The sequence below is a fragment of the Nymphaea colorata genome, chromosome 6 (assembly GCF_008831285.2).
Source record: "Nymphaea colorata isolate Beijing-Zhang1983 chromosome 6, ASM883128v2, whole genome shotgun sequence".
Classification (NCBI taxonomy): Eukaryota; Viridiplantae; Streptophyta; class Magnoliopsida; order Nymphaeales; family Nymphaeaceae; genus Nymphaea; species Nymphaea colorata.
The window spans coordinates 12,030,017-12,090,964 of record NC_045143.1 but is presented as its reverse complement, the minus strand read 5'-3'; the positions used below and the strand labels follow the sequence as shown (position 1 = coordinate 12,090,964).

At 38.6% G+C, this 60,948-nt stretch overlaps 2 protein-coding genes and 1 long non-coding RNA gene across 4 annotated transcripts; all 3 read right to left on the bottom strand.

Moving 5' to 3' along the window:
- Window positions 1-218: 218 nt before the first annotated feature.
- LOC116255813 (DDT domain-containing protein DDR4-like) lies at window positions 219-13,677 on the bottom strand. Its single transcript, XM_031631842.2, has 12 exons — window positions 12,973-13,677; window positions 12,754-12,864; window positions 11,238-11,324; window positions 11,094-11,131; window positions 10,932-11,013; window positions 7,234-7,340; window positions 6,936-7,089; window positions 3,622-3,714; window positions 3,356-3,479; window positions 2,390-2,432; window positions 2,067-2,252; window positions 219-1,990 (listed from the first exon to the last, which is right to left on the bottom strand). Exons 1-12 carry the CDS (start codon window positions 13,336-13,338, stop codon window positions 1,267-1,269), a joined length of 2,115 nt encoding a protein of 704 aa, XP_031487702.1. The 5' UTR covers window positions 13,339-13,677; the 3' UTR covers window positions 219-1,266.
- Window positions 13,678-27,778: 14,101 nt separating this feature from the next.
- Window positions 27,779-29,062, bottom strand: LOC116256412 (uncharacterized). Its single transcript, XR_004173108.1, has 3 exons — window positions 28,955-29,062; window positions 28,775-28,877; window positions 27,779-28,658 (listed from the first exon to the last, which is right to left on the bottom strand). It is a non-coding gene; the product is annotated as an uncharacterized LOC116256412 (long non-coding RNA).
- Window positions 29,063-50,959: 21,897 nt separating this feature from the next.
- LOC116255786 (probable polygalacturonase) lies at window positions 50,960-60,063 on the bottom strand. 2 transcript variants are annotated; one of them, XR_004172962.2, is made up of 4 exons: window positions 59,328-60,063; window positions 54,534-54,865; window positions 51,939-52,488; window positions 50,960-51,125 (listed from the first exon to the last, which is right to left on the bottom strand). XR_004172962.2 is itself a non-coding variant. In XM_031631791.2 (3 exons), exons 1-3 carry the CDS (start codon window positions 60,005-60,007, stop codon window positions 52,007-52,009), a joined length of 1,494 nt encoding a protein of 497 aa, XP_031487651.1. In that variant the 5' UTR covers window positions 60,008-60,063; the 3' UTR covers window positions 51,801-52,006. The 2 variants fall into 2 exon arrangements, 1 of the variants encoding a protein (XP_031487651.1); XM_031631791.2 differs by lacking the exon at window positions 50,960-51,125 and having other exon boundaries at window positions 51,801-52,488.
- Window positions 60,064-60,948: the final 885 nt, after the last annotated feature.

Below are 60,948 nucleotides of genomic sequence, written 5' to 3'. Positions count from 1 at the left end.
GGCTGCATGAGTTTCACCATAATACATGTGTATGAAGTGCTTTTGAAGACTTTAGCACCAATAAAAGAACATGCAACATTGTTATATTCATGAAGTCCATTTGCCAATGAAATAAATTTAAAATAGGAAACTTATTAGTTATCATTATTATATACTGAGGATCAAAGGATTACAGTTCCCCATGCTTAAGGTGAAATCAACAATGTTGAAGCCTTGAATAGTAATGAATTAGAGAAGCCCTCTTTTTGCATTTCAACTCCGAAGGACTCTTACATGCTAATCATCGTCAGAAAATGAATCCCATGAATATCAAGAAGCCCCATCATAGTGCTTAGAATACTTGGTATGGCAAATTGGACAAGCAATGTTCAACAATTTTGTCAAAGCTAACATAAAATAGAGACAATGAAGCAATGTTCAACATTTTTGTCAAAGCTAACATAAAATAGTTCGTACACGAGAATATGCAGGCAGACAACAGATCAAATAACAAGCACTTTCGTGTGCAGGACTTAAACAAAGTTGTCCCAAGGATGTGAACCCACAAGGCTCCCAGCCTGCAAAAGTGCAAACAATATTACATGCCAAAAAGAAACGCCACACCTTTATCAGGCCTCAAATGAGGGAGGCAAGCAGCGTAATATCATGGGTTTTACAGGAGTTCATCCCGTATGCTTGTCATATACCATCTACGAGCCCATGGAAATGAGGATATGGTTAAGCAGTCAGCTTGAAGCAGGTGGCTTCCTGGTAGCCGCAGGGTTTTTCACAAGCCAATAGTGCAGCTGAGTCAACTGCTCAAATAAACAAATAAGGGGGGAAAAGGACCATCTACAAACATAGACGCCAGAGAGGAACAAGTTCGGATCATTGGCCCAACGGCAATTTTTCCACCACTGCTAATAAAAGGATACTTAGCTCCAAACACGTTAAAGAGGCAAAACTAGATTAAACAGATCAACCAAAAAAATTGCCGGCCTATGTCTCTGCAACCAAAAATGGCGTGTGGCCTTGAAGTATCAGAATATCATCATTAATTATCTACAGAGTTTTCAGCTCACTATTGCCCTCAGCTGAAAAAACATCTGAGCAGGTCACATCTATATATGTTTCTCCTGAAATGAATGGGCTTCCAAGAATCCCTTCATGAGCAATCATCAAAATTATTATACACCCCGGATTAAGGCCATAAACATTGGGAACCAAAGCCCGTCTTTGGTACAACTTACATGAAGGAACAACAGTTCATCCTGATGTCTTTACCATCTAATCGCCACTTTCATCTTTCACCATGCTGCTACTAGGTCCATCATCAAAACCAGTCCCTGGAGCAAGTTCATTCAGGTCCAGAAACCGCCTCTTTGTCTGGTCTCCACCATCTTGAGGAGGGCTATTGGTTTTCACAAGAGGCTCATTAGACTCTTCAATTGTGGTCTCCATGTAATCAGGCCGACCATTATCTTTTGTTTCCAAAACTTCATCTTGTCGAGAGTCATCACTTTCCATGGAATAATCTACACTATCACTAGCATCTGATCGCCCTTCAGGAGCATCAGGCTTCTCAGGTTTTGATGAGTCAGCCTCGGAGTCTGAATACTCATATTGCCTGTAGTTTATGCGGTTGCGAGTTGCCCTCTTGCTTCTTCTCAGGCCAGACTCTATTTCATCAACCGATCTCAGTTTCGTTTCCCTTCTACTTCGAGGTGGTTTTCTTGGTCTGTGAGACCGTTCCACTTCCTCACTGAGACTTAAAGAATCTTCATCTTCCTCCTCTTCCTCATCATCATCTTCACCAATTTCATCGTCCCATCGATATTCTTCATCTCCCTCAGAACTGCTGAGTGCCTTCTTATGTTTCCGATTTCTTAGATACTCATCATCGTATACTGCTTCTCCCATAATATCCTCATCACTATCAAAGTCTGCCTCATTATCTGAAACTGCATCAATGAACTCTGAATACTTTTGAGGCCTTTGTCTCCGTCGGTTGCTGCATATTTAGATGTAGTTTCAGAATGGCATAATTTAGACACGTTTTCTAGAAAGAGAAATTGCACGATGAATACCTTCGGTCAAGGGGCCCAGATTTCTGTTCTCCATCAGTTTCCTCATAATCAGTTGACTTTGGCGATGATGTATCTACTGATACATTTCGAGTGGATCTTGTTGGACCATTTACTTTACCATTGACAGCAGCCTCTGGCTTAAGAGCATCTCTTCTTGCCATAGCTTCAGGAGAAGGCTGCCTTTTCCTAGAATGCAAAACATGATCATGAGTTACATTCGAACCATAAGACAGAAAACATCATGTCTTACATCCAGGACCTAAACAATTAATTCTCACTGGAGCTTGTGCTATCAAAACTATGGAAGATGCAGAAGAGCTTACTTTGTGATCTTTATGGCCTCATTGATTGAGCGATCAAAATCATCTGCAAAACCAAAACCAATTTATCTTAGATGATGAAACAAGTAAAAATAGTCTTTCTGTGAAATAACATACTTTAGATGCATGTAGCTCAGAGTTTTGCATCAAACCATCAGATGTAAACCCTCCATCAGTAACTAAATCCACAAGCACCATGTCTCTAGAGGGGCATACCAAACTCATATTTCCTATATCATTTATTCATCTTATTTAAGGGGACACATGTTTCATGGAATGCACGAGATGGAACAAGATATTTCCATGCAACCTTTCTTTGGAGTAGAAGTGGGTTGTTCAGTGTCGCTGGTTGCACCAGCAACTAGTCAGAAGTCAATTGCTGGTTCTATTCGTCTGGGCATCAACCCTTTGCACAAACCGAAGCAGGCATAGGGCCCGGATTCTAGTCTCAGGGTTTTATGCTACGACCCAGGCAACAAAATCTCTCAATCTGGGTATGGCTTTGTTGTGTAAGAAACACACACACACACACACACCCCCAAAAAAAAGGTGGCCAAGAACATACTCAACAAGCTTAAACATAGAAAAACTACCTAGCATTTAGGGCAGCTTTGACATGATATATTATATTATAAGTTTATAACAGAGGTCCTAACAAGGAAATTCTATTCAAATGTGCACACATAAACCGCAGAATGAAGCCAACCACTAGCTTTTTCAAAATCAAATAGCTTCTCAAAGTTTATTGTATATAGTATGAGATGCATGTTAGGATTAATAAAAAAAAATGTAAAGCTCAATTTTCCACCGAGAACGTTCATTTTTTATTTTCTTAAAATCACATACCTCCAAAACAACCAAGAGAGCACATTTGACCACAAAGCCAAAGGTTAGAGCCTTACATTTGTTCTCAAGTTAGTTAGCAAGAAAATTTAAAAAAAAAAATCAAAATACAAAATAATGGCATACCAAAAGTGTAAGTGACAGGTTTTCTATCACGCAGAGAGCGCCCTGCAGCAAGTCCATCAGTAGTCATGTAGTTATCAAGAAGTAAAGCCTGTCTCTGTTGCTTCTTAAGTGCTCTCTCTTTTCTCTGAAACAATCAGGAGATTATTAGCAGAAAACTTTCATGAACTTTACCCAGAAGGAGAATGAATGAAGAGAAGGGTCACAATACTCAACATTCAGAATACTTAAATTCCACAACAGAATATTAAAGAAGGGTCAAGTACAACCTTATGAATCTTCTCAATCTCTGGAAGAATATCACTCTTCAGCCTCTTGCCCAATGAAGCCTCTGTCCTATTTTTGCTCAATGAAAGTTTTTCCTGAAGGGGGAAAAAACTAGTAATTAATGTGGAATTCAGTCCCAGCCAAGAAGATGCCAGCAGGTTCCATTATCAGCCTGATGGAAGACACGCATCATAGAGATCTATGTCTGTGCTTGCAACACACCACAAAAAATAAAAATGCCCTCAATATCACTCCAAAATAGCCAGAGCGAAAGTCTAACTCATGGCACCTTTTCATATGTGGTATATAAAGAACAGTCATCATGCAACAATATGGACATAGAATAATCAACCCTGTTATCGTACTATAGTGACCATAAGGTCAGAACTCCTCAAACTATTAGGCCCAAATGCATCATAGAGCCTGTACTCTCCGCTCAACACCGCATACAGAGTGAAAAAGTTTGTCTTATCTTGGGACCTGTTCTATGCATATTCTTGTCCCATCTCATGAACCATCACCATTTGCATATGCACCTGTGCATTGTTGACCACTTAATATTTCCACGAATCCCAATAAAAGGAGCTTGTTCTTAATGTGTGAAGTCCCACATCTGAATATGAATGTCATGTAACTTAGCAGAAACTGCAATGATGCAAAACAATGGTAACAGAATTGTACACCACAAACTGACATGGTGATTGAAAGCCCATCCTCTTCAAGATATTCTTTATATTAATCGCACAAAACACCACCGCCATAAGGTTGCATACAGCACAAAGCCCATCTTGACCAACCCTATGTCACATTGACTCACCTGGAAGGGTGTGGGTGGGAACATGGCAAAATGATATTTGGTAGTTTTTGGTTTATTTTTGCTGTTTTTGTTTATCAAATTATATTTTATGCATATAAGTAATGAATCACTTAAAATGCTATTCTCTCTCGATATATATATATATATATATAGATAGATAGATAGATAGATAGATAGATAGATAGATATAGATATATACTGAATGGATAAAATTTAATAAATAGTCACTAAAAACAGTCACTATATTGGCATTAGCAATGGTTCATGTATGACAACAGTTTATCAATGATGGCTTAGCAATGATGTACGGTTCTTGTAACAATGAATTTTTTAATTTTATCCATCCGACAACTATCTAGCATCCAACAACATTAACTTTTCCCATATATATATATATATAATATATATAATAATATATAATATACATATTATATATAATATATATTATATATATAATATATATTTTATATATAATATATATTATATATTATATATATGTATATTATATATCTGTGTGTGTGTGTGTCTGTTTGGTGTGTGTTATATAAGGTTGTGTTCCCAGATAGACCCAGCCCTCACAGACTTCTCAATATAACAACCCAGCATATGTGCTCAGAGAAAATACGAAGCAGTAAACCCACTGCATCAGTGATAATTTACATAGTAACTTAATCGGCAAATCTCTGCGACTCAGCCATTCATTTCATGAAAATGTCTTCCAGTTATTTGCTCAATAACTGTACAAGTATTCTAGAGGCATTCATATGATTGCTTTATCAGATAAACTCGATCTCACAGCAGCTATTTCATGGTGAATCCCCCATCAGTGATCCTGACTAAACATGCAAGAACTGCTTCAAATTGATTACATGTCACTTAAATAGCATAATCATATGGACCCAACTAGATGCATGCACTGCATGAATATTTCACTTCAATCTTAATTCTGTCAGGACCATACACTGTGCCCCTATTTATTTGCCTATCAACCCAGAAATAGAATGAATGCTTTATGAGAAAGGGCTTTCCCATATCAATATTCATTAGACCACCAGGTGGGTCTTTAAAGTTTAGATTTTTACCACTATGGACTGGAAGGCATGTAACCAGTTTCTAGATATATGTATTCTGACAATCGGCTTCACCTAGGATATCAGTGCAGGATCAAAAGTCCTAGAAACGTTTCACTGTGCAAGCTCATATGTGCTTCCAGAAAAGTCCTCCCACTGTCATCCCAAGCAGCAGAAAATTGCTTCCTTTCAAAAAGGTATCTGTAGCAATGGTGGTGGAAAAGATACACCTCGACTGTATCAGCCACTGATTGGATATGTTTCTTGGAGTATACTGCCTAAGTATTTTTTATAATTTTGCATGCAATAGATAGATACTTTATGTAGCACCTCACAAAGTTGAAGAATATGACAACAGAAACTGAGGCCTCTTGGGGGTTTGGGAACTCAATAAAAAGCAACCAAAACAATGGAAACCATGAGCTGAGACAACAAAACTATTATAACTTATGCTTCCCATTGGATCCTCATTTGAACCAAAACAATGGAAACCATGACCTGAGACAACAAAACTACATAACTTATGCTTCCCGTTGGAGGGTTTCTGTTCTCCAAATTTTCCATGATACAGATCGACTGATACCTTTTTGGCACAACGGTTAGCACACCCACTAGGTAAGGAGGCTCGATGAAGAAAAGAACTACAGGAACTATCGGCAGCAAGGGACTAGACAAAAACTTCATAAGGACATCCCACCAAACAAAATAGTGTGTGTGTGTGTGTGTGTATATATATATAAGCATATGCAGACTTTGTCCACATTCTCAGGAAGGATGTTTTTTCCATTTGAATTCCCTGCAATGAAACATCAGATCTCTTAAAAAATGTGTTCAAGTTAATTTATCTAGCATCTTCTAGATGTTAATCTATTGTTAGTTGATGTAGTAAATGCTCACACCAAAACACTACATTTCATACAACTTCATGTGAGCTCAAAACTCAAAAGGCATTACATGTATAATTTCATCTAATACGTAATCATAAGACTACAATGCTCCTTTCATTTCCTACTTCCATGGAGAAGCTAACAAACTAAAATTTTGGCACCAGTGCCTCTAGTTTGCTTTCCATTCCTTGCTTCCACTTCTCATAGGTCTCACATATCTTCTCAATTTCGGCACACTATTTTTTTGAGGAACAAGATGGTTGGTCAATTTAAGAAGTACTTAAGAACTAAAAGAACTTAAGATTGTGATCACATTTATGCATAGGATTCAAATGACTTTTTTCTTTTGACAAAAAACAAGATAGGCATACATAAAGGCAGCATACATTTATGGCTCTCTAAATAATTGAGGTACTACACCATGCTCGGATATATGAATTAAGTACTTTTTTTTCCTTTCTCCAAATAGATATGATGCCAAATATAAAAGCACACAAAAGAACCACATTAATGGAAAATAGGATCACAAGATAAACACTTACAGAAACTTCCTGAAACTCATCCAAGTTAGAAGCAACAGTCTCCCACTGACAAGATATGATTGGCTGTGTTGGAAGTCCTTTCTTGAACCTCTTGGTTTCAATTTTTCGAATTTCCCGATACAAACGATGACCACTAATCTCATCATCCTCAAACCTATAGAAAATCCAATAACTTCAGCTTCAAGATCACAAAAAGCAAACAGACACATTTCCATGTTGTGATTGGAAATAATGTTTCTTCCAAAAAGACTAAGCAGAAATGCAAGATTTCATTGGTCATTACAGTTCCTCACATTACCAGTAATTAGTTCCATATGCATCACCTCCAATTCGTTCACGGCGGAATGTAGAGAGTGGAACCCCATGCTTTACAGAATCATCAATGTAGCTCCTGATGTCTTCTTGCTGTTCATGTAAACATTATAATTAATCAATAACATATGCTCAATGCAAAAAGAAGAACCCCAAAGTTGGAAGAACTATATTAACTTGTATAAACTTCAACTAGTGTGAATCATGCCTCCAAGTTCCAAGCATATAAGTATATAAATTCCAAGCAAGAATATTCATGTGAAAACATGGATCCTGTTACCAACCTAGTGACTTGGCCAATTAATCAACCTAGTTGATGGTTATCTAATTGGCTGGGAGTGGGAAATGGTTCACGACCAGTTGACTAATTAGGAAGGATTTCAGGTAGTAGGTGCATTTATTAAGTTTTTTTCCTTTTTTCTTTCCAATAGCAACTCTCTCTTACTTTTTAGGTTTTACACACGCATACAGATATCACAAGCTACAATACGAGCTAGCTAATTTGTTACTTTTGGTACTTCCCATCTACCTAGTTCATTTATCTACTTATTTTATCAAATCACTCTCTTCCTCTTGTTATATGTATATATATATAATCATCTTGATTGCTTTACAAAGTGTCACGTGTAAATTTGCTTTTTCATAAAGTTGAAAGGCAAACTGTACTTTCTTTGGAAAAGTAACTTGCTAATTTCAGGCTACCATAGCATAGTCCACTTAATAATGACAAGACAATTTGAATAAAATGAGAGATCACAAGGCCTTAGGAAAAACAAGGAGGGCCAAAGGTCCGACCTAGATAACAGTCATGTTAATAGAAGATGCAGTGATTAACAAAGGAATATACTGTTCTTCACCAAAAATGAAATAATTACAAGATAAGGGCAATTTCTTATAAAACAATAGTTGATCTCCAAACATTTCTACTATGTCATTGCTGCTAGTTCTATGAAACAAACAAGTAATGCTCCAAGTCTTTTAATTACACTTCTCATTTTCAAATGATTTTCTCTGCTTATTCACAAAAAATTTGAAGATAATGTTTTCAATATCATGAAAATTCCAATTTAAGTATCACATGCACCTGCTATAGTATGCACTCATCATTTACAAAGCATTAGAAAGAGAGAGAGGCTGCAACCAGTGTTGTTAGAGGCATATGCCTCAAGGCTTTTTTAGCCAAAAATGCATTGAAGCCATTGTGCATGAGGCATGAACTTCAGCGGGGTGAAGTCCATGCCTCACTGTGAGGCATGCTTCATTCTTGAGGTTTAGGCGTCACGTACAGTGTTCTGTTTATTTAACAAAAAAAATAAAACCCTTTTGTTGTCTGATCCCTTTTGCGCATTTCCCCTTCCCACAAGCACCAAATCAGTGTTGTACATATCGTACAATACGGGGCCGTATCGTACGATACGTACCATATTGTTTTAGATTTACAATATGATACACCACCTGTATCGCAAACGGGTGGTGTAACATGTATCGTACGATACAAGGCAATACATCCCGTATCGCACGATACACGTCTACTTTGAAAACTATGAGATTAAAACCACCTCTTTTCAAACTAATTTTTAAAACTTCCCTCCTTCTTCATTTCTAAACATATCTAACAGTTGAAGAAGGGGGAGATTGTGGCAATTTTCAAAAGGAATAATCAGTTTCACCATGAAATTGTCAATTTGAGGGCAGATTTATGCATGGATGATTGATTCTTGTTTAGATAAAAAGGGTTTATATCTTTTACGAAAGATGAAAATGAGAATGAGATGATTTTCATTTGTTATTTGCATTAACATTGAACAATTTTGTCTTGTGATGTGATGTATAGTGTACGTAAAACTTGGTTTTTGATGTGTTATAGATCTTATGACTTACTTATGAGTTATTATGTAGATCATCTTATAAATTATGTTTCTTGATGTCTTAATTCATGTTGTGTAGCTATATGATATGACCACTTATTAATGTTTGTGAAGTAACTTCATACCTATAATAAGCCTGCCATTATGTATAACATGTTTTTTCATTAAAAAACATAATTTTTTTTTCTTGATTTATCTAATTTTTCTATATTTTTCTCTATTTTTTCTATTTCTGTGAATTAAAAAAATAAATTTACAATACTTTACGATACAACATATCTATTGGCCTGACCGATACGGCTTAGGATACGCTTTTTACAACATTGCTCCAAATTCCCCCCCTTTTTCCATTCTCACTCTTTCTCTGCCTCCCTCTCCCCACCCCCTAACACTCCCTTCCCCCAGTTGCCCCAACTCATTGCTGCCATTGAAGATTCTCAATACCTCTCTCTCTCTCTCTCATGTGCGCATGCACATAGTGGATGCTTCTTTTATACACACTTCTTTTGGATTTATATTCTTCTTCCTGATCATTTGTGCGGCTTTGGAGTTTGGATTGGCTCAAAAGCTCAGTTCTAAGGAGCCATGACTAGCATTATTTGCTCTTCTTAGTCCTGCTTTCCAACTTTCTTATCCCAGAATGGTATCATATATCAAAAACTTTTGAAAACCTCAACTTAGGACCGTCCTTGCCTTTTTCCAAAACCCTTTCTCCACAAAGACTATAGTCCTCACGGTTCCTCGTGGTAGATGAGGGCAATCTACACTTTTACCAGAATCATGGATAGAACCTCAATATGAGCAGCAAGGATGAGTTTAATGAAACTGAGGAAGGTAAAGTTAAAGAAATGTCATCGACTCTGGCAATCAAAACATTTGCTAAGGTCTAATAGGAGAACACACACGTCAATCTGAATCAAATCTGCAGAATTGGGATCATGGGATGTTGCTTCAAAGGTAAAGCCCAAATCTATGATGATTGTAGACAACTCAGTAATTTAAAAAAAAACGATAATAAGTTTTGAATCTTATTGTTCCTTGCATATTGTGGCAAGAACTAGACTATATTGCTAGCAAATTATTGGACACAAGTTTTTTCATAACAAATGGGTTGAAAAAGACAAATCTTAAAATCCTCTTTGTGTTGTTTAGTTGATATTAGAATCTTCAACAGTCATGGACTCATGTGAAATTAAGAAATAGGATTTTCTTAGTTGATTGATTATACATAGCAGTAAATTTACGAAACCTAAGCTGTTGTTGCGTACAGTTGTTTTCAATAGGAATAACATCTAATAGTTTTGCAGCAACTACCACATGTGGCCATCCACCTACCTTGAGAGAGACATGCACATTAGCACATATGTGCCTTTTGATAAGTGATTATTATGGGTTTAGTTCTACATCATGTTATGATGATATTGTGTAATAGCATATTTATAATATCATATCTATTATAAAATATGTTTCTTGCTGTATGATCTCACATAAAGGAGAGATCTATGATCGCAGTGGCACATCAGTTGCAGCAAAAGTTTAAAACTATTATAACACATAGGAAAGAACCACAATATCATTGGGATGATCTTACTTATTTCGCTACTAGTTCATGACAACTTATATTTGTTAATCTTTTACATTATCTTTATTATGATATTACTACATTGATTCTGAAGTATACACTTCAATGCTTGGAGGCTTACACCTCCCTTAACAAGCTCAATGCCTCGGTCACCTCATTGCCTTTAACAACATTGGTTGCATCAAGCATGTTATAAACACCAAGATAAAAAATTTAAACTAAAAATTTGAATACCTCCACTCTTATATCACAAAGAGCTTTCAAGATCACTACACGTGTTGCAGGCTCAAGTGATTTGTACAACTCCACCTCGGCCCTTTAGCATAAAACATCATATAATAATTAGAAAGACATGGTTCAAATCCAACACCAGAAACAGAACAAAAAGTTGCTCACCCATGACATGCAACAATAGGAATATCCCCCTCAGCTACCTGCATTAATTGAGAAGACAGTTTGGGAATTGTTAATTATTTAAGAAAAAAAGTGAGTAAAGGTTGGCTTAATAGGTCATAGATGCAAAGAGAAAAAAAATCACACCCAATGCCACCAATCGCGCAGCTTCCTGCATAATACTGTGACCCAGGTTGCACGCCCAAATGCCATTCTTGTTATGGGGGGAATTGCCTGTGATAGGATACAAAGAAGAGGCAAGATATAAAATCAGCATAAAATTTACGAAAGACTGCCATCCACAAGTCATGCCAACATAAAGGTCATAAATCATAATATGGGAACACAACTAGCCAGTGATGAATCATCAATCACTACCAGAAAAGTCACTTAACACATTTTACTCATAGCCTACCAACGAACAGCATTACTCATAGTTAACTCATCTTTTAGTCTTTTCTTTTCCAAGCCCTTTCTTTTGAAAATTCAAAGGAAATATCAAATAAAAAACAAGTTTATTGATGTCCTATTTAAATCGAGATTTATTAAGAATAGGTACAAAATTTAACAAATTCTGTTCTAGTTCCCCCATAACTTCAGGAAAGAAAGCTTTAGAGAAAGCACAAACATGGACAGAACTTGGCACCAAATCAGAGGGGAAGAAGAGAAATGCTCAATATGACCAATATCAAAGGAAGTGCCAAAGGGATCAGCAATGAACTATCTAGGTCGCAATCCATATGCTCACATTTTTCGTACACATGGGTAAAATCAAAAGGCCTAATCAAAAATGCATTTAACCTACATAACCAATTGATATAAAAGATAACTTATGGGAATCTCATGAACGCCACAAACATTAACAGTTAAGATAACAGCATTTTTCAGACCAAAACTTATTCTAAAGTTTGAGATTCCAACAAAATTTCAACTCTGAACCAGTTCCAGAATTAGGAGACCAAACTGCTATTACATGGGTTTGTGATCGAAGCATAATCATAACCTAGTTTCAAAAACGCGCTCATGTTCACATCTCCCAAATTTATCATGTAACAAAGTGCCATAAAGTTCATGCCTTGATGCATTTCCATCTTATGAGTTATGTTTACTAGTTTTGGCGTTAAAATCATAATAAGCTTATGTAAGTGCTTAGATTAGATTGAAAAAAATAAGTATACCGTTGCTCAACTCGTTTACAGAATTTTTTTTTTAAAAAAAGGAGAAAAAACCAAAAAGGAAATTTCTTATGTTGATAACCTGACCAGAAGAGGTGCAGTACCACAATGAAAACCTAGATCAAGAGAACCAGAATGAACACAAGAAAGAAACAAAAACAACACCGACACGATTCAAGTGGCATTGCTGTCACAAAACCAAAATAAGTACTATCAACAAAGAATCACCACCCCATTTTCATAGTCAGGCTCATCTTCTCTCAAGCAACATCAGTACACTGTACTAAGACAACAGCAGCAAAGGTGGTGGCCAGGATCATATGATTCACGAATGAACTACTTTTAAGTAACTGTCCCTCTCTTTCTCTCTCCTACTGAATCTCCATTTCAGCAACTCGTGTATCATGGGAAGAACTAAGATGGCACCATAAGCTCACCTAAGCTCAAGCAATAAAACCAACTCCGACGAGAATTCAAATTTCACAAACCTTCAGCAGTGGCATATGTATATCATCTAACGTGTTGTTGGGCGTAATGAGGGCCGTCTCGAGCTCCTCAGCCGAGAACTCGGCATTTATGTTTAAGAGAGGTCTGAAAATCTAAACACAAAAACAACCAAGAAGGAAAGCAAACGGTTCAACACCCAAGATGAAGCGCAAAATGAAGAAAAACGAAAGCATTAATTGATTGGTGATTCAGCTTTTTACATGAAGGAAGTTGAGAATAGAGGCGAGCTCCCACATGGACCGGAGCGACCAGCGCTGGAGCTGCGACGGCGGGGGCGACCGCGCAAGTGGCGTGATGATCTTGCATTGGGGCTCTTCCTTCACGGCTGAAGGAGGCTTTCGGGTGGGCTCCGCTGCGCCGCGACTGAAGAAGCGGGCGGAGTTGCCCCGTACCGTGCAGGACCGGGCGAGCCTCTCCTTCCTCCCTAATGCACGAGTCGCCGGCTGCTGCTGCTGCTGCTGCTCCTGCTGCTGCCTATCGTCGGAAGACGATCCCTGGTTGTTTTGGATCCACCCACCACTCTTAGCGGCCGACCCTCCCGACGCCACTTCCTCTTCCCCTAACATCACCGATCAATCTAACCACAAGAAGCGGCGGAAAAACAGAACGCCAACAACCCCAAACCCAAATAAAACGAGGAAAGAGGGGAGATCAAGCGTTGGTCTCGAGGGAACGGCTTAGGGAATCGAAGGGAAGCAAGGATGATGAGATGTGCAGCAATTGGTGAAGGAGGGAAGAAGCACGACGGCATGGCGTTCCTGTAGCAAAACCCATCCGAGAGAAAAAAAGAGAGAATGGGACGGAAGGAGAGAGAAGGGAGGGAAGGAGGGAGATGCCCAAAAAGAAGAGAGAGAAACGAAAGAGAGAGAGAGAGTTCCGCTTGCTTTTGGGGTCGGTCTTCCTCGGCTTCCAGTCGTGTCTCTCCGCTCCCTCCATATTTATGTAATTTATTTTAATTTTATTTCAACTTTTATTTATTTCTTCGTACTTCACCCCCAAAAAAAAAAAAAAAAAAAAACTCGGGTTGGATCACAGTACCATCCCGTCGGTTTGGGCTTGGTTGCCCTAGCTCCCCCTTTTGAAGCATGATGATGACATGCGGGTGACGCTCACATATCGGACATGCACCCTCCCTCCCCGCTGGATGAGAAAGCCTTCTTGCTCATAATATTTTAACGTTGCGTTTGATTTTTCCATGGATTTCAGTTGCAGCATGAAACTAAAAATGAGTTTTGAGAAAACTTGGTTTTCAGAAAAAGGATTCAAATTATTCAATAACTTGGTCCTCCAAATTGAAAAAAAAAACAAACCAATTTTTAAAAAATGATTGACAAAACTAACTTTTACAAATAGTTTTTTTTAATGTATCATCCAAAACACGCCCCTAGTTTTCACAAAACCAAACGTTCACAAATTTTCGTTTTTGATTGTGAATATTGCTATTAGTCTTAATATCCTATAAAGCGCAATTTGACCTTAAAACCGGAGTTACAAACATCGATTTGAAAACCGATTCGGTGGAGATACCAATTTCAGTGAATCGGCTGATTCACCACTCAGAATGAATCAGTGGCGAATCCGTCAAAACAATTATAAACTTTTTCCTGCATAGTAAATGAAAGATGTAGAAATTATAAAAATAGTTAAAAAAACAATAACAGCCAAACTCCGTTAGCATGTCTCTCGAATCGGCCGCAACAACGAACCGATTTACCACCGGTACAATTCCGATCAGGCGATTCATGCCGCGATTCTAACCACACATCTTGAAATCACAGTTTTTATGTTAGTCCAATCATGCTTGCAAGAAAAGCTAGCCAACGCCAACAAATAAATTGACATGATAAATGGAACATGCTGAAGTAACTAAATTCACATTTATGCACATAAGGATTACAATCCCAAATGGTTTTTTTCTTAAGATTGCCATTAAAAACCTTGAAATGCATATCTTCATTTTCAATGGAAGAGTTAGAAATTTCTAGATGAGAAGCATTATTAACACATAACATGTAAATAATGAAATGGTCATGAGTTATCAATGTAAAAATAAGTAAATTTATGTAAGCTGGTAATTATTTATACCAGCCCACATGTAACTCAGCCGCTGCTTATTTTCGAGGTCAATGGCTAAGGTGGACGGAGCCTAGTTTAAAACAAAGCCTAATGCCCAATTAAAAACGTTTAGAACGCTGCTGGTAGCTGCATGAGCAATCCAGCCCCTGCCTATATCGTTGCTTTATTAACATCCACAAGTTTTTCTCTATTTAATAAAGGACCCGAAAAAATTTATCGATATGGGAAATAAATTGTTATTTCGATATATATAGGGGCGAAGGCAGGCGTGACCAATTGCCCATGCAAACTCATAAAAGAGTCCTATTTTCATATTGATACTTATTTATATATTGGTACCCCTCAAAAATTTTAAATTTTATAACTAATGCTCCATAACCAAAATTAACTAGCTCTACTGCTGCTGATGATATAATGATTTTCATATTGATACCAACTATATTTATTTGTATTTTGTATGACATATATTTATTTAGTCTAACTAGTAGCTAACCCATCCCCTTACACTTGCCTAATAGGATTCTAGAACGCTTCAATTTCTCCAGAATGTAAAAGTTGGCGATATTTTACTGTTTCAGACACGCTCATAAGGTACCGAAGTGCGAAGTTCACGGATTTGCAATTGGCCGGTTGTCGCCAGAGTACGTTCATTCGTCAGTGTTTCGTGGCCGTCGGATGAGATGCGGTAGATGACGACGATGGACGGTGTAAAATGCCCCTTGCTCTAGGAACCTACCATTTATTGCACCGCGTTTTCAGGTCATCAATTATCGAGAAGTCATTAATTAATCGAGCAAACTTATTAGGCATCTGAATCCGTATCCAACTCCAATTAGTTCGGGTCCAGAGTCCCTTCAAGTAACGGTATCAGCACACCGCATTGGTTTGCTCATTTTTCAGGGATATCAGCCAATATGTATTGGGCGTCCGTAACACCTTAGTTTTTTTTTTTTTTTAAGAAAAATAAATTAAAACATTTTACACTAATTAAACAATAAAACATGTAGATCTATATAAGTCTTGCCAATTGTCTTACACCAAGAGAGGTCTGAGATGTGAATCTCATGGTTATTGTTATGCTCCGGTGTATTATTTCTCTACGCTGCAAATAATTGTCACACCTGGGTTGGAGGATGTAGTATATATCCACTCACGCTCTAAGACAAGATTTAAGTAAGGGTATGACCATAGAAGTTTTATGCTAAAGGTAGTTTTTCATAAGTAAACATTAAAAAAAATTAAATTAAGACGGACAATCACCCAAAAGGGTTGGCATAGTTCTTTTGGGCTCACGACACAAGAGTTGAAAGATGTACCTACCATTTGTCTCCAAGACCCCCAAAAAAACAAGTCAGAACCTTTGGAGGCATAAGTAAATGTTTTACATTGATGACAGTTTCCCCTAAGTAAACATAAAAAATAAAAAATAAAAACTAAGTGTAAGGCAAAGTTTTATTTTTTTCTCCCAAGAAATGTTGGGATGTAGGAGCCTATCAATTATAATCGAAATTTGACTAAATACAAAAAGAAAATGTGTAAGCATTGACCAACAGAATGCCACTCACATAATTATGTGAGGTGAAGTCTACGGAGATTAACTAATGCCTTGGCACTCGACGGGGATAATTTGCTTATATATAGTATGTCTCACTTTTGCTGCAGATAGATAATTAAGAAAGACTATTATGCTTCTAAAGGTTTCATTAACGGATCTTCATTTCTTCTGTAAGTTGTTCATGCCTTCAATGAAATGCTTCGTCTACTTTTTTCTGTCTTAAATTATTTGAGATGTCCTCTACTGGAACGTGAAAATGTTTTTAGGTAAAAATTTCTGAGGAAAGAAAGTAGAAACCTGTTTTCAATTTGAAAAATGTAGTCAAGAGATGAGACATGGGAACTCCCTGTTAATATGTGGTTCGCTCATAGGGGCGGACCTAGAAATTTTTCTTGAGGTGGGCCGAATTAAAATTTTTAAATTTTGACTAGGGCTAAAATATCATTTTTCAAAATTTTTATATAAAACAAGTTTTTAAAATTTACATGTAAATTTTTTTAAAAAAAATTTGAGATAAGGCCAAGACCCAAGCGGGCCCTTGCGGTCATTTCTTATGCCTTTATTTGGGGAACTCAAACAAAGGATCGAGTTGATGCTCTTTGATGACTTTTAAAATGGCTTGTTTTCAAAAAAGTAATGTATTAAGCTAGGGTTTGGGAAGATGCACCATGACAATAAAAGAGGAATTTCTTTCAAGAAAGGGTTGGCCTTAATATACGTTGGCCTAGAATCCTAATTTGGGCCTTCAAGGATTATGAATACATGAAATATTATTGAAAACTCTTTTGTCATTAAGTTCATGTATGAATACAACAACTTATGTCCAAATGACACAAAATTTTTGAAAATGAAGGCCTCAATATTAGGGTTTGAAATTGGTAAAAATCGTAATTTGGCCTAGATTTTGAAATTGAATAGGGAAGCTAAGGCTTGGGCTTAGAAAAGTAGGATTCAAAGGTAGTCGATCCTAAGGTTAAAACTTAGGGGACGGCTTTGTTGGTTAGTATTTTAAATTATCGTTCGGAGGGAGGTGTTTTGGAGGTAAAACATATTTGCAACATGATATGCATGGAAATCTTTTGAATTGAACTTTTAAGCTAAGGTACAAAGGAGAACCTATTTGAATTAAGTCTGAAAATAGGAAATATATTGGAAGCTGAGGCTCCAGAAGGGTGACCTAGTTTCTATGACTTTGAAAATGGGGAGTTCAGGATTTTGAACATGGGGTCGATCCAAGGTTTTAGAAATTGAGGCTTTTAAAATTGGATTCATGATGGTTTTTAGGGTATTTGAAAATTGGGGCAAATTCTTTGAAGTCCCCAAAATACCATTTGATTGCAAGGACAACTGTTCTAAGGACACATATCCTTAGAGCAGGTGCCTTAAGAATAAAGGGTCATTATCTATATGGACAAGTTATAATTTTGTCCAGTGTTTGTTTATAAGGACAAAGTTTTCAACTTGTCTTCTCTGACTTTCACACACACACATATATATAAAACACATGAGAAAACAAATGAAAAATATATGTACTAATAAACATGCTCTTTTTCCACTCAATAAAAGAAGCCACTTATGACAAAGGGAAATAATTTGGAAAACATATTAAAAATACAAACAAATAAAAAAATTCACTCTCTTTCTTGTTCTCTTTATACACATGAGAGACTTAAAAGTCAACAGATAATGAAAAACTAATAAAATATGTAAAAAAAAAGTCTAAGCTAACAAAAACTACTCTCCTTGCTCTTTCTATCTCCACAAATACAAGCAACCTAAGATATACTAACCAACAAAATACACTTTTTGTCTTTTTTTATTATTGTTTTCTCTCTCTTTCTCTTTCACTACAAATATAAATGACATAAAATCCATTTATTATAAATGAAAACATCATCCAATTATAAACAACATAACAAACATATGAAACTGTTTAGAGGCAAGTTTCCATAAACAACTAAAGGTATATGATGATAGTTATGTGACTAAAAAAGAAACTTTCGTATTTTTATTGAAGTTCATGAGTTGAAGATGATGACGATTCATCACACATGTGATGAAGCACCTACCAACAACCATAAAATGATGCTCATCCAATGCATCTTCACCTTGGTCCTTGCATATCAACAACAATTTATGTGAATATTAGTACAATACAATATACACTAATAAAGAAAAACATTTAAAAAATAAGCTTCATATTGACAATAAACAAAGAACAAAATAAATTGCTATTTCACTATATTATATTAATAAAAGAATCAATAACAATTTATAAACAAAATGACGATGATTATGTACACATTGCCAACCTTAAAAAATAAACTTAAAACATCAAAACTACTTACTATTGCACCAGTTGCTCTACATATCATTTTTTATTGCATCTCTAAGCACATTATTGATTCCTCGAACTTGTGTTTGTGGTGGACTTTCATCATCATTCTCAAAATGTGTGAATCGATTGCCAATAAGTTCTTCTTCAAATTGTAGTGCATTTGGATTGTTTTCTATTATAAAGTTATAAAGAATACATGCATCATGTAATTTTGACTTGTGTGTCAATTGGATATTACACATGGTTGTTAAGAATTGTTCTAAATCTTCCCTTTAACAAAGCAAATACTTGTTTTACTATAGTACACAGAGATGAATGTCTATGGTTGAATAGTTCATATTTATTTTGGATTGGTTGCGTATCAAAAACATTGTATTTAGACAAATGATACCGATATCGATGATAAGGAGTCAAAAACCCATAATATTAGCATACCCAACATAGCGAGATAATATTTCCTACAAAAATAAAGGTATCGTTGGTTGTTATTGTAGAAACACGAACAAGAAGAGGAAGAGAAACAACGATCACGATGTAACGTGGAAAAACCCTCAACAAGAGGAAAAAAACCACGAATGAGGAGGAGCCGGTGCTCACTAGCCGCCAGACTCTCTCTCTCCTTTGTCTTTCATTCACACTATAAGGATTAGGGTTACACAACTTAAATAATGCCCAACAAGGGCTACAAGTTGGATCGGATACGGATCCGGACCCGGTCCCGAGACCCATCTAACATACTTCAACACTCCCCCTCAAGTTGGGCATACATATCAAACATGCCCAACTTGGATACATTTCTCTCAAATGAGGTCGAAGATAAAGCCTTCGTCAGAACATCAGCCGTTTGGTCTTCAGATCTCATGTAAGGAAGTATAAGTTCTTTAGCATCAATTCTCTCTCGAATGAAATGTCGGTCAATCTCAACATGCTTTGTTCTGTCATGAAGCACAGGGTTGTTGGCCAAGTTAATTGCAGACTTGTTATCGCAATACATCTTCATTGGTTCTTCAACTTTTATACCAATGTCAGTCAACAATACTTTCAGCCACAAAAGCTCAGAAACTCCCATAGCAACAGCTCTGTATTCTGCTTCAGCACTGGAACGCGAACAAACATCTTGCCTTTTACTTCTCCACACTATGAGATTCCCTCCCAAATAAATACAATAGCCAGAGGTGGACCTCCTAGTGTCAATACAGCCTGCCCAGTCTGCATCTGAATAACCTTCAATCCCAAGAGTGTCTTGCTTGACATATAAGAGACCTTTGCCAGGATTCCTCTTCAAGTAGCACAAGATCCTGTCAACAGCCTTCAAGTGGGCATCCGTGGGAGCATGCATGAACTGGCTCATCACATTCACAGCAAAGGTAATATCAGGTCTAGTGAGAGTAAGATAAATTAACTTCCCTACAAGGCATTGATATCTTCTTTTTGCCTCTTCACAGAGTGGCTCCCCGTCTCTCAGACTTAGCTTATGGCCAGCATCTAGAGGAGTAGAAGCTGGTCTACACCCTAGTTTCCCAGTCTCCTTTAACAAATCTAGAGTGTACTTCCGTTGATTTAGCACAAGGCTAGTCCCAGACCTAGCAATTTCTATGCCAAGGAAGTATTTCAACTTACCAAGGTCCTTAAGATCAAACTCGATCGCCAACAGTTTCTTTAACTTCATTATTTCATCTTCATCATCACCTGTGACAATCATATCATCAACATATACCAACAGAATAGTAACCTTTTGCTTATTTCTCTTCACAAAAAGTGTATGATCTCCATTCCCTTGATGGTATCCACATTGTCTCATGACAAGTCTGAGTCGTTCAAACCATGCTCGAGGAGATTGCTTGAGCCCATATAAAGCTTTCCTTAGCTTGCAACATTTTCCAGGTTCCTCATATCCTGGAGGCATACACATATATACTTCCTCTTCAAGGTCTCCATTGAGAAATGCGTTCTTGACATCAAGTTGGTACATCTTCCACTCCTTCATCACAGCTAAAGAGATAATGACTCTGACCGTCTTCATCTTCGCAACAGGAGCAAAGGTCTCTAAATAATCAATCCCATATTTCTGACTAAACCCCTTGGCCACAAGACGAGCTTTGTATCTTTCAACACTCCCATCTGGTTTGTACTTGATGGTGTAGACCCACTTAGATCCAACCAAGTGAGCCGCCTCAGGAATCTTTACAACTTCCCATGTCATGTTTCTTCGCAAGGCTTCCATCTCTTCTTGCATAGCATAGGTCCACTTAGGATCACTCTGAGCCTCAGCAACATTCCTGGGAATCATAGTCAAAGAAAGAGAAGATACAAAGCATTTGTAGTCCTTGCTCAGTCTAGAATATGAAACAAAGTTACCAATAGGATGTTGAGTACATGACCTGACACCCTTTCGCAGGGCGATGGGAAGCTCTTCACTAGCAGCAACAGTCTGAATCTCTTCTTCAACAGGTTGCTTCTGCGCACGACTTGGGTCATCCAGGGAAGGACTAATTGGATTGGGAGTAGAATTCTCACCACCTGTCATCTCATCTGTACAAACTCTTCGCCTAGAGTAAACTTGCCCAAATAAACGATTGCACTTCTCTTCTGCCTCAGTGGAACACTCTCCATTTTTCTCCTGTTCATGCACCTCACTAGATGGACCATTTTTCTCTTGTTCATGCACATCACTAGATGGACCAACAGAGTCACGCCTGTAGTCCAAAAAATCTGTAAACTGAATTTCCTGACTCGGAGAATACTCTTCCCGTGACATAGAGTACTCCCCCTGAAGAGGATTCTCACCAAAATAGGAAACATGTTCAAGGAAAGTGACATCTTTGGTAACATAGGCCCGACCAGTGGAAGGGTCTCGACACTTGTACCCTTTTTGAGTGGGAGAATACCCTAAAAAAATGCCCTTAATAGATCTTGGATCAAGCTTTTTAATGTGAGGACTATGGTTGTGAATAAAGCAAACACAACCAAAAACTCTGAGTGGAAGAGAGAAAGGTTCACGAGTCCCCGGTAACAGAGAGTGAGGCGTCTTCCCATTCAACACGCGACTAGGCAACCGGTTTATAAGATACGCACTGGTCAACACAGCATCCCCCCAATACTTTTTTGGAACATGACGTTGAAAAAGAAGAGCCCGAGTCATATTCAATAACTGACGATTTTTTCGTTCAGCAACTCCATTTTGAGGAGGGGTATAACTACAGGAAGTCTCATGAACAATTCCCTTTTTTCGAAAGAAGCTATCAACAGACTGGCACATATACTCTCGAGCATTGTCAGATCGAAATGTCTTAACAGATGCTCCATATTGAGTTTCCACATAGGCAATGAAAGTCTCTATGACAGTAGGAACTTCACTACGGTCTTTCAGCAAGTAGACAATAGTGTTACGAGAATAATCATCTATAAAGGTGATAAAATATTGAAAACCATGACAAGAAGGAATCCCTGCAGGCCCCCACACATCAGAATGAATCATGGCAAATACCTCATTAGACCGATGGCTAGACAATGGGTACGAAGCCCTAACATGTTTGGCCAGGTGACAGACATCACAAGACACCATAGTCATGTCTAACCTGGAACATATATCAGGAAACAACTGTCTAAGAAGGCCAAAAGGCAAGTGTCCAAGGCGCTCATGCCACCGTAGAAGCAACTGAAGGGAGTCCTCTCTATTCTTCGTGGCTTGGCTGACTGCCGTCATGAGAGCCTGAGCAGCACGCATAGGTAAACGATAGAGCCCGTCAGAAGCTAGGCCAATCCCAATCCTCTTCCCTGTCACCAAGTCCTGCATAACACAGCGATCAGCGGAAAATATAAGTTCGCAATTTAACTCCTTCGTGATCTTGCTAACCGACAAGAGATTCAAGGGAATATGAGGAACATGTAGAGCATTGTGGACTAAGAACTTGTTCAAAAGTGGGAGACTCCCTTTTCCAGCCACAGAGATAGATGAACCATCGGCAAGGGAAACACGATCCTTTCCTGATGAAAGCTTATACCCATGAAAGACCTTAGGATCGCCGGTCATGTGGTGAGTAGCGCCACTATCAATGATCCACTCTCCCATACGGCAATCCGTCATAACGTCTATAGATGAAGAAGCTGCCATAATCACAGATAGTCCAACAGGAGGCAACAAGAGATGCACCGATGACAACAGAGAGCACCAACGGGCAGTAATATCCGGATTCCCAATCAGCCCCAAGAGTGAACAGAATGTCGATTGGGGGAAACGATCGTCGATGTCGCTCGACGGAAGCGGTGCCTTCTCTCTCTCGGGCTGCAATCTCCCACGGGTAGAGGTTTCGCCACACGTTCTCCTTGCTGGAAACAAGATCCAAGAGGCAAAACCCAACAAGTATCAAGGTATAGAAGTGAATAGGAAATCAACTTCGAGACGAGGAAAGCCTTCACCCGTAAGACCAATTTAACCCCGGTCTTTTGTAAGGAAAGGGGGATGCAATCGCCGGAGCGCCGGCAAACGTTGAGGCAATCCTCAAGTTACGCTCCTCTCCTCCTTTACGTCCTCTACCAAGTCACGGACCAGCCACCTCTTCTTGCACGGTGGGCGCCAAACAAAAACAAGAAGATGAAATCAAAGATCAACCAAGCAATATATTGCAGGTAAGAGGCGGATGCACTTCACCGGATTTGCAAAAGACCCCTAGGAAGTGACATGAATAGGGGGAGGCAAGCTTAGGAAGCGCCTAAGCACGCATATCTTCTTTCTTCTTCGGGAAGCAAGACTACGGCGCAAAAGGCAGTGGCGCAAGGGACAACGGTGACGGCGACGGTCAACAACACAAGAGCGACGGCGCACGAGCGACGCCGCAAGAGTGGCTGCGATGGCGCAAAGAGTGACACCGGCGGCGGCGGAAACAGCGACAGTGGTATTGGGTACACCGGCGGCGGTGGCTGCTGCAGCAACGGCGGCGGCGGCAGTGGCAGCAGCGGCGGCGGCGGCGGCGGTAGTGGCAGCGGCAGCGGCGGCGGTGACTGCAGTGGTGGCGATGGTAGCGGTGAGAGATATTAGGGTTGGAACTTCACAAACCCTAAAAATTTCCCAAACTCGTCGGCTCTGATACCATGTAGAAACACGAACAAGAAGAGGAAGAGAAACAACGATCACGATGTAACGTGGAAAAACCCTCAACAAGAGGAAAAAAACCACGAATGAGGAGGAGCCGGTGCCCACTAGCCGCCAGACTCTCTCTCTCCTTTGTCTTTCATTCACACTATAAGGATTAGGGTTACACAACTTAAATAATGCCCAACAAGGGCTACAAGTTGGATCGGATACGGATCCGGACCCGGTCCCGAGACCCATCTAACATACTTCAACAGTTATAAATGACAAATTATAAATCATACAACTTATTTTAAGATTCAAACCTCACCCTAAGGTACTTGTAAAGGATTATGTTCATCATCCAATGCATTATATAACACTTTTGCATCTGTTACGCTTCCTTTCCAACCAGCAAGGATATAATGGAACACACATAAAGGCCTACAACGACAAGGACATTCTGCAACAGAAACTTTTTCTGTTTCTCCAAGGACGTTGATTCTCTCTTCTCACATATATTGGAATGTCAATCCCATCTATCGCTCACAAACAATCCTACCATTAAAAAAATTAATCATATAAAAAAAATTAACAAATTAAACTTTTCAGGTTTAAATACCTTAAAATACAGGTAAAAGTGTGGTTCTCCTCTTAATCTTTGGAGGTGTGTCTTCATCACATCACCCCATATATTTATGGCCAATGAAAAGGAATTTTTGTAAGACCAAATTAAAGTTTCTACTAACTGTTTCTCCTGAATGTTGAAAATCATATTGAATTCTTCGATTTTGTGATGCCCTATAGTTAATAAAAACATGGCAACTTGTTCTTCAATTGATATATTACACAAATCGCTTAGTAATCCTCTAACTCAAAATATCTTATACAATCTTACATAGGTTTCTTGTTTTATTCATAGAAAATCATAAGAGTTTCATGGGTGACCATAAATACAATTATAGACAAATCGTTGACCAGCATTTCTCTTATGATAGACCATGACCCTATGTTGTCGTTGCCACATGCAAATAAACACAATAATAATTGCCAGTTGAAAAATAATCATTTTTTGCAACCAAGCTCTCATTTCTGGTATTAATGTATGAGAAATCAATAATAAATGATCCATAAACTTAATGAATAGACAAAAAAAAATCACCATAAAGTCAACTTATAGAAAACATGCTAATGACAACATAAATTAACACACATAAGATGAAAAATGAAACATATTAACTCAACTAACATAAATACTAAAAAATGAACTAACATAAACATATTAACTCAATTATTAACTATACATGCTTAATAGAAATTATACCTAACATGCATAAAACATGTAATATAGAATAGAAAATAAAATATCAAACTAATAAAATTAACTTTAGCATGTGTAATGCAAAAATAAACATACCTAATATCCTCTAATTTTGCTATACAACCACTCAATCCTCAACTCTGGTGAAATACAAATGATTGTGATTACATGTTGTGGATTAGACACAAATTCGATCACTTTGAAACAAGTAAATGAATAAAGTTCATCATTTCTGAATAACTCTAATACAATGTCACTAGCTTGTTTTGTCAAACGATATTGAATAGCATCATTAAACGTTTGTACTTGTTGAGTTAGACTACTTATCACATCACAGATAAAAGCATCTCCTGATGACTTTCTCTTCCTGCAAGTTCCCCTTGATAATGAAGGTTGGTCGCCTAATGAATTACTTATGGGATCATCAAAATATTTGCTTGAGATACTTCCTCATCTAATGGACTAATAGGTGCAACTTCTGTTGATCGTATTGGTATATTTGAATGTGCATTTCTATTATTACCTATAGCAATAGATTTACCTCATATTTCCACTGCATGTTCATAAAATTTTCATGTAGATGGTCTTTTATACTTCTTTCTATCAGGATATCTTTTCACATAATCATCCCACATATTTTTGTAAGTCAAGACCATCTTATTACCTACATCCCATCCAAATCCATGAGCATTTAGAACTTCACCCATATAATTATATTTGGTTTAGCACAGTTTAGTTTTTTTATTTTCTCTACCATATATTTTCACAATATTTTCTTATCATCAGTCTCTCAGATTCCTTCATGTCTGCATCTCTTAACCCTCCATTAATTTTCATATCGGAAATACAAGATTGTTCTAATAAGCAATCAAATAAAAATTGTTCTTGCTCGTCATCCCACACTAGTCTATCTTTGTCTTTTTTAACTATACTTTCATGGTCTCCCATCACCTTATAAATTTAATAATAAATGTATTAAAAAATAATTGTATTACCCCAAACAAAACAAGTAATCATCATAAATAAAACAAACGTACAAAAAATATAAAGAATGCATTCATGAAATTGTCCACTATAAGATATGAATCCTTTATGCATAGGCAATAATACAAATTAAGTATAAGGAAAAGAAAGGTAAAAAATAGAGTGCCAGAAGTTGAAATTTGGACCTCCTTAGCACTAGAAGAAAAAAAAATAGCAAGCAAATAAAGGATTCCAACTTGCACTAGTATTACTGAAATGAAAGGAAAATATTTTCCAAGTTAATACTGTCAGCACATATCCTTCAAGGATAAAATTCTTAACCTAATCTCATTACAAGGAAATACCGATCCACAAATAGCTCGACATAAAATAGTGTGGTATGTGGAATGGGGAAAAAAAGTATAAACCAAGTCAAATTTATGCAATGCAACAGTATTTCAGATTTATGAAGCATAACAAGCATCAAACACATATAATGATAACAACTTATAAATATCCTAATAGTAAGACAAAAGACAAGACCAAGTTTTCTTCGCCTCACATTGTTAAATTCAATAAAGAACAATTTTCATGATAAGTAGCTTATGCCTTCATTTTTCAGATAACTAATCCAATCATAGATAGATATAGTATTCCCAAATTCTTGGTGATGATTTATAATTTCCCTTTTTGGTGATTCATTTTGAAAAGCCAAAAGACGGTGCATTGCCAAATTCATGTTAACTTTTTTGATAGATAAAAAGTTATAGTTCATAGTCAAAGCAAACAACAGAAAAAAGTAATAATGTTTGAATGTGCTGACATAATACCATTAGTGAGTTCTATTTTTTGACAGATAGGATTTGAAAAAGGAGTTTCTAAACTTTTTATTGGGGTTTGCTCCTTCGAAAATTTGGGAACTTTCTTAGCTTCTCATTGGAATTTTTTTTTTCCCATTGAGTGCTATTTTGATTCATATAATTGGAAAAAAAAATTGTGGTTTAACATACAAAACGAGAAAGGAGGAAAAAGGAAACCAATGAACATTATTCATGCTAAATTTGCATATCATCCAAATGGATAGGAACAAATGGGGTGTAACATGATAAATTTGTAATGCTCATGAAGCGAAGCTAAATAGGCAGCAATGTTCATAAGAGCTCACTTCAGTTCCCAGTTCTCTATAAAATCATAGATCTCACAAAAAAGGAAGATCTTTGATGAATAAACTCTTGAACCATAAGAAAAAAAAAGAAGGATAAAAGTAGAAGGCAAAAAAAGCTCAAAGAAAAATCCAGCAATAAAGTTCATTAAATTTAAGAAAAAAAACACAAAACAATTTCTTGTCAATTGAATCAAACAAAAGAACCACACGAACAAAAAGCAATTGAATTTGAAAACAAAGAAATTCATTGATACCATGTTACAAGTTAAACCTCGGACATAAGTTGCACAAAAATATACACACACACACACACACAAAACTACATGTGAACTCAACAAAGTTCACCTGAAAGTGACTGCTAGAAACTCTGAATCATCCAATAACCTGATAGGAAAGAAGCAAGCAGAAACACAAATGAGAGATAGAAGAAAGAAAAAATAAGCAAACAACTGTAGAAAAATTGAAGGACTTGGAGAAAGACATACAGAGAGAAAGAGAGAGATGTACTTGAATTTTCCTTTACTTGGAGAAGCAGAACAGAGGTGCAACGTTCAACAATTTTACAAGTACAAATACAAGGAAAAATAAAAAATGGGATAGAGAGAATGATCAATCGATAAAACATGAACGGGACAGATGAAGACTGCACATGCTCATAATTCTACCCACTCTCCTAAATTGATTGTTAAAATGGCATAAGTTTCTACATTGATTTTGAGAGACACTTTCTCTGAAATTTCATTATCAAGTCTCAATCAAAGGGTTCCACGGAAAGATTCAGATGCCAAACTAAATGGAATAAAAATGTGATATGATCAACAAATGCCTGCCTCATCCCACGAAGTAATCCTTCCCCCTCCGTTGAGCTCACCAGTAGCAGCATCTCAATCCCTCGATTCTCGTTCCTTTTCCCACTTCAATGACCAACGGGTTTTCATAAGTTGAGGGGCAAAGAGTCAAACACCAAGTTTCGTTCCTGCACCTTCGTGAAACCCTCCTCCCAATCGATCTTCTTCCTGTCAGCCATCTTGACGGATTCCATTGTTTCCGAAGTCATTGACAGCCTTAACACTCTCGCCCAAGAGGAGCTGAGATGCCGGCTCTGATCAAGCTGGTACTTAGACGATGCTGAACAGCAACAAGATAGAGAGAAGAGCATAAGGATTGAACAAAAGAGTCAATCTTTTTCCTTTTCTTCTCTTCAGTTTCTTAGGTTGAATCTCCACCAAACCACCATAAACTCTATCAAGCATATAAATTTCACTAATTTGAAAGGAAAATGATCAGAACTTGTTCTGTTCGGTCGCAGCAATTCCTTGAGATAGAAAACGGGGAACAACCCCAAAATTTTCACTCCCTCCAGAGCCAAACCCCAACTCACTGTGGCGCTCCTACACCTCAAAATCGAAAGAAGAATCACATAAGAACAGAGAAAAATGAAGGAATCGAGAAATGGGGAAGGGGAACAAGCTGATTACAGAGTACATGCACAAAATGGAGAAATTATGGTTACCTAAAAACTGACAATGACGAGCAAAAAGGACTGCCTCTCCTTCTCTTACAAGCCTGCCCAAAAAGCTTTTACTATTCTAGCGTCACTCCTCACCTTCACAGATCTGCACAAAAAATGGCTGATCTTCATGACAGACGAACGACGAGAGAGAGAGAGAGAGAGAGAGAGAGAGATCAGCACCTGTGGTGGAGTGGTGGAGATGCACATATTTGAGGAGAAGAGGAACTATGGCGTGAGCAAAATGCCATTGTTGAAAGAGAGTCGTGCAGGGAGACTTCAAAATTTTTTTCTTTTGGGGAAAGTGAGCGCTCACGTTCCTGGGATTGGGGCGCTTTTAGCGACGCTTTTTTTGGTCTTTCGTGGATAGAAGAACCCTTTGTCTTTGTCTTAAGAGGTCTTCTGTCCTGTGTTTGGTAAGTAGCACATGTTTTGAAAGATAAAATGTTCATGGAATAATCTGTTACTTGAACCAAACGCCAGGGTTGTTTCAATGACAATCCAAAGCTGGTTTTGCCTCCAAAATGCCATTTTATATATCAAAATTGAGTTTTACCAAACCCAAGTTTGTACAAAACCTAATTTTCATAAAAGGCTTAAAAAATATGCCTTCTAGTAGGCTTTTCAACCATAATTGATTTTTGCCACCAACCAAGTTTTTTCTATCATCTTAATATTCAAATCACATTTAAAAACTGAGTTCAGGTTAGAAAAAAAATCCATGTTTTTGAGGTCATCCAAATGGCTCCGAAATTTTCATGCCTTCTCATTATGAAAACATGTATTTTTTCTTAAAATATTAACATGAAATATATTTTTTCATACGTGGTCCCTGGTCAACAGTATGAAAGGGATTTATTTTTTTTAATTTTTTATAATGAATTGCATGTGAAACATTTGTGAATCGCTATGGTATGAAGTGTACGCATACATATGAGCATACCACAAATGAAATGGGATGTATGTAATGCATTTTAATCTAAAAATGAGATACAAAGACATATTCTGATATACTTAAGATATAAACAAGGAAAATCATAAAAGGAAGCAAATGTGAACACCTATAAGCAGAAAAATGTACTAGTTGATGTGATTAATTGCATTGAAGGGTTATGACTAGCATCTCATGTTGCTTAGACTTTCCTATAATGCACATATGAAAATTGCATAAGATGCATGTACTATGTAGGAAGTCCTATACTTTTCTATAATACAAGTTTTGGTTTTAGGCATAGGTTGTAGGTTATTGAATTAAAAATTGGGGAGTTTGGTCTAAACACCTAGGAGATAGTTCCGATTAGTAGATTCAGGAAAGGAGTCCTAAAACTTGATATATAGGTTGAAGAATTAGGGGAGAATTTGGAACTTGATTGTCTTAAAAAATAAGGCTTGGACAAAAAAAATTGCTACAATTGCCCTAAACCATATTAATTGGACTTGGATAGTGCTAAGAATTGGGTGGCTGAAACTGGATCATTTCAAACCCAAGTGGAAACATTGAAAAATATGGTCTACATCCGATGATATGGTCAAAACAATCTTTGCCAAATTTTGGTTTCCTTACATAAAGTAGAAAACAAAGTATGATACGAACAAGGTTGTATAAGATTAGTAGAAGGATACTAATCACCTACACTTTTAGGGAGAGACAGTAGACACACAAAACTGGTCCAAATGGTGAAGCTGAAAAATAATTACTAAGATATAATGTATGCAAGACAAGTCAAATTTTTGGAAAAAGAGAAAATAAACAAACAGAACATAACTGAAAACAATCTAATATAAGCATAATAAGACCTATGAATAGGCTTGGTTTTGCATGAAAACTGGTGGGCCTATTCTAGACATATTTAGGAAACTATTCTCTTTAATAAATTGTAAGAACATGCATACAACCCTAGATATAACCTCTAGAACCTATAATAGTAAACTAACTTTCTATGGGAACGAAAACCAAATATTGCAAAAGATAGGGCCTCACAAAAAAACCTAAAACATGGCAATAACTTGGAATTGGATGAACCTTGGGTGATGACATCTAGAGACATCTTGGAAACAATCCCCTTTTACAAAATTCCAAACGCCATCCCAGATCTTGAGTTATGGGTTTAACAAGTTGATCTATTTTAAGAATGAAATTCTTTAATTTCAAAATTCACAAAAAAGCAATTTTTGTAAAACAAGTGCAATGGGGACCTCGTAAATTTGAATTTCTACAAAAAATTGGTTTGAAACATCTAGAGATATAGGAGGAAGAGGTCCCCTTTAGAACTCAGAATCCATACATGGTGTGTAAGATATGGCCTCCTAAACTTGGGCTAAAGTATGTAATTTTTGCTCAAAAAAAAGTCTTCGAGAATAAGTTTAAAATTTAAAATGCCTATGCATGAAGAAAAACCTAGTTATGGCTTTAGTGGAATGCTTGTATTTTCAAAGCAGAACATAAAATAGTCATTCAAAGGAAAGTTGAACTATATGCATGACTAGTGAAAAATCTTAGAAATAATGCATGAAAATAAGTACAAGAACCAACAATGGTGTTGGCCATTTTGGCAGCTCCATCTATGAAAGAGATAGAGTCAACTTCATGTTTGTGGCCTTTTTTGATAGTTCAATCAATAGCATAAAACAAGGAGAAGTAAACTAAAATATTATATGAAATATGCATCGATTAAGGCCAGACACAAAGCAAAACTAAATAGGAATTTTCTAAAGAAAAATATTTTATCATGAAACAACTACAATGGTAAGCATGCAACATTTAAGACATGAACCAAAAGGAAACTAGATGATGAAAGAGCCCAGGTAACATGACTAAAAAAACCAAATGAAGAAAATAAGGAAGACAATGTAGAATGTAGAAGAAATAAAGAAGAAAAAGGGTGTGGAGAAAGAAGAAGAAATAGGTAGATAAGTGAGGGCCCATTTGATGGCATGGAAGAACTTAACGTGGTAAATTTACCATGATAAATTTTTCTGGAAAAATTTATAGGATGAAATTTCTCCCTCTTCCAATTTGATGTCATGTTTGATGACAAGGTAGAATTTAACGTGGTAAAATTAACCATGTTTGATGCGCATGATAGAATTTAACGTGGTAAAATTAATCCAATGTGCAAGTTTGAAACCTCAAAGCATAATCTTAATCAATTTTTTTGGCTTTTAGAATTTTATCTTGTTATGAAGGACACTTCGCTGATTGATTGAATCAAGCTGTAAGGACTTTGAGAGGCTCATTGCAAGCTTGCTTGGAGGCCAGCCAGTTGAGGAGTAGATTTCTTCAGCTCCATTACCTCCTACCCTGGCTTTCGTAGATGCAACTTGAAGGTGAACTTGATGACATTTTACTACTTTCTGCTATTGTCTTTGAGGAAGTTTGGATGATTGCAAGAAAAGTTTGGATCTACATCTCTAAATTCAAGAGTTACAATTCTCTAAACAACGATCATTTGTGCTGTGCATGTTTTCATATACATGGCAAAATCTCATTGATGTTGATGAAAGATGTTGGTCATAGCCAGGAAGAACTTGTTTCCTTCATTGTAGTTAGAATTAGAAGAGGATAGTTATCAACCTAAAAAACGAACACCACAAACCAGAAAGTATACCTATTTCATCAGCAATGATCAATAATTGATGCATAAGTTTTCCAGTTTCAATGTCATTACATTCATGGGAAGAACTATCATCTACCTTATCTAGAGATGCAACAGGATTAGGCGTGAGACCGAGAGAGGAGAGGGGAGGAGGCGACGGAGAAGAGGCAATCAGATCTTGTTTGACACTGTCAGCCGATGGGCAACGGGCAATCGGCAACAGACAACAAGGGTTTTTTTGAGTGAGGCCTGCCGGCTCCCGCCTTCTGTTTGAGGCTTGAAAGAGGAGAGGAAGGAGAGAGAGAGAGGAGAGAGACTCTAAGAGAGGAGAGGAATGAGAGACCGAGAGAGGAGAGGGGAAGAGGCGATGGAGGAGGGGGAAGAGGCAGCGAGAGAGGAGAGGAACGAGAGACCGAGAGAGGAGAGGGGAGAGGGGAGAGGGGAGAGGGGAAGAGGCGATGGAGGAGGGGGAAGAGGCGACAGAGGAGGGGGAAGAGGCAGCGAGACAGGAAAGGAATGAGAGACCGAGAGAAGAGGGGAAGAGGCAGCGAGAGAGGAGAGGGGAAGACGCGACAGAGAGGAAAAAAACGAGCGGTAAAAAGTCCGAGCTGAGAGCTTCGACTTTTTTTCGGGTGAATTTTACCCTCCTCGTACACTTTTTTGCGGGTGAATTTTTACAGTGTTTGAAGCACCCACCACTCAACGGGGTAAATTTTCCCTAACCGTACGTTTTTCATCCGATGCACAGCTGTGCATCAAACAGGCCCTGAGGGAAGAAGAAGAGAGGTGGGCATGGAGGGAGGAGGGGAGGTGCGTGTGTTGGGGGGGCGGGGTCCTTACCTCCTTCTCTTGGCACCTACCAAAGTGATTGTACAAGAACCTAGAGGGCTATTTATAGGCTTTCCAAGAATCTGTCCCACTCTTAGAAGTCCCTAAGTATTAGAAATGGTTAAAAAGATGTGGAACCCTCAAAACTCTGAGATGGATGGTATGGATAGTCATGTGTTGATGTGTCAAAATCTTACCACTTTGGATATAGATTATGAGGGTTTGGTCTAGGATTTTGGTATAACACAATGCGGCACCACCTTTCGTGGCTCTTAGAGGTAGAGAAAATTGAAAAAATGGAACATCTCTTGGAACCGTGAGATCAGTGGTCATAGAGTTATGTGTCATATCTAAGGGCTTTAGAGCCAAATATTAGACATAGAGCTACAAATTTAAGGTCTAAATTTGTACATGAAAGAGGACAGCACCCATTTGATAAGTATGGAGCTATGTTCAATGAACATAGAAAAATTCCAGAAATTGGATCTGAGATCCAGTTTTGGGTTGAAGATTTGAACCAAAAAATTAATCTACAGAGAATTCTAGAAACTGAACCCTAGACGATAGATTGAAATTTGAATTTTGGATTTGACGAAAATTCATTTCTAGAATGGATTGTGGATTATTCCCAGATTTGGGTTGTGGAATTGGTTCAAAACCATGAGCCCAAGGAGTTCGTTAATTGGATCCTATTTATAAATATTGATGGAAGATTTGGATAACAAGATATGAAATTGAAGCAAAATTGGATGTCCTTTATCTGTGTCACTTTTGGCTTGATAAGTTCAAGCTATGTTAAATTGTGCATGCTCTGAAATTGGATTTGGTTGGCTAACTAGGGCCGAAGAACTTAGCTTGGGTGAACTAGGCTTGAAAAAAAAAAATGCTAAAGATGGGTTCAAATGGGTGGGTTTGATGGTCTCAAACCGAGGGAAAATGTCACACCCCGACCTTTTGATACACAACCATTTTTTTTTCTAAACTCCAACATTGAGGTGTGACTACACATCAGTTCAAAAAGAAATGAGCCAAGCAATTCAAAACAATGGGACAAGCTTTCCATTTTATATAGCCTTTCAGTTCAACTGTACATTTGACCAAAAATGCCCCAAAATCACAACATCGATGCCTAATAAAAAACAAGGCATCAGGAAAACCAAAACCCGACGCGCCGGCACTACAAAAACCAAACCCAAAACCTCCCCAATAGGACGTGAGTGGAGCCATCTGCTCAGCCTGCTGCCCCGGGTCCGTCAAAACCTGAAAAGAGAAACAACTGAAGGCTTAGCCTTCGCAGTATGGCAACAAGCCAGGAAAAGTCCAAACCCTCTTAGGTAGGGCTCAATTATACAATCAAACATAAGAACAATCTATCATTATGTCGTGTCAGGACACGACATGCAGAGGCCACTCAATGGCTACAATAACATAATTTCAATCACATGCAAGGCATCCTCAAACATGTCATTTGCATTCATAAGCACAACAATCACATGCACATCAATCCTGTATATTTCCATCACATACATTTCAGTTTCAATACTATCAGTGAATTTACAGTTCCTGTGGGTGCAAACACATGCACGTGCACACCGCGGGCGTCCTTCAGCCGAGAGACAACCCCCATGGTGGTTCAAAACAGTATGGATCCATCTATCCACTGCAGCGGTAGAGCACTCATCCATGGATGTGTGAATTTCAAGGAGAGATACTCAGCCTTCCCTAGGACACCTAGGTAGGGAAGGCGGGAGCTTACGCTCCAAGCACATCACACAACAGAACCCTGGGGCCTTGCATCGCCTGCGCTCCGAACAGGCGAGACCAATGGCGAAAGCGGGACAACTCCCAAACACATAGTCACATCCCACTAGCCTCTCATATCTTATTCTTTCATTCTTATACTTATACTTGCACAAACACACTTAACTGGCTAGCTCATGGAGTTGATTCACTTCACTAGTGAACCCACACCTCCAATTGCCTTCACACGAGTATTACACATAACAACAACAGTTTTGGGTAGCCGTCATAACAAAATGGGTACAACTACCCTCTGTTTGCATCATTACCTGCGGCAATATGTATTCAATAAACATAACATTCACATTCATCATTATAACAATCACATCTTTGAAAACTTAGCCAAACCACAGAAAGTAGTCTTAATCTGTGGTGGGCTCGTAGCTGTCCTAAGCAGTTATCATTCTAGAATGCTTTCTAATGCACAATTGGGGTCGAGGAGACACTCGACTCGATACCCCGCCTCATTTGTCCTAAACAGTTATCAATTCTAGCATGCACATGCAAATGCGTAACATTTCCAAAACAATTACTATAAGTCTTTCAAAACAATTGATATCATATATCAATTCATGTACATGCATACACACATTCATTCACGGAACAATCAAACAATTCACATCATAAATCCTAGGATCCCATGATCCGAGGAACACACATTCACACACTTGCCCAGGCAGGGATTTGCCAGGAAAGTCGCCATACCTGTGGCGCGCTTACAACACTCTTCAAAATGCCTTGAACTTCGAATCAGGTAGCTCAAGGTCGACGGGACGTACCCGGTGTACCTGAAAACATAAACAAAAGATAAGATTCCTACTAGATACCTAAACAATTCAAACAAATACAAACAGAATCGTTGAGGCACGTGTCATCGCCTCAAGAGGGGGTCGACAGGTAGTGTCGATCAACAAGCTCTCCATTAGGCCTCCTCCTTACAACTGGACGTTGGCACAAAATATCAAAATCCACAGCCATCAATCAATCCATCGCTAACACATTCCTCAATAACGTTCTTTAATTAAGACATCAACCCCAAAGTCACATTCAAATACGTATATTTCCCCAATTAACTTCATGACACACCCGTTCACCAAAGCATGCGCTACGTGTATCCTAAGACTGTTCTAAATCTTCCCCACAACCTCACAATCTCTATCATGCTTCCCTAATGCTTCGAAAATTAATCCATCATGCTTAAATGATCATCAAATGTATGAATCTTCGCTTTCCAACATAATCTTAAGCTTTCCCCCAAAAACAAAATCACTAACATGTGTTCCAAATAATCAATTCTAAGCTGTAGCATGCTCAAACAATAATTATACATGCTTTTAAAGATGACATTCAATAATTTGAGCTTGATTAGGTCTAGCTCACCCCAAATCAAAAGTCCAAACTGCTGCAACGCCTTCGACAGCCACCTCAAGCGTCCAATCGATCCCCAACCAACAAAAAAAACGTGCCCAGCCTCCACCACCAACACCCCTAGTCGCTGCTATGAGGAAAATGAACACTTCCCCCAAGCTGAAAATCGATCAACAGCGATAAAATTAGTGAAAATGAGTGCTCAGTTGGGGAAAAAGGGAAAATCAGATAGAAAATAGGGAGAGAGAGCTCACGAAGGGACCGTGTGGGCTGGGAGAGGCGCTGACAAAAAAGGGGAGACAGAGAGAGGAGGGGTTCGGACCAAAAAAGGGGAAAACGGCGGTGGGGGTGAGAGAAGAGAGAGAGCAGGTGGGGGAGTGAGAGTGAGTGAGGAGAGGGATCGTGTGAAGAAGAGGGCACGAGAGAAAAGAGGGAGACAGTCAGAGAGAGTCATTCGGTTGAGAGGGGAGACGACAGACAGTGGGAGAGGGAGGAGGGAAAAGAAAACAAGAAGAAGAAGAGGAGAGAAGAGAGGAAGAGGCAAGGGACGACAGGGTTCACCTCAAGCGCCGCTGTCGCCGTCGCCACCATCTTCTTCCCTGAGTTCCGGTCGTGGGTAAGGAAGAGACGATACAAGGAAAACGGGGGAGAACAGAAAGCGAGGGAGGGGAGACAGTGTCGGGCTCCTCGTGCGTGGGGCTAGGGTCTGGGTCTGGACCCTGACTCGACCCGCTCTGCCCAAAACGCCGAGCGTTACATCCTACCCTCCTAAAAAAAATTTCGTCCTCGAAATTTAGATCATACCTCAATGCAAAAATAGGTGCGGATATCTCCTCCGCATGCCCTCCTCAGGTTCCCATGTGCTCTCCTTCAATCCATGGTACTGCCATTCCACCTTCACTAAAGAAATTCTCTTCGTGCGAAGCACTTGCTCTTTTAGATCCACAATTCTATAGGTTTTCCTTCCATTGTCAGATCATCTTGCACTTGAATACCTTCAAAATCAATCACATGTGTCGGTTCTGGTACGTACTTTCGAAGCATAGAAACATGAAAAACATCATGAACATGACTCAAGTCTGGTGGTAGTGCCAATCTGTAGGCCACCTCTCCAATCTTCTCTAATACCTCAAAAGGTCCTACGAACCTCGGACTCAACTTTCCCTTCACACCAAAACGAAAAACACCTTTAGTAGGAGAAATCTTCAAAAACACATGATCACCACCCTCAAAAGTCAATTCTCTACGACGAATGTTGGCATAGCTTTTCTGTCTACTCTGAGCAGTCAACAACCTTTTCCTTATCAATTGCACTTGGTCGGTGTAGTGTTTCAAAACTAAAGAATTTTTGATCTTACCATCACCCAATTCGGTCCAACTAGCTGGCGATCTGCACGGCCTTTCATACAAAGCCTCAAAAGGTGCCATTCCAATACTAGAGTGGTAACTGTTATTATAAGCAAATTCTGCCAATTTCACATGTTTGTCCCATTCTCCTTTCCACTCTAAGACACATGCACGCAACATGTCCTCTAAGGTTTGAATAGTCCTCTCAGACTGCCCATCAGTTTGGGGGTGGAACGCTGTGCTCAACTTAAGCTTGGTACCCAAAGCCTTCTGCAATTGCCCCCAAAACCTAGAAGTAAAACGTGGATCTCGATCCGAAATGATAGACCTTGGTACACCATGCAATCTCACTATCTCGCCAATATATAACTCTGCGAGACTTTCCAAAGACTGATTGATCCTTATAGGCAGAAAATGTGCGGACTTTGTCAGTCGATCAACAATCACCCATATGGCATCATGCAGTCTTCTAGTGCGTGGCAAACCAACCACAAAATCCATCGTAATGTCTTCCCATTTCCACAACGGGATATCTATTCTCTGCAACAAGCCTCCTGGTCGTTGATGCTCTGTTTTAACCCGTTGGCAAACTAAACACTTTGCTACATATTCTGCAATTTCACGCTTCATTCCAGGCCACCAAAAATTTCTCTTCATATCCTGAAACATTTTTGTACTACCAGGGTGTATAAAAAACTTAGATTTATGAGCTTCATCAAGCAACCGTCGCTTCACCCCTTCATCTCTAGGGACCCACAATCTAAGCTGAAACCGCAATGAACCATCTTCATCTTGATGCCAAAGAGAATCGGTCTTCTGGCTTTCTTCCATGTTCTTAGCAAAATTTGGATCTTCCCTTTGCTTCATCACAAGCTCTTCCATCAAGGGATGCCATATCAAGGCTGTCATCGTTGCCTTGTTCTCGTCACAAAGGTGAAGCTGCCAAGCTATCACATCTTGCAACAATGTCCAAGAACGAGTCAACATATTGCACATTGTTGCCTTGGCATGCCTGCTCAACGCATCTGCCACCACATTCGCCTTGTCAGGATGATATGATATAGTGAAATCATAATCCTTTATGTATTCGATCCATATTCTTTGTCTCAGATTTAGATCCTTTTGAGAGAATCTATACTTCAAAGACTTGTGATCTGTAAACACTTCAAATGTTGTACCATAGAGGTAGTGTCTCCACATCTTCAATGCGAGCACAACCGCTCCCAACTCCAAATCATGAGTGGGATAGTGTTGCTCATGAGCCTTCAACTGTCTTGATGCATACGCCACTATACGTCCATGTTGCATCAATACACAACCATAACCGATTCCTGATGCATCTATGCACAGTACAAAACCAGAATGACCCGATGGCAGCGTCATAATAGGGGCAGTAGTAAGTTTGTCCTTCAGAGTTTGAAAACTCTTCTCACATTCTTCATTCCAAACAAACTTTACTCCTTTTCTCAATAGCTTAGTCATTGGTGTAGCTATTTTCAAAAAGTCTTGTATGAACATGCGATAATATCCTGCCAATCCCAAAAAGCTTCTAACCTCAGTTACACTGCATGGCGTCCTCCAGTCCTGCACAGCTGACACCTTAGCTGGATCGACGGATACTCCATCCTTAGAGATTACATGACCCAGAAAGTTTACATTCTTTAGCCAAAATTCACATTTTGAATACTTGGCATATAACTTATGCTTGCACAAAAGACCCAATACACTTCTCAAGTGATCTCTATGCTCTGTCACACTCTTTGAGTACACCAAAATATCATCAACAAAAACAATAACAAATCGATCCAAGAACTATTGGAAAACCCTATTCATGAGGTTAATGAACGCTGCGGGAGCATTGGTCAACCCAAAAGGCATGACCCTGAATTCATAGTGCCCATATCTGGTTCGAAAAGCAGTCTTAGCAACATCTTTCTCCCGTATTAAGAGTTGATGATAACCTGTCCTCAGATCGATCTTGGAAAAAACCTTTGCATCCTTAAGCTGATCAAACAAGTCTTCGATTCTTGGAAGCGGATACTTATTCTTGATGGTGACTTGATTCAACATGCGATAATCTATACACAAGCGCATTGTCTCATCTTTCTTCTTAACAAACAACACTGGTGCTCCCCATGGTGACACACTAGGTCGGATGAAGCCCTTGTCTAAGAGCTCCTGCAGTTGCTTCTTCAATTCTTCTAACTCTGCTGTCCCTGGTGACAACTCTATCTTGAACTCCACTTCTCGTGTTGGAGGCAAACTTGACACTCAGGAAACACATCAAGGTACTCACTCACAACTACCACATCCTGTAAACTCACTGGTTCCATCTCATTGGTCAACACATTGACCAAGAAAGCAATACTTCCATTTTCTGTCAACCGTTTAACTTTTAAAGCAGACACCATTATCTTGTCAGTTCGACTAGCTTTGCGAGCATGGAATTCCACAGGTTGCATTTCATCAGTCAACAACTGTATCTGCTTCTTCCTGCAATCTATATTAGCATAATGCGCATATAACCAATCCATGCCCAAAATCACATCAAATTCGTTGAGACTCATGATCACCAACTGTGCAGGTAAGTGATGTTGATGGATCTCCACGTCCACATCAGATAGATACTCACTACACGATTCTTGAGCATGCATAGGGCTAACAACTTTCAAAACATACGGCATCTTCCTAGCAAACACTTCTAGTGAAGTAGCAAATTGACTAGATATAAATGAATGGTTCGCCCCAGCATCAAACAACACTCTACCAATATGAGAACCAACAAGTAAAGTACCTTCAACAAGGTCGTGTGCCTGAAGCTCCTCCACGGTAGTAGCATAGACACGTCCAGTCGTCTGTCGTGCACTAGAAGGACCGGCCTCAAACTTCTTCAACTCTCTTTCTTTCTTTAAGGGACAATCCTTGATGAAGTGCCCCATCCTTCCACAGTGTAGGCATGCCCCAATCTCTCGATAGCACAGCCTCTCAGGGTGCACACGCGAACAAGTAGGGCACCTCTGAGAAGTCGGACTGGCCACTGACCCCTGGGTGGCCTCACTACGGGTAGGCTGGTTCCGTCTGAAAGTTCGGTCATCCCGCCTCTCATAAGGCCTTGTCCTGCCCGCAAAGTGGTGGCGCTTCACCTGTGTTCGTCCACCTTGTGAATGCTGGCCTGCTTTCATCTGGTGATCCTTCTGTGTCCTCGCCCAGTCTTCTTCTATACATGTTGCCATAGTGACCGCCTCGTCCAAGTCACGAGGTCTGCTCGTCAAAACTTTACTTCACAGTCCCTCCCGCAGACCGCACACAAACTTGCCTGCTCTGGCCCCATCTGTAGTGTAGAAGTGTGTGCAATATGCCTCCAAGTGTCAATATCTTGTAATATATTCCTCCAAGCTCATATGGTTTTGCTTCAGATCAAAAAACTCTTGCATGTTCTTGTCTCTAGCATGCACTGGGTAGTAAGTGTTGAGGAAGGATTCTCTAAACTGCTTCCAAGAAATTGACGGTTGGCCTGCATACCAGATCTCAAGAGTTGATTGCCACCAGTCCATGGCATCACCTTTCAGTAGGTAAGTGCCATAGTTTACCTTGTCATCCTCTGGCATCTTCAGAAGCACAAAGATGCGTTCAACTTCCTCAATCCACTGCTTTGCCTTATCGTGAATGCACCCTCTTGAAAAGATAGATGGTTGCATCGCCATGAACTGTTGAAACGACACCGCTGATGCCTTCTCCTTAAGTGGCGCAGTGGTGTCTCCTGAAGGAGATGCATTACTCCTCTGGTTACTGATCATGGACTGCACAAGGGAGGTCAGTGTTTGCAACGTGGTCAGCAAAATAGTCTGCTGATCCACAGGTGGAGTCTACCTCAGTGGGGTTTGAGCACCCCCACTCAGTTGGGCATACTGGTGCCCTGATGTACTGTCATCGCGTGGGGTATGCGCATCAGAATGGGCCGGACTAGGCTCTCTTTGTGCCTCTGTAGATGGCCTAGCTCGCTTCTTACCCTTACGATGATACTCCATCTGAACAAACAAGAACCTTATTCTCAAATCCAGTCTAAGACTAATCTCGCAAATCAAATCACGACGTGCATTAACACGAAGTTCAAAACATAGATCATATTACATACTTATACGTGAAAATTAAAACTACAATAACAATCTCATCAAATAAATGCGTACCTGGGCAACACGACTTCACAGATAGGCTTTAACTCACATCCATAGTGGGGTTTGCCATGGCTCTGATACCAAAACTGTCACACCTTTTGACACACAACCATTTTTTTCCTAAACTCCAACATTGAGGTGTGACTACACATCAGTTCAAAAAGAAATGAGCCAAGCAATTCAAAACAATGGGGCAAGCTTTCCATTTTATATAGCCTTTCAGTTCAACTGTACATTTGACCAAAAATGCCCCAAAATCACAACATCGATGCCTAATAAAAAACAAGGCATCAGTAAAACCAAAACCCGACGCGCCGGCACTACAAAAACCAAACCCAAAACCTCCCCAATAGGACGTGAGTGGAGCCATCTGCTCAGCCTGCTGCCCCGGGTCCGTCAAAACCTGAAAAGAGAAACAACTGAAGGCTTAGCCTTCGCAGTATGGCAACAAGCCAGGAAAAGTCCAAACCCTCTTAGGTAGGGCTCAATTATACAATCAAACATCAGAACAATCTATCATTATGTCGTGTCAGGACACGACATGCAGAGGCCACTCAATGACTACAATAACATAATTTCAATCACATGCAAGGCATCCTCAAACATGTCATTTGCATTCATAAGCACAACAATCACATGCACATCAATCCTGTACATTTCCATCACATACATTTCAGTTTCAATACTATCAGTGAATTTACAGTTCCTGTGGGTGCAAACACATGCACGTGCACACCGCGGGCGTCCTTCAGCCGAGAGACAACCCCCATGGTGGTTCAGAACAGTATGGATCCATCTATCCGCTGCAGCGGTAGAGCACTCATCCATGGATGTGTGAATTTCAAGGAGAGATACTCAGCCTTCCCTAGGACACCCAGGTAGGGAAGGCGGGAGCCTACGCTCCAAGCACATCACACAACAGAACCCTGGGGCCTTGCATCGCTTGCGCTCCGAACAGGTGAGACCAATGGCGAAAGCGGGACAACTCCCAAACACATAGTCACATCCCACTGGCCTCTCATATCTTATTCTTTCATTCTTATACTTATACTTGCACAAACACACTTAACTGGCTAGCTCATGGAGTTGATTCACTTCACTAGTGAACCCACACCTCCAATTGCCTTCACACGAGTATTACACATAACAACAACAGTTTTGGCTAGCCGTCATAACAAAATGGGTACAACTACCCTCTGTGCAATCATTTGCATCATTACCCGCGGCAATGTGTATTCAATAAACATAACATTCACATTCATCATTATAACAACCACATCTTTGAAAACTTAGCCAAACCATAGAGAGTAGTCTCAATCTGTGGTGGGCTCGTAGCTGTCCTAAGCAGTTATCATTCTAGAATGCTTTCTAATGCACAATTGGGGTCGAGGAGACACTCGACTTGATACCCCGCCTCATCTGTGCTAAACAGTTATCAATTCTAGCATGCACATGTAAATGCGTAACATTTCCAAAACAATTACTATAAGTCTTTCAAAACAATTCATATCATATATCAATTCATGTACATGCATACACATATTCATTCACGAAACAATCAATCAATTCACATCATAAATCCTAGGATCCCATGATTCTAGGAACACACATTCACACACTTGCCCAGGCAGGGATTTGCCTAGAAAGTCGCCATACCTGTGGCGCACTCACAACACTCTTCAAAATGCCTTGAACTTCAAATCAGGTTGCTCAAGGTCGACGGGACGTGCCCGGTGCACATGAAAACATAAACAAAAGATAAGATTCCTACTAGATACCTAAACAATTCAAACAAATACAAACAGAATCGTTGAGGCACGTGTCATCGCCTCAAGAGGGGGTCGACAGGTAGTGTCGACCAACAAGCTCTCCATTAGGCCTCCTCCTTACAACTGGACGTTGGCACAAAATATCAAAATCCACAGCCATCAATCAATCCATCGCTAACACCTTCATCAATAACGTTCTTTAATTAAGACATCAACCCCAAAGTCACATCCAAATACGTATATTTCCCCAATTAACTTCATGACACACCCGTTCACCAAAGCATGCGCTACGTGTATCCTAAGACTGTTCTAAATCTTCCCCACAACCTTACAATCTCTACCATGCTTCCCTAATGCTTCGAAAATTAATCCATCATGCTTAAATGATCATCAAATGTATGAATCTTCGCTTTCCAACATAATCTTAAGCTTTCCCCCAAATACAAAATCACTAACATGTGTTCCAAATAATCAATTCTAAGCTCTAGCATGCTCAAACAATAATTATACATGCTTTTAAAGATAACATTCAATAATTTGAGCTTGATTAGGTCTAGCTCACCCCAAATCAAAAGTCCAAACTGCTGCAACGCCTTCGACAGCCACTTCAAGTGTCCAATCGATCCCCAACCAACAAAAAAAACGTGCCCAGCCTCCACCACCAACACCCCTAGTCGCTGCTATGAGGAAAATGAACACTTCCCCCAAGCTGAAAATCGATCAACAGCGATAAAATTAGTGAAAATGAGTGCTCAGTTGGGGAAAAAGGGAAAATCAGATAGAAAATAGGGAGAGAGAGCTCACGAAGGGACCGTGTGGGCTGGGAGAGGCGCTGACAAAAAAGGGGAGACAAAGAGAGGAGGGGTTCAGACCAAAAAAGGGGAAAACGGCGGTGGGGGTGAGAGAAGAGAGAGAGCAGGTGGGGGACTGAGAGTGAGTGAGGAGAGGGATCGTGTGAAGAAGAGGGCACGAGAGAAAAGAGGGAGACGGCTAGAGAGAGTCATTCGGTTGAGAGGGGAGACGACAGACAGTGGGAGAGGGAGGAGGGAAAAGAAAACGGGAAGAAGAAGATGAGAGAAGAGAGGAAGAGGCAGGGGACGGCAGGGTTCACCTCAAGCGCCGTCGTCGCCGCCGTCTTCTTCCCTGAGTTCCGGTCGTGGGTAAGGAAGAGACGATACAAGGAAAACGGGGGAGAAGAGAAAGCGAGGGAGGGGAGATGGTGTCGGGCTCCTCGCGCGTGGGGCTAGGGTCCGGGTCTAGAACCTGATCCGACCTGCTCTGCCCAAAACGCCGAGCGTTACAGAAAATGGGTTGGGCCAAGGGGTGCACCTAAGTCTAAGCATAGTTTCGGACAAGCTAGGGAATTTTGGGCATGGTTCATATTCCTCCTCATTTGCTCAAGAGTTTTTTAAAATTGATTAACCTCAATTTACGTTAAATCCACTAATGGACAGACAAAGTGGTGGGGAAAGCTAGATGAAATTGGACCCTTGGAGGGTTTAAGATGGAGTTTTCTTGAGGTGAGCTAAGGGAACTCAAATAGAGATTGCCGGGATAACATGCACTAAAGAATGAGAAAATTATGATCAAAATCCAATTCAAAATGAGTTTAGAATGATATTGAGGTGACACAAGTGTCTAAGAAAGTGAGTCCTAGTGATTAAAAAACGAGAATTGAACTATTTCTAGATCATTTTGACCTGATCCAAACTAGGTGTAAGTTAAATGAAGCTGGATGAACATGAATTAAACTTTGGTTGGATTGACTATAGTTGGTTGAGTTAGAAATGAAGTTTGAGGCTTCACTAAGTGAAGTAAAAGTAGCTTAATCATAACTTTTTACTGAATTTGAGCTACAAATGGATATTTGTTACTTTCAATGAGCCAAGGATAGAATGGAGAGGCTTAGATAAATTTAATTAGATGTTGAGTTGGAATAAGAATGCAAAATTGAGTCAAAATTGGATCATTTCCTACAGAATGAACTTCTTTCAGCCAATTGTGCTGGGTTGAGCTAATTTGGAGGCTAGGGAGCTAGGTTTGTCCTTTCATCTAGATAAAATAGCCAAAGGGGTGTTTGTATGACACCCTCATCTAACCCAACTTTGTAAAAAACTGGTTTATTTTTATAAAAACCAAGTTTTCTAATGAGTTCTTAAAAACTTAGTTTATTTGTTTGAGTGACACACTTAAAAGCCTAGTCTTTCATGTTTAACCTAGAGGGGCTGGGTTTTTCATTCCCTTTTACAAAACTAGGCTTTGTCAAAACTGGATTTTCTTTAAACTCAACTTTTATGGCACCCAAATGCTCCAAAGATTTGGTTTTGGAGGTAAAACTAGATTTTCCCTCCAAAAAACTAGTTTTGGGGTGTCATCCAAACACCCGTAAAACATCCTAATTGTAGTTGAGTTGTCCTAAACTGATTGGTATCTACGGTTTCCTGACTAGGAAATGAGGACAAAATGATAAAAATGGCACAGGATAATCCTACTAAATTGGCTCTCTGCTAGGTCTTAAAGTGTTATTAGATCTACACTAGACACTTTGAGGCCATTTTTTGGGCAAAAGTGTCAATGTGGGTTCAAAACATTTGGAAAATGGTTTGAAAATTAGCTCAAAATGGTTTCTAAAATAGTTTGGGATGCAACCTAAGTATGAATTTGGTGGAAATGAATGAATAGGATTGGAGTGAAAAATTTGAGGTATTTACAATGGATAGATACCTAAGGTCACCAACCATAGTGAAAGAAAGCTTAGTTTTGCCTCAAATGCACTTCCATGAGCTTCCATGATTGCTAACTCAAGTTCTTCAAACCCCTTAGTATTCCAAACAACATAGACAAATTTCATAAGTTTATGGAAGGATGCAGCTAGATTATTCCGTAGTTGGCTGACTTGCCGAGTTAGCTCAGGAATTGCCCGAGTCAGCTCGGATCTCTAGGAAACCTAGCCGCGAGTCAAGGTTGAACCAGCTCACCCTGACTCATCCATGACTTGGCCTGACTCGCCCCTGATTTGGCTCGACTCACCCCTGATTTGCCTAATTAAGGTTATTTTAAAACTCGACCAAGTTGATGGGTCGACTCAGCAACTCTCGATGAGCTGCTCATATGCTGATCTGAGTCTGAGTATGGGGTTTGCCAACTATGGATTATTCCTCTCCTTGAAAATGAGTCCATATTTCCTTCATATATTAGGTGGCATCTTCTTTTCGTTCGACCATTGAGGGTAAAAAAAGTGTTTGTGCACACCTTCCATACTATTCCTCTAATCTTACTCACTACTAGAAATGCTACTTTCACTCATGCATGAAAGCCATGCATTACAGTTAATAATGACTTTCCTAAAACTACAACGCAAAATGCATTAAGGAATATCAGATTTCTGCAATGCAAATGAAACTGTATTATAGTTGATTATATTCTGTGTCTTGGGAAGATTAAGTTACAAATGAGCTTGTTTCAAAGACATCCAAGAATGTTTGCAAATGCAGCAAGGGTTGTGTTACATAATATTGGTTGGATTTGCAATGTAGTTCTGTGTGTTATACATGGAAGCCTGTGGAAATTCTTTATTTGCCTGTCAATTCGCATATTTTTTTCCAACCTTCATTATTTGCTACGTATTGTTTCCTTATAACCATGCTCCTTATTGTCATCCTTGTTTTCCATAACAGACCACTTCTCATGTCCATTGTCACTCATAATTATTTACTCCAAATGATACATGATATGTGTAAGATCAATGGCCAATATCTCTCTACCAATTTCTTGGAGGCTCACACCCCAACCATTTCTTGAGTTGCCTCACTATGACACTGTTTTGTTAGAAGATCCATTTTTCTTCTTTCTCCCCTTCCTTCTCCTCTATATTTATGAAAATAGTAATAAAAAGGCAGATGAAAGAAGCTTCAGGGAAGTATGGTGAGGGGGTTTTGTTTTTGATTGGAAAAGAGTATAGAAAGGACAAGAGGGGAAGGGGAAATATGAGCAAGGATTAGGAGGTACTACAAACTTTTGAAAGAGATCAGACATGGAAGGTTTGACAAGGTGTTTTGCTACTTCTAGTTGGAAGCCAATTAAAATTTTCATATGCAATGCCAACAAGAAGAGGGCATATCCAATCCCATTGACTGGGAGTGACCAGATAGGGAGCTCAAGTTCCATTGACGCAAGGGTGGCCATGCCCCATGCTATTTACAGGGATGGGGGAGTTGTTCCACCTAGTGATTACAGGTGTTGTTGCCAAACAATTTTTTGTTTTCTAATTCCCCACCTAATGGAGGCTCCTCTATTTTTGCAGTCTTTGGAAAGCCTATTTATCACCATCACTTCCTCTACCATAATCCTAATGACAAGTTCTTGATTTTCCTAATGAGATTTGCATTGCTGCTATGCACTCATCTACACTATACTTTTTCAAGATTATTTCTGAGTTTAGTTTTTTGCTCTTCAAAATGGTCTTTTAAGTGCTCAGCTTGGTTAACAAAACCCCACTATGTGTTTATGCTTTTCATGAGTTCCCATTCTAAACAGGAACTATTTGATGAAGTTTAAGGAAAAAAAAAACTTCATAGAATCTGTCATGTAATATTGAACTTTTCTATGATCAACTTAGTCACTAACCTGGCTAAAAATAATTTCACTACCAAAATATGAAGTTTTGGTAAGCTCTGGATTCTTCCTATTTGCCATCATTAGAGGCTTTTTGTGTTCATTATTGAAAATTAAAAGTGGATTTGAAGGATTTTGTGATTTTTCATATTTCTATGTTACAAAGAAACAAGATTTTTTTTGTATACTATGTTAAAAAGTGTTTATGTCTTGTTAATTTTCCAAATACAAATATATATATATATATATATAATTTTTTTTCTTTGGTATGGGCCTTTATTTTGATGAGTAAATGTTGGTAACTGTATTCCTTGCTATGGTTTTAATGTAGACAAAAGAACGTGATATTAGTTATAGACAAAAGAAGGTGATGTTAGTTATAGACTATATCACATCTATGGTCAGTGCACTTTTGATGACACTTAGCTCGAGGATCATGTCATCAATCTCTCTTCTCTCTCTCTCTCTCTCTCTACTCCCCCCTCCCCGGTTTGAGAAGGTCATTCTACTTCTTGTTTTTCATCTTTAGTTTCCTCATTTGTGGATTTGATTTTCATTTTATTATTTTCTACTAGAAATTTCTAATAGCATGTTCTTTAACTATACATATGAAGCTTTTATTAGGATTTATTTTTCACTTGTTTCCACTTTGCTCTCTACTATGTGAAAAAAGTTTTGGTTTCTGGTGCATGGAAGATCATGTATCACAGTTGAATTCACTGTACCAAATGTAATTTGATGATCCATATAGCATGCTTTGTAGGCTTTCCCTTAAATTTCCTGCATGGTAAAGAGTGACCAATTGAGCCACATGGTGAGCACATAGCAAAGAGCAAGCAGATGAAGTGCAAACTCTTTTTCATGTTTCATTCTAAAACCCATCATCCCCAGATGCTCATGCTTAAAAATCTTGCTAGCCAGTGCGGGTTATAGAGAAATCATTTGCAATAACATTCTCTCTCACTCTCTCTCCAATGTCATTTGCTCCCCTTTCTGCTCTCCCTTCCTTTCAGCTGGTGATGATACTCTCCATTTTTTGCTTGATGATCAATGATTGATACGTCTGGTCGACGATTGATATGCCTAGCTTTGCATAAAGCAATTGATCAATTTGCGTCTCTTGTTTTTTTGATTCACTTTGGTTGTTCAGAACCTTAAAATAATCTTGCTCAATGTAAGAAATAGGTTTAGGTGGGCATGCACTAGGCTCAAGCCTATTGGGCTGTAACTAATCCGACTCAATGAGACTAGGATAGCAAACTGGGTTAAGTGGACCTAGACATATTTAGTTTAATAAGGCTGGTCAGTCTAGGAATGGGCTACAAGTTAGATAGCCTAAGCTAGACTGGCTCAAGCACAGCCTGTTGTGGTTACACTAGGCTCAACAATATGCCCAACATACCAACACTGGCCTCCACATGGGTTCAATATAGTCAAATGCAGGTTAATGAGGCATAGGACATAGAAGAATGTGAAATTATGCACGTAAATTTAAGTTTTGGACTGCCCTTGAATGGACTCAATGGAATGAGCATTTTGTACTTGATGCCAAAAAACCTAAAATTGTTCAAACCTAGCTTAGGAAACCAAGTCATGACATGGGCCGTGAGCTAGCTTGAACCTGGTTCAAGTCCTATGCTCAAATTCTTATTGGTTTATCTAAAGAATTATTATTATTGTTTTAAATTTTGAAGTGAAAATGAAAAGAGAAATGAAAAAATGAGGGGTAAACTAAGAAAAAGGGTAGTTCATGTGGTTCTAGATAGAGTTCTGACAAGCTGAGTTGAGGGGATCCAAATCAGTGTCTTCTAAACCATGACCAATCAAGAAATCATAGAATTTTGATGAAAATCTTGGAAAAAAAACTATGGACATATTTGAGAGGGAAGTGATGAAAGTCAGTGAAGCAAATTGAGTTCATGAAGTTTTAGGATTGAAGTTGAGCTTCATCAGGGAAATATGAACCAAAACTGAGATGAGGAGATATCCATCTGAATGTCATGAATCTATTCCCCGCTTATCAAGAGTTGAGTTCACTTGATTGAATCATAATTGAACTCATATATAGAAATGAAGTGAAATTCACAAGTAAAGTACTTTTCCAAATGACTATAGAAATTGAAATGTGTCAATTCCATGACAATTTGGCTGGTACTGAGCTAGAGTTAAGTGGTTTTGAACATGGTAAACCACTTAGTGGTTCTTGATGGTTAACACGGTCAAGCCATTGATCTAAAAGAGTTTACTCCTGACTAAGTGGCTCTAACTCCCAATTCCATTAAAGAGCATCCAATTGTTGTCCTTTGCTAGGGAATGACAAGAGTGCATTCCATTTAGGAAATTCTGACACAAAAATCTTACATGGAACAACTATTCTTTCTACAAAAGATAGTCTCCATTGCCAATTCTTGCTAATAGGTGATGGACTTAGGGGTGACAATCACAACTATTGCAAACTGTTATGTTAATAGAACACAACATAATTCATAAAAAAAAAACTATGCACAAAACTCTTTTTTCTATTTTTTTTCCAAATACAAGTTGTTAATAGGAATGAAACTGAAAAACTAGAAACAACTGTTTTCCTCACCAACTCTTCTTTTTTTAAAATGCAACTTCTTAATAGAATGAAAATAAAAAACTAGAACAAATTGTTTTTCATTTCAAATTAGTATAAGTTCACCCAGAAATTAAAGAATATGAAAACCTACTGAAAACTAAGAAAGAAATCGATATTCTAAACTTGTAACCACCGTGGAGGAATAGGAAGCTTGTGCTACTGCAGCCCATATTGGACAGATCAATTGCTCTTTCTGCAGTATATTATTCATTTCACCTGTCCAATCATCAAGTTGCACTGCAAAAATATACATTTTTCTTACAAATGAATAATATTATAAAAAAAACAATTAAAAGCGTTTGCAACAGAGTAAAGCAAAAAGATGAAATGAAAAAAATGGCAAAAAAGCATGTCGAGTGCTTGAACTCACAATTTTCTATACATTCCTAACATGATATGACAGACAAAATTTTTACAGAACCCTTATCCAGCAGGTGGAACAGAACAAGAAGCCACGTCCTATTACAAGCTTGTTAAGCGATTGCATTTGCGGTCTATCTTATCTAGAGTTTATAATGTAGCATCGAGGTGAAAGTTTCGTTTCAGACATTTTCTGTGCTGAATTTTGATTTGTACACAGATAACAACAAGCTAGAACACTTTCAGAGCAAGGTATCCCTAGAGTGTTCTGGATAACATGCATCAACTTGTAGTGCAATATTACAAGAATGATATTACCATAAATTTGGATACGCAAGTAGTGAAAATGCTATACACTAATATAAAATGTTGTGGTTTTTTCAACATATAACCTGATGCAACTAATGCTTACAGAATTTTGGAAGAAACTACATGAAATTGGTTACAACAAAAAGATCACAATGGTTAAGCTCACTTCAAGACATGGCAATGCTCGCATGTCCTGGAGTTACGCAATATAGTATTTCTGTTGTGCAACATTTACAACAATGGTATTACAATACATTTGGATAAAACAAATTAAACTATTGTCAAAGCTGTATAATAATTAATATTTTGGGTTTTCAACAGATAATCTCATGCAACATAAAACCCTAAATAATTTGCAAGAAACCACATGAAATTACTCACAGCAAGACAACCTGAACAAATTTCCAATGATAAATTTATGCCAGTTTCAGCATTGAAATAATTTCCATTCATAAAACTGTTGACTGGAAATCTGTCAAGTGTATATTATTCACGGTCGAAGGAGTGAAATCAAGAGGGGTGTTCCACCCTGGTGTGCTTTCCTGGGCCCAATCCATCTTTAAATTTTCCGTGACCAAACCTGAGATGTGTTCCATGATGATCCCGGCTATTCCATGTTTGACCAGCCCTTGACATCCAGGTCTATAATCAACAATTCCACCATCAAAATTTGTCCACCTTCTAAATGTTAAGTTCACATTTATGAACTCAATGTCACTTAACAGCCCTTTTGCAGATCCGGATAAAAAGGCTCCATTCTCTGAAACTGCTGAGACATTGATAAACTTAATATTGGAGATTGAACCAGCTTTTGAATGTTGATGCCGAGGACAAGAAGTAATATAAATAGGTTCTGCTCTTCCCCACCATGAACGGTGATAATATCGAGTCTCAATTTTTATGTTTGAGAAAACTATATCACTGGCATTTCCTGTTTAAGAAAACACTGTAAGTTAGAAAAAGCATGTGGAGATGAAAGCCAAAGAAAAAGAAGAAAACTTGGGCACGAATGAGGTTCAGGATGACTATTGGCTCAGCCAGAATTAACAAAACGGCAGTGGTTTCTATATCATTTTGTGAAGTTAACAGTACACGTAATCACATAATGAGATTGGAGAAGGGGTTTGCAAAACCATCCTCTCAGGAATGACGTTCAACATGTGGCACTGACATGTAACATGTGGATATAGCTTTAGTCCTATTTCAAAGATTTTCAGAAATATTAAAGGGATTATATATTCATTGAAAATATTTGCCAGTTGTTCGAGGTTGTAGAATTTTTGGTGAGGGCAAAGCAAGGTACAAGGCAGGTTGGGAGCAGGCACAAATCATTTTTTGGGCAGGTCATTGCAGTTGGCATAAAAATCAAATTTAAACACTGCCACAAATGCAAAAACATGCACCTTATGGAGAATGTACTTGAGAATAGTATTACCAAAGATTTTTACAAAGCTTCAGGGGTTGATATACTTCTTTGTCATACAACCAGTACTCTTAGTATAGCCATTTTGAGTGTGTGTTGGAACAAACGATGGAGGAAGTTGGGATGTACCAAGCCAAGTGCTTGGGTTGGTTTTGGGCAGAGTCAATATAATCTGCCTACTTCATGTATACAGCAGAAATGATGGAGGTATTCTACAAACAGAGGATGCTAGAGAAAATGCAATCTGTTGCTCTTGAGAAGTAGGAAGAGATTTGGAATTGCTGATGACAGACACGGTGACAAAAAAAATTTGAGACAGCAAACGATGCTAGAAGACTTCTTTGCTGGTCATAATTCATGCTAGAATAGGTGAAACCATCCAATAGAAAACATATTAGGAACATAGTATGTACATTCATTATGCACATGAGATGATGGTTCAGTTCAATTTAACATTCTCAAACAGAGCCAAAAGACATGCAGGAAAAAGCAGACACATTAACTTCCATTCAGAATCAGAAATAGATGAACTTGCTGAGCAAAATGGTCAAGCAACAAGCAAACTCAACAGCTCCAACCAACAAGCAAACTCAACAGCTTCAAATGCATCAACTACAGTGGATACACATCAGCACATCTAACATGGAGACAGATTACACAGCACATGGCTGCTTGAAACTTGAAGCGCTGCATTGGACATAAGGCCAGTTACTGATTATTCTATTGTAAAGGTTACAGGGAAGTACTGAAGAATGGCAATTATTTCTTATTATCAAAATAAATATCTTAAGAAGATTGAAGGGGTTCAGCTATTGGAAGCTTCTTCCAAGACAAAGTTCTCCTGACAAGAGGAGACCGAGAGTCAGAAATGAACAAAGGATTCTAGACATGCAACCTAGCTTCAAATTGCAGAAAAGAGCTGTTTTAAAGAAAACTGAAAAGATTCTTGAGATTTTACATGACATCACCATCATAGTGTGATCCTTACTATTAGAGAACACACTCAGTTTTCTTCAAAATGTTTGTTTTACCAGAGCTACATATATCATATAAGGACCTGAATCACAGGATTTATCTTTCGAAACAACTGAGTTACATATTTTACAAGATTTTGACACATTATTGCCATTTGATACTCTATAGGTGACCTCTGCCAGGTATTGTTAGTAAGTTTTTCAGACATGCAATTGACATAGTCCACATTATCTTTTTATTAAGTGAGCAATCTCAAGTTCAAATCGTTTTGAGGATATCCCCTAGCTACATAGAAGTAGTAGCAACTGTAAATATCTGTGTAATAACCTTGAGAAGGTGAATGCCTGGCTGACAATGAAAAGATTAGTTGTGTTGAGGACTAAAGCACAATATACAGCAGTAAATCATTTAGACACATGTATATTTGAGATATAATTATGTCCATTATAGCAGGTTTACCAACCATCCATCACAGTTCTCATTTTTTACTCTGATTAAAGATTCAAACATAGTTCAAAGATAGTTTATCAAACACTGATGCTAGCATAATCAGAGGAAAAAAGAGAATTTTCTGATACCTCCATCACGTATCTGAAATGCAAGCCCCCTATGAGATTCAACAATAGTAATATTGTCAAATAAAAAGTTCTTAAAATTAAACCAGCTAGCACTGCCCAGCTTTATTGCAGAAGATTTGGTCCGTATCCAGCACTGAGTTGCTGTCAAATTATATACTGGTCCCGAAGATGATTTTGGACAGATTGCATCATCTCCTGTATCAATACTGCATCTAGTGATGATTGTATTATTTGAATCTTCTATGTCTATACCATCATTGTTAGGAGTATTGAAGTCGCCATCTATGGCTACATCATGAATCAATGTGTTATTGGACCTAACGATGTGCAAACTGCAAAACATTTGATGAAACATGTAAGTAAGTTGGAACAAAGGATAGAGGAAACATCCAAAATAAGCAGCAAAGAAGCATAAGGTGTCTCGCCCCATCCAATCTTAAATACGGTCATTTAGAAACCAGAAAGTATTTCTAGCACTATTATGTCTGAACAGCATTACTAAGATATGCCCATAAAACTGATCTGAACCACTTCAAACCTGAACCACGCTTTTGCATCAGAAGGTATGATTGTCAGTGGTTGCTACAGAAGCATCTTCCTGGAAAAAGGGGTGACACTGCAGCTCGTGGCAAAAACATGTCCTGCTGCAATTTGCAAATAAACTGGCTAGAGCACCAAGGAGAACATGAAGGGGAATGAAGCAACTGTGTGATTTTGGTCTTTCTTTTCCCCCTGAAAAGAAAGGGGAATGAAGCGCTCAACATAGACTATTTTCACTGGTTATATTATTCACCTGGCTGGTTTATTTTCCCGACAGATAGTGTTCATCTTGCTAAGTAATTCCTTAAAACTAGTTCTAAGACTAGTTCTTTTCTAAGTCTTTACATGGATCTTAGCTCTCAAGTCTCAATCAGTCATCTCTCCCAGGGGCAACTTGTTTCTTAAAAGCTTATGAATACCAACTTCCTTATCTGGAAGCATTAAATTCTCCCATTCATTAAGAGTCAAGGTTTCTCTGGACACCTGGATAGATCTATACTGGTCCCTCCAGAATAAATCATGTAGGAAACTAGGGATGGGAATGAAGTTGTTGCTTAAGAGTCAGTTCCAAATCCTAAGTTTGAGGCTTGGTTGAAAAGTGATCAGGTCATTGTTGCTTTATCTTTGAAACAAAAACAATATATAAATTTTCATTTAAACATAAAAAAGTTTTATAAGGATTTCGTTACTTGTATAGTTTAGAAAATGTCAAAGTAACATCAAGTAAATTCATAATTAACTTATATTTACTCATGTAATAATAATAAACCATAAAATCAAACTAGTGCAAACATTAAAATAATTCAGTGTCACCAAGATATCAACGAAAACAATGATTCAACAAAATAAACCCCAAATTCAGGATATTCAATATTCTAAACTACCATATAGCTAACAAATCAACATGTATGTATAGGTTATTTAAAACTAAAATTCCAAAAGTAAAGAGCCCAATTCTCTAAGCAGATTATAATACCTGAACCTGACCCTAATCAGCTTTATCTTTGCATTTGCAATATGTAAATCTAAGACGTGAAGAATAATTCTAATTTATTATGTTGCAATAGATTAGAAGATTCACACCAGAAGCTAAGCAGTTAGTACTTAGCAACCAATCATCATGTTGATTACAAAAACTCAATATGCAAAGAAATATCCTATCACCAAAATGTGGGCAAGTCAAATGAGTTCTGCACAAGCCTTTCTGAGTTTCCGATAAAACCAAGTCTGGTTACTGGGTCGACCTACTAAGGGGCCAAATGAACTGCATTAGCGAGTGAATGAGTCAATCCGGCAGGTCATCATACATTGTCTCATACCATGTAGAAGAGCTCTATCAAAATTAAAGATTCCTACACAGAGCTTGATAGAGTATTAAGAAGCTTGTACACACAAGTGGTGAACCACATACAGAAGGAAAAGATATGCTCTTGCAATGAAACAGCCACAAGTGATTGAAGGAACTAAAAAAATAAATAAGAATTTTATTAACAAACGATACTGGCATTCTAGGCCTTCAATCTGTTCACAGCAGTTAAAGATGTAAGGTATGACTGAAATTTTTACTTTTTCACTTTTTTAGCTATTCTGAATTCAACCATAATCTGATTCTCAAATGGATTTACATTATCAAGACCTGCCTACTGCATAGTTTACATCCCCAATAACAGTTAAGTACATTTCGGGAAGAAAAAGCCTAATCTTACTTTAGATCTATGTTGTCAAGGCCTCGCCTAAGCTATGGCTAGGCGTGGACTAAGCATGAGTCCACACCCGTCACCTAAGTCCACCATTTAGGCGACGGGATATGTGCTGGTTCCTAGGCTGGCACCCAGGCTCGCCTAGGCTGGCTTAGGCGCCAGCACACCTAGTCCATGTATTGTTAATCTGTTATAATACCTGTTATAATACCTGCTGTTATGGCTGTCGTAATACAATTTGTTATTCCTGTTATATCTATTGTAATACATGTTATATGTATTTACTGTTAGATACAGTCTGTTATACCTGTTATATATCATTTCATCAACCTATTATATGTACATATTGTTAGGCTGTTATATAATATGTAGAATCGTAATAGCTGTTATATTGTACATTAGTACGGTTGTGTACTTATATGTGTTGTTACTATTATGTACTTGTATGTATACTATTATGTACTGTTAGACTTTTTTATTATATTACGCCTTCTTTAAGGACAGTTTGCTACACCTGTGATATTATGTAACTTAAAATATAAATATATTATGTAAATAGTCTACCTGTTTTATATATGTTTCTGTTTGTGATTTCTGATTTCAAATTGTAGTTTGAATTGTTAATTTGTTATGTTTCTCTTTATGTTATATGACTGTCTCTGAAGTGATTTCTGATGTATACTAGTAGTATATATGACTGTTTCTGATTTCTAATTTTCTAGTAATATGTATACTGTAATATGTTATAGCTGTTGGTAGTAATATGTACAGCTGTTTCTACAAATATTATTTAACCTTTAGTAGATTGTTATATGTATTCTGTTTATGATTCATCTTATCTATTCTATTTTACTAGATAATATAGTTTGTATTACTGTTTAGACTGTTATAGGTATTCTATTTATGATTAATTCTATTGCATACTGTAATATGTAACATGTATTATATTGTTATACACCGCTTTACTAATACGTATACTGTCATATACTGTAATATGTAATAGGTATCATTTCAAATATTAGTAATAGTTAATCAAAATAACTTGACATATTAACATAACTGGATAAAAAAAAATTGGTAGTCTTTTTTGCCTGGGCCCGGCTAAGCGCGCCTAGGCGCTGCCTGGGTGTCCTGACAACATAGCTTTAGATCCTGAAGAGTTCCAGAGTCTAATAGAAAGGCGTTGTTTATAGGCTATTTTCTTTGTGGTCCTTTTATGTGACCATTTTTGTAATGAATATCGCTGTCCTCTGGTAGTCTGGTTCACTCAAAATTCATGCCGTTTATCAAATAGAGATCTCTACCTTGTGTAAACAACAGAGGTATTATAAAAGTTGCCTGAAGTGAAAGAAAACATCAATACTCTGAAGCACTATGAAGCCAGAGATACTATTCTGGTGAACCTGAAGCAATCATAAATTCATTCACTTCTTTTCTTCCAAAGATTAAGCAGAAAAAAGGTATATTTTTAAATTACAAAAGAGCATCTGGACTCTTGTAATACAGTTTGAGCACTAACACATGTCGCGAACCAACTGATGATGATTACTCAGACCAACTTGCTGCGTACAGCTGCTAATTTGAACATATAATTAGCATATATACATATTAAGCATAAAAATAATCAGCCAGTGGAAAGAACATTAGTCTGTAGAGAATAACTTAGATCAGGTTATGAAAGTGTTCATGCAGCTTGCATTAGGAACCACATAGATGATCCTGACAGTTTCCTCAGTGTGTTACTAACAAGAAAAATAAATGGCTGTGGTGGAATTCCACATTGTTAAGTAAAAGCTGCAGCCGGCCTAATATGTTACTCTGATAGGTAGGCGAGAGACGAGGACTTTAAACCTTTGGTTCTTGATGTGGCACGGAATTGTTGAAATGGCAAGAGATTTGTACCAAAATCCAAGGTCCATTAGATTAAGTTAAGGACGCAGGTTAGATGTGAGTCCACATCTTTGGCTATTTTACACTGCCCATGGGACTCATCGAAGTTCAGAGGGGGAAGGTGAATCTCTGATCTTAAATTCATGGATTTCAAAATTTAAGATATGTCCATTAGCCTTCTTTTACTCGATCCAGAATTACCATCGGCTAGAGACTTCACGTTTTTGGCATTACGTTGATGGAGCTCCGATTCAGATCTAAATTTGGATCCTGATATCATCCTTTATCCGATCCATAACTGAGCTAAACTATATTCTAGAACTTTAGAGGAAGGAAATTTAATAGGTGTAGCATTATCCTCTATGACTTGGCAAGGCGCAAAGTCAAATTGCTCTTCATTATTGTCACCGCTCGCTCGCAAGATTCGATTTTGCAGTAGCCTTCCGAACAGGAAAGGCTCAAAAGGTTTCAATTTTTTGTCCGAATCCAAAACGCCAAGATTAAAAAGTGGAGTAAGGTGGTTGTCAGGCAAATTCAACAAAAGGTAACTACTGGCCGTAGAAAGAATGGTAGGCCTTACTCTCTCTACATCAACGGTTAATCACGGAAACATTTTCCGAAAGCAATTGTGTGTGTGAGGGAGAGAGAAACGTCTCAGTATTACCACCAATAGGCGGGCTGAGTCAATCGGACGTCCCAGACGCGGATGTTCCGGCAATCGACGAACCCGACGAGCCTGGGCCGGCACTCGTCCCCCCAGCAGCTGCCCGTCGCGTTCCAGCTCACCATCACGTTCTTCCGTTCGTCGTACCTCTCCACGAACTTCTCCCCCTGACCGTCGATCACCCCCCCGCCGGTGATCCCGACGTCCGTGGCTCTCTCCGCTAGCACGACGTACCACCGCCGCTGATCCCTCGGGTACTTAAGCTGCGAAGGGCTGCCGAGCAACCTGGCGCCCTTCTCCACCACCAGAAAGACGCCCGATCGGAGGAAGATCGTACCCGTGAGGTACCTCCCCGGAGACGGAAGGACGACACGGCCGCCCCCGGCAGCTGTGCAGGCGTCAACGGCGGCCTGGATGGCCTTTGTGTCGTACCGCCGGCCATCTCCGGCGGCCCCGTAGTCGACGACGTTGAAGGGCCGACCGTGGAGCTTCCACCGGTCGGGGACAGTGGGCGCCTGCGAAGGCGGCGCTTCGTGCTGAGGATCTGCAGCGGATAGCCACACGATGAGGAGGAAGATAAGGAAAAATGGACGGCGATGCATCGCTTGCAGAGAGAAGAAGAACATCACGAGCCTCTTAACGAGGTCGAAAGAAATAAAAGCAGCGATTCCATAATCCATGGTGAGCAAAGCAAAGCCATCTATAAACTATATTATAAATTATAGCGTAGCTGGTGGGATTCGCAGGCCAGTCTATTCTTTTAACCTGCAAATGGTAAATGAGTGGCATAGAAGCAAATAGTAAATTGGTGATGTTAGTCATTGTGACATTACTCACAATAAGCTCACTCCTTTTGGTTTTGGGTAGTTCAAATCCCCATGTCGTGTTTATATCTTACCTTGCAACACCAACTATGTCAAAGAGAAAAGCCTTTTTTCTATTGACATTCTTTATGGGGTTATTTATACATATAATCACCCCAAAATTTTTAAAATCCATATTTAGTGTTTTTCAAACATTTTATAGCAAATTTATAATAAATTTCAAATAATTTAGCTTCAAATATTTCAATTTCCTATCATTTCAACCCATTTCCCTCCAATTCGATCTTCGGTTTTGATTTGAGACTCTTTTTGTACATGATTTTAGACTTTGGACCCGAGCTCTCAACATCCATTATACATAAAATCCAATTGTAACCGACATTTTGACAAATTACATGATCCAGATCAATTGGATCTGGATCCAACCCAGAACCCATATAGAAATCTGAATCTAGGCCCTAGATCCAAATTTAGAGCAAAAATTAAGAAACACATTACAAAACCTCAATCTCGACCTGCTTTAGATCCAAAACTACAGGTCAAGATCCAAACAGAACTTAAATTCAAATCTGAGCCTCAAATCCAGTTCTAGATCCAAATCCCAACTCTAGATTCAAAACTGATCCCCAAAAACAGATCCAAATCTAAATCCCGGATCTAAATTGAAAATTGAGTCATAGATTTAGACCCGGATCCAAATCCCAGCCTTAGACAAAAAGAAAAAAACCAAGCTCTGGATCCAGATTTGAAACCAAATCCCATCTTTAGGTCTAAGACCGAAACATAGGTCCAGATTC

What these genes read in the sequence shown, in the direction of transcription:
- LOC116255813 (XM_031631842.2), bottom strand. Translation starts at nt 13,338, where the DNA reads ATGTTAGGGGAAGAGGAAGTGGCGTCGGGAGGGTCGGCCGCTAAGAGT. An exon ending in TTTGTGATATAAGAGTGGAG is followed by an intron (nt 7,341 to 10,931) that starts GTATTCAAATTT and finishes TTACATGAACAG; the next exon opens with CAAGAAGACATCAGGAGCTA. An exon ending in ATGAGTTTCAGGAAGTTTCT is followed by an intron (nt 3,715 to 6,935) that starts GTAAGTGTTTAT and finishes TTCCCCCTTCAG; the next exon opens with GAAAAACTTTCATTGAGCAA.
- LOC116255786 (XM_031631791.2), bottom strand. Translation starts at nt 60,007, where the DNA reads ATGGATTATGGAATCGCTGCTTTTATTTCTTTCGACCTCGTTAAGAGG. An exon ending in ACTCAGCCCGCCTATTGGTG is followed by an intron (nt 54,866 to 59,327) that starts GTAATACTGAGA and finishes AATGTTTTGCAG; the next exon opens with TTTGCACATCGTTAGGTCCA. An exon ending in ATTTCAGATACGTGATGGAG is followed by an intron (nt 52,489 to 54,533) that starts GTATCAGAAAAT and finishes TTTCTTAAACAG; the next exon opens with GAAATGCCAGTGATATAGTT.